The following is a 57,196-nucleotide window of genomic DNA, read 5'->3' as shown; positions in this document are numbered from 1 at the left end:
ACTTTCGGCATTTAACCCAGAACCCTATTCTTTCCCCATTAATTTTCCCCATAGGAATGGCTAAACCAAAGATTATGGATATACTGACAAGATACATGTTTCTCCGCCCTAACAATGTGAGTCGTTGTCCACAAAGCGGCACGGCGAGCTGTCTAGCTCCCGCCTATCCTTTCTTTTGATTGGTGGATACATCTCATTATTGTAATCCTTTTTTGAATATTTGATGAGGGTTGTTGACATCAACCGTCTGTATTAAATGGAGAGAGATGTACACAGTGGCAAAATACCTGACCACTGTGACTGACCCAAAATTAAGGAAAGCTTTGACTATGTACAGACTCAGTGAGCATTGCCTTGCTATTGAGAAAGGTCGCCGTAGGCAGACCTGGCTCTCAAGAGAAGACAGGCTATGTGCACACTGCCCATAAAATGATGTGGAAACTGAGCTGAAATGAATTGAAATTGAGATGCTATTCTACTAGCCTCAGACCATGAATATGCATAGCCATTTCGAGACAACTCCGATATGAGGTGTTTTTTCTCAAAGTTGCTGGGATGTCACGTACACTTGTAACAACTTCAGCATCACGAAACTCCTATTTGATCAAATAAACCTCACGTAGCAAATAAGCCATACATTTTTTTATTGACCAAATTCGACACTCCATACAATTGATATCCATACAAAAACTTGTTGCTTGGTGGGCGAAACAACAAAAAAACGTCACTTGCTGAAGGGAGATAGATTTTCCGCCAAGTTGGGTCTCTCTCTTCCTCTTCTGCTTCCTCTCTGGCTGGACGAACCAGAGGTAACTTATTTCCGGGTTTAAGGACTACAACAAATATATTTATAACTAACCCAAGACAGGTCTTCTGTGTCATTTACAGTGGGAGCAAATGAAGCATAGTGGGCAGAACAAGCAAGGAGGTGGGCAAAGTCAAGCATGAGCTAGCGAGATCCTATTGGTGCGTTGTAACAAGTATTTGCATATTTCCGTTAGGGAACGCCACCTTTGAAGTGCGCGTGTGTACAAACTCAACTCAACCTTGCACTCCTTCTAAACAACATTTTTTTTTTTTACTTTAGAAAATTTGCATAATGCAGGCCCAGTTTCACCAGAGATACTTTAGAGGAGATGGGAAACTCCATTAAATTCTTAATAACGCCAATTGTCTACGTTGCCCATGCATCGTCAAAGGGCCGCGCGGTGCATTCTGGGATATTTTGGGATAAGGACTTCCATCTTCTCCCACTACCCGCGAATGGACTTCCTCTCACTGACATATTTGGTGGTGAGAAAACGATCTAAAAGGATGCTTCAGCTTTATAGCCCCTGTGACCTGTCTCTTGGTTACCCTTTATGTCTGTAACAACAAGCTGGCGAGCTGTATTTTCCACTCTACCAATGAAAATAAATGTTTTCAAAAATGGAAAGTAATTGGGAAAGGACAAGATCAGCTGGGACGATTCTAGCCAATGAGAGGGCAGTGGCACAAATCAGATATAACGATTTTTTTTCTCTCAAAGTTGTTGGGATGTCACATGACCTACTTCAACTGTTTTTTTTTTTTTTTTATACATATAACGTGTTGGTCCCATGTTTTATGAGCTGAAATAAAATAGGCCAGAAATGTTGAATATGCACCGAAAGTTTACTTATCTAAAATGCTGTGCACAAATTTGTTTACATCCCTGTAAGTGAGCATTTCTCCTTTGCCAAGATAATCCATCCACCTGATAGGTGTGGCATATCAATAAACTGATTAAACAGCATGATCATTACACCTAAAAAGGCCACTCTAAACTGTGCAGTTTTGTCACACAACACAATGCCACAGATGTCTCAAGTTTTGAGGGAGCGTACAATTGGCATACTGAGTGCAGCAATGTCCACCAGAGCTGATGCCAGAGAATTTAATGTTCATTTCTCTACCATACAGTGCATTCAGAAAGTATTCAGACCCCTTGACTTTTTCCACATTTTGTTACGTTACAGCCTTCTTCTAAAATGGATTAAATAGTTTTTTCCCCCTCATCAATCTACACACAATACCCCATGATGACAAAGCAAAAACAGGTTTTTATGGTAGAGTGCCCAGACGAAAAAAAAGAAAGAAAAAAAAACGGAAATATCACATTTACATCAGTATTCAGACCCTTTACTCAGTACTTTGTTAAAGCACCTTGGGCAGGGATTACAGCCTTGAGTCTTCGTGGGTATGACGCTACAAGCTTGGTACACCTGTATTTGGGGAGTTTCTCCCATTCTTCTCTGCAGATCCTCTCAAGCTCTGTCAGGTTGGATGGGGAGCGTCGCTGCACAGCTATTTTCAGGTCTCCCCAGAGATGTTAGATCGGGTTCAAGTCCGGGCTCTGGCTGGACCACTCAAGGACATTCAGAGACGTGTCCCGAAGCCACTCCTGCATTTTCTTGGCTGTGTGCTTAGGGTCATTGTCCTGTTGGAAGGTGAACTTTTGCCCCAGTCTGAGCACTATGGAGCAGGTTTTCATCAAGGATCTCTCTGTACTTTGCTCCGTAAATCTTTCCCTTGATCCTGACTAGTCTCCCAGTCCCTGCCGCTGAAAAACATCCCCACAGCATGATGCTGGCACCACCATGATTCAATGTAGGGATGGTGCCAGGATTCTTAGTTACCTTCCTGACCAAGGCTCTTCTCCCCTTATTGCTCAGTTTGGCCGGGCGGCCAGCTCTAGGAAGAGTCTTGGTTGTTCCAAACTTCTTCCATTTAAGGCTGATGGAGGCCACCGTGTTGTTGGTGACCTTCAATGCTGCAGAAATGTTTAGGTACCCTTCCCCAGAGCTGTGCCTTGACACAATTCTGTCTCGGAGCTCTACGGACAATTCCTTCGACCTCATGGCTTGGTTTCTGCTCTGACATGCACTTTGAACTGTGGGACCATGTATAGACAGGTGTGTGCCTTTCCAAATCATGTACAATCAATTGAATTTACCAAAGGTGGACTCAAATCAAGTTGTAGAAACATCTCAAGGATGATCAATGGAAACAGGATGCACCTGAGCTCAATTTCGAGTCATATAGCAAAGGGTCTGAATACTTTTGTAAATAAGGTATTTCTGTTTTTAAATTTTATAAATTGGCAAAAATGTCTAAAAACCTGTTTTTTCTTTTTCATTATGGGGTATTGTGTTTAGATTGAAAATGATTTTTTTTTTTTTTTAATCCATTTTAGAATAAGACTGTAATGTAACGAAATGTGGAAAAAGTCTAGGGGTCTGAATACTTTCCGAATGCACTGTCAGCCACCTCCAACATCGTTTTAGAGAATTTGGCAGTACATCCAACCGGCCTCACAACTGCAGACCACATGTAACCATGCCAGCCCAGGACCTCCACATCCGGCTTCTTCCCCTGTGGAGTCTGACACCAGCCACCCAGACAGCTGATGAAGCTGTGGGTGTGCACAACCGAAGAACTGTCAGAAACTGTCTCAGGGAAGCTCATCTGCGTGCTCGTCTTCCTCACCAGGGTCTTGACCTGACAGCATTTCATTGTCGTAACCAACTTCAGTGGGCAAATGCTCACCTTCGATGGCCATTAGCACACTGGAGAAGGTTGCTCTTCACAGATGAATCCCGGTTTCAACTGTACCGGGCAGAAGGCAGACAGTGTGTATGGCATCGTGTTTGCTGATGTCAACGTTGTGAACAGACTGTCCCATGGTGGCGGTGGGGTTATGGTATGGGCAGGCATAACCTACGGACAACAAACACAATTGCATTTTATCGATGGCAATTTGAATGCACAGAGATACCGTGAAGAGATCCTGAGGCCCATTGTTGTGCCATTCGTCCGCCGCCATCACCTCATGTTTCAGCATGATAATACATGGCCCCATCTCGCAAGGATCTGTACACAATTCCTGGAAGCTGAAAATGTCCCAGTTCATCCATGGCCTGCATACTCACCAGACATGTCATCCATTGAGCATGTTCGGGATGCTCTGGATCGACGTGTTTGACAGTGTGTTCCAGTTCTCACCAATATCCAGCAACTATCCAGACAACATCTTGATCAACTCTATGTGAAGGAGATGTGTCGCACTGCATGAGGCAACTGGTGGTCACACCAGATACTGACTGCTTTCACATTTACATTTTAGTCATTTAGCAGACGCTCTTATCCAGAGCGACTTACCTTTAAAAGGTATGTGTGACCAACAAATGAAAATCTGTTTTCCCAGTCATGTAAAATGGATATATTCACTTTACCACTTACCACTTGGACAAATCTAGTATCTTGGACAATCTAGGAAAAATTATGATTGAGTAAAAACAAAATACTTTCGTATTAAAAAGTGTCTGGGCTCAATTTTAGCAACTGGGATAGTTGAGAGATGCTTGATCATCCATACTAACATTTGAAAGTAAATTCAAGGATAATGGTAAAGTATTCTAATTCCTATAAATATGTAGGCCTAACATGACAAACATCTGTCTGGAATCCATATTTTCATATTGTGTCCGTAAAGGCATACTGCGGACAATGTAGACAATTATTGCATTTTAAAGTAGAGAACCCCTTTATGAACCCCAGTATGAAAATGTATGCACTCACTAACTGTAAGTCGCTCTGGATAATATCGTCTGCTAAATGACTTAAATGTAAATGTAATTACCTCACAGACTGACTATCCAGAGCGATAGGATCTTGTGGTTTGTTTTTCTGCACAGTGGGCACAATGGATTCTGTTTCTGGAAAAATGTGTAAGTGAAAATAAAGGTATTCTGTTCTATAATGTTTACAGATCATTAATTAAAGTAATACAGTAACAGCAAACAATACCAAATAATTTTATAATGCACATCACTATCCCATTTAGGTAACTATAATTTCTTAAATGGAGTTGTGGATATCAGGTTGAAATTTTAAGGCTAAATACATTCACTCTTAGCTAAAGGGCTTTTATAGAGGGGAAGACATAGATAGAAATTGTATCATTGTATCTGTCTCATTATGACATCTGTGAGAGCATGGGAAGCGCTATTGAGGCCATCTCCATTTTGAAGTAGTCAATGTTCTTCTTCTACTTCTTCTAGGAGTTGGCAAACAGACTGAAAGGGTGCATACTGCCACCTAGAGTGGGTTGTTTGAAAAGGTATAAAGCCAAGGTTTGCGATTTACTGCCAGTATAATTTATTGGCTGATCCCTCCTGATGACCCGGATGGAATCATGTGATCCTTCCTTAATCCATAGGAAGTCCCACCCAGTTGACTACTTTCTTTTTTTAACCCATTTGACTACTGCAAGATGGTGAAAGACCTTAATGGAGCTGCCCATTCTAAAATATGATTTTGGACACAAGAGCCCTGTATCTATCTCAATGGGGGAAAACTAGTACCCATTGTGGGTGAAGCCAGTCAGGTAATGCGAAGGATTTGACGAGATGGCGGAAACTGAGGTTTTGTTTGAAACTGCTAGTGAGTCGGTTGAAGATAAAAGTGCAGAGAATGAGAATGAGTGGGTTACAATGGCGAAGAAGGGAAACAAGAGAAGTACAGTTGTGGTGGAAACTAGGAAACCCCTAGACTCGTTTTTAGTCGGAGTGTTAAAGGTGAAGAAGAGCATCTTGGGGAGCGGGTGGCAGCCCAACAGGTTAGGGTTCACCGCCACAAACAAGCCCAGAGTGCTCCGTGGTCAGGGCGAAGGTGGCTGTGTAGCGGTGGTGCACCTTATGGAAAGTCCGGTAGAGCCAGGGCACCTTTTGGTGCAACACGTGCCACACAAAGTACTGCAGGTCAAAGAGGAGGAGACAGGCTAGCACGTCCCAGGCCACACGAAGAGCCCCAGGGGCTTGGGCAGGGAGGACCACTGGTCTCTAGTACCAGTGCAGAACGCTGAGGGGGAAGATGAACACAGTGTGGGTGTGCAGGAAGGTAGCCAGGCAGCTCCATGCCATTGCCCAGGTCACACTGCTCTGTGGCTGGATCTTGTAGTGGTGCACCAGGGCTACTCTGGAGGACAGGGTGTCCAGGCACAGGTACGGCAGGCAGCAGCTCAGATAGAGTGTCAGGGAGAACAGGACGGGGAACAAAGGAGAGCGGAGAAAGTCTTCTTGTGCTCTTATCCTGTCCCATAAACTCTGTAGCAGGAGAGGAGGACTCCAGTGAGGGCTCCATCTTTACTGATCCAATGGTCTTCAGTCTGCAGGCAGTAGAGGATGCCTCTTAAAGAGGCTGTATTATTACTCTATGTGACGTACCGCATGTCCTTATTAGGCTTTTCCTGCTGGGGAACTCCGTAAGGAGGGAACGGCATGCTTCACTTTCCAAACGATTTAACCCCCTGCGTCTATGAACAACTGTCCTCAAATGAAAATGTAATCTGTCAAAGGGAAATGAAATAATATTTAGGGTGACAAAATGCTTCAGACAATGAAGTAAGTCATTATTCATTAGTTTAACATAGTTGAGAGTAACTGTTTTCAAATGGTCTACTATGACAACACGTTCCCACCCGCTTGAACCGTAGGCAGGCAGATAGATACTGTTTGATCATGTCATGATCATGGACTATAGTGTCCAGCTGTGTGTATGTATATTTTAGTTTTGTGTTGTTCTTTTTCAAAAACAGACACTGTAGAGACCCTAGTATTTAGTATTTGTTGCTGGGTAAACCAATATGAGTGTGCCTGAGTTTGATTCATGTAGGTACAAGGTCAGGTTCAGGGCACACGGTCAGAGACAGAGTTTTGGTAGAAAGCAATGGGGAATGAAGGGTGACTAGTGTCAGTAGACGTCACTTATTTTTCTTAAAACTGCATTGGTGGTTAAGGGCTTGTAAGTAAGCATTTCACTGTAAGTTCTACACCTGTTGTATTCGGCGCATGTGGAAAATAAGTTGCTCCAGAAATCACAGTATCAAGATTGGCCAACATATTGCCAGTAGGCCTAGTGTACAGTATTTCACAAATTCTTAAAGTTCTATTATACGTGACATTATTGGCATACCCACTACACTACACACCTATTGAGCTTCTTGATATTGTAGAGTACAGTAGTAGTGACGGTGGGTCATTCTCGAACAAACGGCTCTTTTTGAACAGATATTTTTGGTGAACGTCGAATCGCATCTGTGAAAGAGCCGTTTCTTTGTCTCCCTGATTTGTATAGCCTACTGTTACCACTGCTTTTTGAGCTGCCGACAACAATTATCTGTAGATAAGTTATAAAAACATTATCTGGAGATGGTAATTCCTCACTGCAGAAACTGAGGAGAGCGCATCATTCTGGTCCACACACTGTCCAAAGCGCAAATTATTTTCCTTCATATTTATCTATTAATTTGGTCAGATAAACATTTATTTTAACTTGCATGTCACAATGTGACATAACGGTAGGTAGCATGTTATTCTTTACATTAGAGATTAGCTATTTTTTCATGGATTTATGTAAATGTTTAAGCACTACTTAATGAAGAGCCATTTGAGAGCCAAATGAACAGCTCTTTTAGTTGAACAGAGCAAAATGATCCGGCTCACCGAAAAGACTCGGAATGCCCATCACTATACAGTAGGCTACCCCTTCTGTCTTAGTCAAATACAACACTCTTTTCCTTGCAATGGTTCGACAAAAAACAGGATTCGATTTTTGTGTAAGGTGCCACCTAGTGTATTAATAAAGACAATGCATCCCTCCACCTTCATCTAGTGCAGCCCTATTGCTAACACACCTGATCAAACTAATTGCATTCTAAACTGAAGAACATGATTAGTTGATTATTTGGTGTTAGGTATGGTAACAGGTGCTGGAGCAAAAGTGTGTCACCAATCAGGCCACGAGGACTGTAGTTGCTCATCCCTGCATCACCAGTTCAGCGTCCATAAATTCACCCATGTGTCTCTATTTGTAGTCATACAGAAGTCTGGAATACAGGCTCAGAGTTTGGCCTGGTCAGGTCAAGTGGTCAGGTAAAACTCCTGGCCTTAAACATAACATTCTTCTTCCATCTGTCTTCTCATTCTGTCTCCTGTGGTGTTATCTGTTCATAGTAATAAGAGGGGAATCCAGTGTGAGGAATATGTGAACCCTGGCCTTGTTTATTTACATTCTGTCCCATACTCTTATCCTGTTTCTCTATCTGGTTATCTCGACTGAGGTATATTGGCTTCTCTCTCCCGTGGCCTAGTCCAGGGTCTCCCTAACTCGGTCCTGGGGCCACCCCCCTGGGTGAACATTTTGGTTTTTGCCCTAGCACTACACAGCTGATTCAAATAACCAACTCATCATCAAGCTTTGATTATTTGAATCAGTTGTGAAGTGCTAGGGAAAAAAACAAAACAAATTTGGGAAACCCTGGCCCAGCCAATAACTCTTGTGTGCTCTTAAAGGGGCACACAGCGATTTAACATTAACGTCACATGTCTCACCATCTTTCACCAAAAATGAGATGATGAGACATTGGTTTTGATTTCTCTAGAAGAAGAACTCGTATCATAAAATGTTTCAAACATTATAATAAAATGTATCTAAAAAAGCTAAGTCTGGTGGTCCACTATAAGAACCTGGCCTGGGTGCACTATCACCAAGGAGAGCTAAACCACACGTGATGTCATAAAATAAGAAACACTCAATGCCATAAAAAATTACATCTTTACCTCTGATGTACAACACAGCTAGACCTTGGAGCTGAAAGAGCCTGCTCTCTGACCTTAATAAACTTTACCTGTAAGATGTTAAGATGTGATACACAAAACCTACTTTTGCTCAACGTGTTAACTCAACATTTCTGTGACTGTCAATTAAAATGGGTCAGTTAGCAATCCACTAAAGTGTTTCTTACTTTTGCATACAGTAAAAAGGCTGAAATATGTTTGCATTAATTTCTCAGAAATGTTATCTAAATATTTATTAAGTAATTTGGATGATGGATTGGTTGGTTGGTTGATTACAGTTGATTGATCTTTAAATGTAGATGTTATTGGAATGGTGTGTGCAATGACCATTCGCTTTAGTCTCTATTTGCTAGAAACAAAACTATGGCTAGAAACGAAACTTTGATACTTGGTTGTAAAGTGATGCAGTAAACAGCATGACCAGCTGATTCTAAGATAAGAATGTGGTCCATACAGTATAAAATCAGGATATAAGCCAGTGAGGTATCTAATCAGACATTCATTTGCTCTTGAAACTCAGAGACCACAAGATGGCTTTCTCTTGTCCAACTAAGACGTAAGCTCTCTCTCTCTCTCTCTCTCTCACACACACACACACACACACACACACACACACACACACACACACACACACACACACACACACACACACAGACACACACACAAACACACACACAATCCAGTTCTGAAATATCTCCCCTACGCATTGTTAGTTCTAAACTATTTTGATTGAACTGTTGTCTTTTTTTTAACCAGAATGGCTCAGACCTCCTTGAAAATTAGTCTGCAAGGTTTAGAATGCCACTTCACCTGGAAGTTGGACTACAGCAGATCTAAACTTCAAAGCCTCAGAGAAACCATGATAGATATCAGCAGCAGAGAGGGTGTTCAATGTTCCTGGGCAGGTCATCTGTACAACCTCCTGGCTTACCTACAACATGCTCTGGGCTCCACAAAGGACGCTCTTCAATGCCTGAAGAAGGCTGAAGAGGCCATTCGCCAATGCAGTCCAGACGACGTGGAGCTGAGTCTGGTGGTCCACTATGGGAACCTGGCCTGGGTGCACTATCACCAAGGGGAGCTGACAGAGAGCCAGACCTATGTGGAGAAGGTGGGCAGACTACTGCGGGACAACCCCTGCCCAGGTGTAGTGTGGGGTGAAAAGGCCTGGACTTTGAATAAGTTCGATGTAAGCAAGAGGAAGGAAGCGCTAGATTACTTCCAGATGGCCTTAAATGGGGACCCTGAGAACAAGGTGCTGCGCTGCGGTTACGCCATGGCATTTAATAAATCTGTTGATAGGACAAACATTACCGCGAAGCTGCGATCTGAGATGTTGGAGCAGCTACGGATTGCTAGAGAATTGGATCCAGAAGATTTGTACATCACAGTGATGTACCTGCAGAGGCTTGCAGAGAGTGGCCAGGTTGAGGAAGCACTTAAACTTGCAGAGGAAGTGACAGAGAAGCCTTTGGACAGCTTTGGTGGATTTGGACTCTTACTATCATTTTACAGAGATCACGTCTCTCATGATTCAAGCATTGACCTGGCAAGAAGGACCCTGGAGAGACACCCTGATTCACGCCAGCTGAAGAGGCATCTTGGGAAGTGTTACAAATGGAAGATTTTCTCTCCAGAAGAGAAAAGGAACCCAATGAGGCATATTCTGATTGAAAATGCAGTCAACCTTTATGAAGAGTTGGTTGCACTCTACCCAAAATCCCTTGCCGCTAAACTGGAACTGTCTGCCATGTCCAGAGAATCTGGCAGCGTTGATAGAGCAGATAAGATATTTGAGGACCTGCTTCTTGATAGAGAAGGAATGGAACCACAGGATTTACAAACATTCTACAACTGGTATGCCCAACATCTGTTTCATGCAAAAAAAAATGCTTCCAGGTCAATTGATTTCCACAAGAAGGCAGCAGAGATTATGCTACCCACTGACCAACGTGACAGCAGTATTCGTGTTTTGTTGTCCATTGTCCGTAATAGAGGACACAGAGCTGAGGAAATTGTGAACTTCCTGGATGGCCTTGATAGAGAAGGTGCTGTGGGCCAGTTCTAGACCTTTAAAGGCTTGAAATAGCCAGAACTACCTGCCAAATCGTTCAAATTTACATCGCCTGTTTATGATTGAATAATGTGGAAAATATATTCACTATACCACTAGTACAAATGTTGGTAAATCTAGGACAAATCTTGATTTATGAGAAAATTAATACCTTAGTATTCAAAATGTCTGCGCTCAATTTTGTTACTGGGATTGGTGAGAGACGCATGATCATCAATACTAACACTTGAAAGTAAATTCAAGGCTGATAGTAAAGTCTTATATATATATGCAGGCCTAACATGACAAACATCTGTCTGGAATCCAATTTTTCAATTGTGTCTGTAAAGGTTAACTGTGGACTAATGTACTGTAGACAAACTAATATGTTATTTTTCATTCTTGTATTATAGAGTAGAGAGGCCCTGTATAGCCTCACAGACTGACTATCCAGAGTGATAGGATCTTACTGATTTTATTTTCTTCACACTGGGCACAATAGATTCTGTTTCTGGAAAATGTATGTAATGTGTAATATTGTAATTTTCTTGTGAAAATAAAGGTTTTCTCTTCTATTCTGTTAAAATATCATTAATTAAAGAAATACAGTAACAGCAAACAATACCAAGTTATTTTATAGTACACACCACTATTCCAGTAGGTTACTAGAATTTCTTAATGCATAGCTGTGGATATCTAGTTCAAATTGTACGACCAAATACATTGACTATCATCAGCTATGGTCTGAGTTTGATTGATTATGGCTCTGAAAGTCATGCATACGGTACAAGGTCAGGGTACACCACAAATACAGCAAAGAATATGTCAGTGGAAAGCAATGGGGAATGAAGGGTGACTAGTGTCAGTTGACATCACAATACATCACCTTCTCAGAAGTTGCTCCAGAAATCACAGTATCATTGCTGCTGAGAAAGATTGGCCAACATATTACCACCACTGTGCAGTATTTCATAAATTCTTAAAGTTCTAAAGTACATTACATTATTTAAATACACTTTACACTACACACCTACTGAGCTCCTTGATTTTGTACAGTAGGCTCCCCCGTTCAGTTTTCGTCAGACAACACTACTTCCCTTGCAAGGGTTTGACGAAAAACAGGATTATATTTGTGTATAAGGCGCCACCTAGTGTTTAATGAAGCCAATCCATAACTCCCCACCGTCTCATGCATCACCACCAGTTCAGCATCCATAAATTCACTTGTGTCTCTATTTTAGTAATTGATTGACTGACATGCCGAAGGCTGGCACACAGCTTCAGAGTTTTTCCTGGTCAGGTCAAGTGGTCAGGTAAAACTCCTGGCCTTAAACATAACATTCTTATTCCATCGCTCTTCTCCTATCTCTGGTGGTGTAGCTATTCATAGGAGGTGAATCCAGTGTGAGGAATAATGTGAACCCTGGGCTCGTTTATTTACATTCTGTCCCGTACTCTTCGATTGTATATCCTGTTTCTCTATTTGGTTATCTCTCCCCTAACCTAATACAGCAGGCCTAACAGAAGCCTGAAACTAGATCCCCTACATCCTGGACTTGACATGACATGTTGGGCGAGGTTCTCTTCTGCACTGTTCAACCAATCCAGTAACTGTGGTGTAGTTAAGATGGAGTGTCACGTTGTTAACGTCCAAAAGCGGATTTGCGCCACAGGCTCTCTTTACATTTCTCCTGAAAACCGTAACATCTGGTTAGAGGTCTTGGCAGAGCCACAGATTATCCATTATATTGACCAGAAACTCCATAGAGAAATAGTAATGGCGTCTTTTTGTAGGCACACTAACTCCGCCATGGTTCGTTGGACAAAGCCATAAGTGGAAATGAATGGTGTTTTTGGATAAACGCCAAAAATAAGGTCAGTGGTAAACACAGGTTTAGGAGATTTTATATGTTTTGTTCTATGAGATAATCTTCATCAGCTAATGTCACTTTTTGTAAATTTTGAAGCATTTATGTAATTAAAAAAAGCACATAAAGGCTTCATCATTCATAAAGGTCATGTTAACTGACTTTTATTATCTCACAGAACAAAACATAGAAGATCTCCTAAACTTGTGTTAACCTCAAACTTTACTTTCGGCATTTAACCCAGAACCCTATTCTTTCCCAATTAATTTTCCCCATAGGAATGGCTAAACCAAAGATTATGGATATACTGACAAGATACATGTTTCTCCCCCCTAACAATGTGAGTCGTTGTCCACAAAGCGGCACGGCGAGCTGTCTAGCTCCCGCCTATCCTTTCTTTTGATTGGTGGATACATCTCATTATTGTAATCCTTTTTTGAATATTTGATGAGGGTTGTTGACGTCAACCGTCTGTATTAAATGGAGAGAGATGTACACAGTGGCAAAATACCTGACCACTGTGACTGACCCAAAATTAAGGAAAGCTTTGACTATGTACAGACTCAGTGAGCATTGCCTTGCTATTGAGAAAGGTCGCCGTAGGCAGACCTGGCTCTCAAGAGAAGACAGGCTATGTGCACACTGCCCACAAAATGATGTGGAAACTGAGCTGAAATGAATTGAAATTGAGATGCTATTCCACTAGCCTCAGACCATGAATATGCATAGCCATCTCGAGACAACTCCGATATGAGGTGTTTTTTCTCAAAGTTCCTGGGATGTCACGTACACTTGTAACAACTTCAGCATTACGAAACTCCTATTTGATCAAATAAACCTCACGTAGCAAATAAGCCATACATTTTTTTATTGACCAAATTCGACACTCCATACAATTGATATCCATTAAAAAACTCATTGCTTGGTGGGCGAAACAACAAAAAAACGTCACTTGCTGAAGGGAGATAGATTTTCCGCCAAGTTGGGTCTCTCTCTTCCTCTTCTGCTTCCTCTCTGGCTGAACGAACCAGAGGTAATTTATTTCCGGGTTTAAGGACTACAACAAATATATTTATAACTAACCCAAGACAGGTCTTCTGTGTCGTTTACAGTGGGAGCAAATGAAGCATAGTGGGCAGAACAAGCAAGGAGGTGGGCAAAGTCAAGCATGAGCTAGCGAGATCCTATTGGTGCGTTGTAGCAAGTATTTGCATATTTCCGTTAGGGAACGCCACCTTTGAAGTGCGCATGTGTACAAACTCAACTCAACCTTGCACTCCTTCTAAACAACATATTTTTTTTTTACTTTAGAAAATTTGCATAATGCAGGCCCAGTTTCACCAGAGATACTTTAGTGGAAATGGGAAACTCCATTAAACTCTTAATAACGGCAATTGTCTACGTTGCCCATGCATCGTCAAAGGGCCGCGCGGTGCATTCTGGGATATTTTGGGACAAGGACTTCCATCTTCTCCCACTACCCGCGAATGGACTTCCTCTCACTGACATATTTGGTGGTGAGAAAACGATCTAAAAGGATGCTTCAGCTTTATAGCCCCTGTGACCTGTCTCTTGGTTACCCTTTATGTCTGTAACAACAAGCTGGCGAGCTGTATTTTCCACTCTAACAATGAAAATAAATGTTTTCAAAAATGGAAAGTAATTGGGAAAGGACAAGATCAGCTGGGACGATTCTAGCCAATGAGAGGGCAGTGGCACAAATCAGATATAACGATTTTTTTTCTCTCAAAGTTGTTGGGATGTCACATGACCTACTTAAACTGTTTTTTGTTTTTTTTATACATATAACGTGTTGGTCCCATGTTTTATGAGCTGAAATAAAATAGCCCAGAAATTTTGAATATGCACCGAAAGTTTACTTATCTAAAATGCTGTGCACAAATTTGTTTACATCCCTGTAAGTGAGCATTTCTCATTTGCCAAGATAATCCATCCACCTGATAGGTGTGGCATATCAATAAACTGATTAAACAGCATGATCATTACACCTAAAAAGGCCACTCTAAACTGTGCAGTTTTGTCACACAACACAATGCCACAGATGTCTCAAGTTTTGAGGGAGCGTGCAATTGGCATACTGAGTGCAGCAATATCCACCAGAGCTGATGCCAGAGAATTTAATGTTCATTTCTCTACCATACAGTGCATTTGGAAAGTATTCAGACCCCTTGACTTTTTCCACATTTTGTTACGTTACAGCTTTCTTCTAAAATTGATTAAATAGTTTTTTCCCCCTCATCAATCTACACACAATACCCCATGATGACAAAGCAAAAACAGGTTTTTATCGTAGAGTGCCCAGACGAAAAAAAAGAAAGAAAAAAAAAACGGAAATATCACATTTACATCAGTATTCAGACCCTTTACTCAGTACTTTGTTAAAGCACCTTGGGCAGGGATTACAGCCTTGAGTCTTCGTGGGTATGATGCTACAAGCTTGGTACACCTGTATTTGGGGAGTTTCTCCCATTCTTCTCTGCAGATCCTCTCAAGCTCTGTCAGGTTGGATGGGGAGCGTCGCTGCACAGCTATTTTCAGGTCTCCCCAGAGATGTTAGATCGGGTTCAAGTCCGGGCTCTGGCTGGACCACTCAAGGACATTCAGAGACGTGTCCCGAAGCCACTCCTGCATTTTCTTGGCTGTGTGCTTAGGGTCATTGTCCTGTTGGAAGGTGAACTTTCGCCCCAGTCTGAGCACTCTGGAGCAGGTTTTCATCAAGGATCTCTCTGTCCTTTGCTCCGTTCATCTTTCCCTTGATCCTGACTAGTCTCCCAGTCCCTGCCGCTGAAAAACATCCCCACAGCATGATGCTGGCACCACCATGATTCAATGTAGGGATGGTGCCAGGTTTCCTCCAGACGTGACGGTTGGCATTCTGGCCAAAGAGTTCAATCTTGCTTTCATCAGACCAGAGAATCTTGTTTCTCATGGTCTGAGAGTCTTTAGGGGCCTTTTGGCAAACTCCAAGCGGGCCGTCATGTGGCTTTTACTGAGGAGTGGCTTCCGTCTGGGCACTCTACAATAGAGGCTTGATTGGTGGAGCGCTGCAGAGATGGTTGTCCTACTGGAAGGTTCTCCCATCTCCACAGAGGAACTCTGGAGCTCTGTCAGAGTGACCATTGGGTTCTTGGTTACCTTCCTGACCAAGGCCCTTCTCCCCTGATTGCTCAGTTTGGCCGGGCGGCCAGCTCTAGGAAGAGTCTTGGTTGTTCCAAACTTCTTCCATTTAAGGCTGATGGAGGCCACCGTGTTGTTGGTGACCTTCAATGCTGCAGAAATGTTTAGGTACCCTTCCCCAGAGCTTTGCCTTGACACAATTCTGTCTCGGAGCTCTACGGACAATTCCTTCGACCTCATGGCTTGGTTTCTGCTCTGACATGCACTTTCAACTGTGGGACCATGTATAGACAGGTGTGTGCCTTTCCAAATCATGTACAATCAATTGAATTTACCAAAGGTGGACTCAAATCAAGTTGTAGAAACATCTCAAGGATGATCAATGGAAACAGGATGCACCTGAGCTCAATTTCGAGTCATATAGCAAAGGGTCTGAATACTTTTGTAAATTAGGTATTTCTGTTTTTTATTTTTATAAATTGGCAAAAATGTCTAAAAACCTGTTTTTTCTTTTTCATTATGGGGTATTGTGTTTAGATTGAAAATGTTTTTTTTTTTAAATCCATTTTAGAATAAGACTGTAATGTAACGAAATGTGGAAAAAGTCTAGGGGTCTGAATACTTTCCGAATGCACTGTCAGCCACCTCCAACATCGTTTTAGAGAATTTGGCAGTACATCCAACCGGCCTCACAACTACAGACCACATGTAACCATGCCAGCCCAGGACCTCCACATCCGGCTTCTTCCCCTGTGGAGTCTGACACCAGCCACCCAGACAGCTGATGAAGCTGTGGGTGTGCACAACCAAAGAAATGTCAGAAACTGTCTCAGGGAAGCTCATCTGCGTAATCGTCTTCCTCACCAGGGTCTTGACCTGACAGCATTTCATTGTAGTAACCAACTTCAGTGGGCAAATGCTCACCTTCGATGGCCATTAGCACACTGGAGAAGGTTGCTCTTCACAGATGAATCCCGGTTTCAACTGTACCGGGCAGAAGGCAGACAGTGTGTATGGCATCGTGTTTGCTGATGTCAACGTTGTGAACAGACTGTCCCATGGTGGCGTTGGGGTTATGGTATGGGCAGGCATAAGCTACGGACAACAAACACAATTGCATTTTATCGATGGCAATTTGAATGCACAGAGATACCGTGAAGAGATCCTGAGGCCCATTGTTGTGCCATTCGTCCTCCGCCATCACCTCATGTTTCAGCATGATAATACAAGGCCCCCTCTCGCAAGGATCTGTACACAATTCCTGGATGCTGAAAATATCCCAGTTCATCCATGGCCTGCATACTCACCAGACATGTCATCCATTGAGCATGTTCGGGATGCTCTGGATCGACGTGTTTGACAGTGTGTTCCAGTTCTCACCAATATCCAGCAACTATCCAGACAACATCTTGATCAACTCTATGTGAAGGAGATGTGTCAACTGGTGGTCACACCAGATACTGACTAGTTTTACCTTTAAAAGTGAATATCTGTTTTCCCAGTCATGTAAAATGGATATATTCACTTTACCACTATACCACTTGGACAAATCTAGTATCTTGGACAATCTAGGAAAAATTATGATTGAGTAAAAACACTTTCGTATTAAAAAGTGTCTGGGCTCAATTTTAGCAACTGGGATAGTTGAGAGATGCTTGATCATCCATACTAACATTTGAAAGTAAATTCAAGGATAATGGTAAAGTATTCTAATTCCTATAAATATGTAGGCCTAACATGACAAACATCTGTCTGGAATCCATATTTTCATATTGTGTCTGTAAAGGCATACTGCTGACAATGTAGACAATTATTGCATTATAAAGTAGAGAACCCCTTTATGAACCCCAGTATAAAAATGTATGCACTCACTAACTGTAAGTTGCTCTGGATAAGAGTGTCTGCTAAATGACTTAAATGTCAATGTAATTTTTTTTTTATTTTTTTTTTTATTTTATTTAACCTTTATTTAACCAGGTAAGCCAGTTGAGAACAAGTTCTCATTTACAACTGCGACCTGGCCAAGATAAAGCAAAGCAGTGCGATAAAAACAACAACACAGAGTTACATATGGGGTAAAAAAAACATAAAGTCAAAAATACAACAGAAAATATATATACAGTGTGTGCAAATGTAGCAAGTTATGGAGGTAAGGCAATAAATAGGCTATAGTGCAAAATAATTACAATTAGTATTAACACTGGAATGCTAGATGTGCAAGAGATTATGTGCAAATAGAGATACTAGGGTGCAAAAGAGCAAAATAAATAACAATATAGGGATGAGGTAGTTGGGTGGGCTAATTTCAGATGGGCTGTGTACAGGTGCAGTGATCGGTAAGGTGCTCTGACAACTGATGCTTAAAGTTAGTGAGGGAGATAAGAGTCTCCAGCTTCAGAGATTTTTGCAATTCGTTCCAGTCATTGGCAGCAGAGAACTGGAAGGAATGGCGGCCAAAGGAGGTGTTGGCTTTGGGAATGACCAGTGAGATATACCTGCTGGAGCGCAGACTACGGGTGGGTGCTGCTATGGTGACCAATGAGCTAAGATAAGGCGGGGATTTGCCTAGCAGTGATTTATAGATGGCCTGGAGCCAGTGGGTTTGACGACGAACATGTAGTGAGGACCAGCCAACAAGAGCGTACAGGTCACATTGGTGGGTAGTGTATGGGGCTTTGGAGACAAAACGGATGGCACTGTGATAGACTACATCCAATTTGCTGAGTAGAGTGTTGGAGGCTATTTTGTAAATGACATCGCCGAAGTCAAGGATCGGTAGGATAGTCCATTTTACGAGGGCATGTTTGGCAGCATGAGTGAAGGAGGCTTTGTTGCGAAATAGGAAGCCGATTCTAGATTTAACTTTGGATTGGAGATTCTTTATGTGAGTCTGGAAGGAGAGTTTACAGTCTAACCAGACACCTAGGTATTTGTAGTTGTCCACATACTCTAGGTCAGACCCGTCGAGAGTGGTGATTCTAGTCGGGTGGGCGGGTGCCAGCAGCGTTCGATTGAAAAGCATGCATTTAGTTTTAACCTCAGTAATAACCTCACAGACTGACTATCCAGAGCGATAGGATCTTGTGTTTTGTTTTTCTGCACAGTGGGCACAATGGATTCTGTTTCTGGAAAAATGTGTAAGTGAAAATAAAGGTATTCTGTTCTATAATGTTTACAGATCATTAATTAAAGTAATACAGTAACAGCAAACAATACCAAGTCATTTTATAATGCACATCACTATCCCATTTAGGTAACTATAATTTCTTAAATGGAGTTGTGGATATCAGGTTGAAATTTTAAGGCTAAATACATTCACTCTTAGCTAAAGGGCTTTTATAGAGGGGAAGACATAGATAGAAATTGTATCATTGTATCTGTCTCATTATGACATCTGTGAGAGCATGGGAAGCGCTATTGAGGCCATCTCCATTTTGAAGTAGTCAATGTTCTTCTTCTACTTCTTCTAGGAGTTGGCAAACAGACTGAAAGGGTGCATACTGCCACCTAGAGTGGGTTGTTTGAAAAGGTATAAAGCCAAGGATTGCGATTTACTGCCAGTATAATTCATTGGCTGATCCCTCCTGATGACCCGGATGGAATCATGTGATCCTTCCTTAATCCATAGGAAGTCCCACCCAGTTGACTACTTTCTTTTTTTAACCCATTTGACTACTGCAAGATGGTGAAAGTCCTTAATGGAGTGACCCATTCTAAAATATGATTTTGGGCACAAGAGCCCTGTATCTATCTCAATGGGGGAAAACTAGTACCCATTGTGGGTGAAGCCAATCAGGTAAAACTGAGGTTTTGTTTGAAACTGCTAGTGAGTCGGGTGAAGATAAAAGTGCAGAGAGTGAGAATGAGTGGGTTACAGTGGCGAAGAAGGGAAACAAGAGATGTACAGTTGTGGTGGAAACTCGGAAACCCCTAGACTCGTTTTTAGTCGGAGTGTTCAAGGTGAAGAAGAGCATCTTGGGGAGCGGGTGGCAGCCCAACAGGTCAGGGTTCACCGCCGCAAACAAGCCCAGACTCAGGGTCTCCCAGACCCCAGAGTGCTCCGTGGTCAGGGCGAAGGTGGCTGTGTAGCGGTGGTGCACCTTATGGAAAGTCCGGTAGAGCCAGGGCACCTTTTGGTGCAACACGTGCCACACAAAGTACTGCAGGTCAAAGAGGAGGAGACAGGCTAGCACGTCCCAGGCAACACGAAGAGCCCCAGGGGCTTGGGCAGGGAGGACCACTGGTCTCCAGTACCAGTGCAGAACGCTGAGGGGGAAGATGAACACAGTGTGGGTGTGCAGGAAGGTAGCCAGGCAGCTCCATGCCGTTGCCCAGGTCACCCTGCTCTGTGGCTGGATCTTGTAGTGGTGCACCAGGGCTACTCTGGAGGACAGGGTGTCCAGGCACAGGTAAGGCAGGCAGCAGCTCAGATAGAGTGTCAGGGAGAACAGGACGGGGAACAAGGGAGAGCGGAGAAAGTCTTCTTGTGCTCTTATCCTGTCCCATAAACTCTGTAGCAGGAGAGTAGGACTCCAGTGAGGGCTCCATCTTTACTGATCCAATGGTCTTCAGTCTGCAGGCAGTAGAGGATGCCTCTTAAAGAGGCTGTATTATTACTCTATGTGACGTACCGCATGTCCTTATTAGGCTTTTCCTGCTGGGGAACTCCGTAAGGAGGGAACGGCATGCTTCACTTTCCAAACGATTTAACCCCCTGCGTCTATGAACAACTGTCCTCAAATGAAAATGTAATCTGTCAAAGGGAAATTAAATAATATTTAGGGTGACAAAATGCTTCAGACAATGAAGTAAGTCATTATTCATTAGATTAACATAGTTGAGAGTAACTGTTTTCAAATGGTCTACTATGACAACACATTCCCACCCGCTTGAACCGTAGGCAGGCAGATAGATACTGTTTGATCATGTCATGATCATGGACTATATTGTCCAGCTGTGTGTATGTTTATTTTAGTTTTGTGGGTTGTTCTCTTCAAAAACAGACACTGTAGAGACCCTAGTATTTAGTATTTGTTGCTGGGTAAACCAATATGAGTATGCCTGAGTTTGATTTATGTAGGTACAAGGTCAGGTTCAGGGCACACGGTCAGACACAGAGTTTTGGTAGAAAGCAATGGGGAATGAAGGATGACTAGTGTCAGTAGACGTCACTTATTTTTTTTTAAACTGCATTGTTGGTTAAGGGCTTGTAAGTAAGCATTTCACTGTTTGTTCTACACCTGTTGTATTCGTCGCATGTGGAAAATAAAATTAGATTTGATTTGATTTTGAATACATCACCTTCTCAGAAGTTGCTCCAGAAATCACAGTATCAAGATTGGCCAACATATTGCCAGTAGGCCTAGTGTACAGTATTTCACAAATTCTTAAAGTTCTATTATACGTGACATTATTGACATACCCACTACACTACACACCTATTGAGCTTCTTGATATTGTACAGTACAGTAGTAGTGACGGTGGGTCATTCTCGAACAAACGGCTCTTTTTGAACAGATATTTTTGGTGAACGTCGAATCGCATTTGTGAAAGAGACGTTTCTTTGTCTCCCTGATTTGTATAGCCTACTGTTACCACTGCTTTTTGAGCTGCCGACAACAATTATCTGTAGATAAGTTATAAAAACATTATCTGGAGATGGTAATTCCTCACTGCAGAAACTGAGGAGAGCGCATCATTCTGGTCCACACACTGTCCAAAGCGCGAATTATTTTCCTTCATATTTTTTGCAGGCCATCTATTAATTTGGTCAGATAAACATTTATTTTAACTTGCATGTCACAATGTGACATAACGGTAGGTAGCATGTTATTCTTTACATTAGAGATTAGCTATTTTTTCATGGATTTATGTAAATGTTTAAGCACTACTTAATGAAGAGCCATTTGAGAGTCAAATGAACAGCTCTTTTAGTTGAACAGAGCAAAATGATCCGGCTCACCGAAAAGACTTGGAATGCCCATCACTGTACAGTAGGCTACCCCTTCTGTCTTTGTCAAATACAACACTCTTTTCCTTGCAATGGTTCGACAAAAAACAGGATTCGATTTTTGTGTAAGGTGCCACCTAGAGTTCTAATAAAGACAATGCATCCCTCCACCTTCATCTAGTGCAGCCCTATTGCTAACACACCTGATTAAACTAATTGCATTCTAAACTGAAGAACATGATTAGTTGATTATTGGAGTTAGGTATGGTAACAGGGGCTGGAGCAAAAGTGTGTCACCAATCAGGCCACGAGGACTGTAGTTGCTCATCCCTGCATCACCAGTTCAGCGTCCATAAATTCACCCATGTGTCTCTATTTGTAGTCATTGACTGACTGACATGCAGAAGGCTGGAATACAGGCTCAGAGTTTGGCCTGGTCAGGTCAAGTGGTCAGGTAAAACTCCTGGCCTTAAACATAACATTCTCCTTCCATCTGTCTTCTCATTCTGTCTCCTGTGGTGTTATCTGTTCAAAGTAATAAGAGGGGAATCCAGTGTGAGGAATATGTGAACCCTGGCCTTGTTTATTTACATTCTGTCCCGTACTCTTATCCTGTTTCTCTATCCGGTTATCTCAACTGAGGTATAATGGCTTTTCTCTCCCCTGGCCTAGCCCAGGGTTTCCCTAACTCGGTCCTGGGGCCACCCCCCTGGGTGCACATTTTGGTTTTTGCCCTAGCACTACACAGCTGATTCAAATAACCAACTCATCATCAAGCTTTGATTATTTGAATCAGTTGTGAAGTGCTAGGGCAGAAACCAAAACGAATTTGGGAAACCCTGGCCCAGCCAATAACTATTGTGCGCTCTTAAAGGGGCACACAGCGATTTAACATTAACGTCACATCTCTCACCATCTTTTTCTCTCTGAAAAGTGAGATGATGAGACATTGGTTTTGATTTCTCAAGAAGAAGAACTCGTATCATAAAACGGTTCAAACATTATAATGAAATGTATCTAAAAAAGCTAAGTCTGGTGGTCCACTATAGGAACCTGGCCTGGGTGCACTATCACCAAGGGGAGCTAAACCACAAGTGATGTCATAAAATAAGAAACACTCAATGCCATAAAATATTAAACCTTTACCTCTGATGTACAACACATCTAGACCTTGGACCTGAAAGAGCCTGCTCTCTGACCTTAATAAACTTTACCTGTAAGATGTTAAGATGTGATACACAAAACCTACTTTTATTCAACATGTTAACTCAACATTTCTGTGACTGTCAATTAAAATGTGTCAGTTAGCAATCCACTAAAGTGTTTCTTACTTTTGCATAGAGTAAAAAGGCTGAATTATGTTTGCATTAATTTCTCAGAAATGTTATCTAAATATTTACTAAGTAATTTGGATGATGGATTGGTTGGTTGGTTGATTACAGTTGATTGATCTTTAAATGTAGATGCTATAGGAATGGTGTCTGCAATGACCATTCGCTTTAGTCTCTATTTGCTAGAAACAAAACTATGGCTATAAATGAAACTTTGATACTTGGTTGTAAAGTGAGGCAGTAAACAGCATGACCAGCTGATTGTAAGATAAGGATGTGGTCCATCCAGTATAAAATCAGGATAAAAGCCAGTGAGGTATCTAATCAGACATTCATTTGCTCTTGAAACTCAGAGACCACAAGATGGCTTTCACTTGTCCAACTAAGACGTAAGCTCTCTCTCTCTCTCTCTCTCTCTCTCTCTCTCTCTCTCTCTCTCTCTCTCTCTCTCTCTCTCTCTCTCTCTCTCTCTCTCTCTCTCTCTCTCTCTCTCTCTAACACACACACAGACACACTGTCAGGGTTGAGTGTAGAGGTAACGTGGAATCACACGCAGGACACACAGAGATTCGAAACAGATGTCTTTAGTGAAGTCCGAAAATACAAGCCAAACACGGCAACAGGCCACAGGCGAAACATACGCACACTGGTAAGAACCAAAGTTAATGCGCACAACGTGCAGGACTCTCTCAAAACAAAACGAAATACAGAGAGCACAGAACAGCGAACCAACTACTACACGTGACATCGAACAATTACACACAACACCTGACCAAACACAAGATAACTAAATAGGACGCATAATGAACACTTAACAATGAACAGGTGTAACAATCAGACAAAACTAATCAAACATAGAAACATAGAACGGTGGCAGCTAGTACTCCGGAGACGACGACCGCCGAAGCCTGCCCGAACAAGGAGAAGGAGCAGCCTCGGCCGAAACCGTGACAGTACCACCCCCTTGACGCGCGGCTCCAGCCGTGCGCCGACCCTGGCCTCGGGGACGACCAGGAGGACGCGGAGCAGGGCGCGTAGGATGACCATGATGGAACTCGGTCAGAAGAGACGGGTCTAGGATGTCCCTCCTCGGCACCCAGCACCGCTCCTCCGGGCCGTACCCCTCCCACTCCACGAGATATTGGAGACCCCCCATCCGGCGTCTCGAATCTAGGATGGACCGAACAGTGTACGCCGGAGCCCCCTCGATGTCCAACAGGGGCGGAGGAGTCTCTTCTATCTCATAGTCCTGGAGTGGACCAGCTACCACCGGCCTGAGGAGAGACACATGGAACGAGGGGTTAATATTCTTGTAATCAATGGGCAGTTGTAACCTGTAACACACCTCGTTCAATCTCCTCAGGACTTTAAAAGGCCCCACAAACCGCCGACCCAGCTTCCGGCAGGGCAGGCGGAGGGGCAGGTTTCTGGTTGAGAGCCAGACTCGATCTCCAGGTGCGTACACTGGCCCCTCACTGCGGTGGAGATCGGCGCTCGTCTTCTGTCGACGGATGGCTCGCTGCAGATGGATGTGTGCAGCGTTCCACGTCTCCTCCGAGCGCCGCACCCACTCATCCACCGCAGGGGCCTCGATCTGGCTCTCATGCCAAGGTGCCAGAACCGGCTGGTACCCTAACACACACTGGAAAGGGGTTAGTTTAGTGGAGGAGTTGCGGAGAGAGTTCTGTGCCATCTCGGCCCAGGGAACATATCTCGCCCACTCCTCCGGCCGGCCCTGGCAATATGACCTCAGAAACCTACCCACATCCTGGTTGACACGTTCGACCTGCCCATTATTTTCCGGGTGGTAACCCGAGGTAAGGCTCACCGAAACCCCCAACCGTTCCATAAACGCTCTCCAGACTCTGGAGGTAAACTGGGGGCCTCGATCAGACACTATATCCTCGGGTACCCCGTAATGCCGGAAGACGTGGGTAAATAGAGCCTCAGCGGTCTGTAGGGCAGTAGGAAGACCCGGCATGGGAAGGAGACGACAGGCCTTCGAGAACCGATCCACAACGACCAGGATGGTGGTATTCCCCTGTGAGGAGGGAAGGTCTGTAACAAAATCCACAGAGAGGTGAGACCAGGGTCGTCGTGGAACGGGCAGGGGTTGTAACTTACCCCTGGGCAAGTGTCTGGGCGCCTTACACTGGGCACACACCGAGCAGGAGGAGACATACATCCTCACATCCCTGGCTAACGTTGGCCACCAGTACTTTGTGCTAAGGCAGTGCACTGTCCGGCCAATACCTGGATGCCCAGAGGAGGGTGACGTGTGAGCCCAATAAATGAGCCGATCCCGGACCTCGAGCGGGACGTACGTCCGACCCACCGGACACTGTGGAGGGCTAGGGTCGGTGCGTAATGCCCGCTCGATCTCCGTATCGACCTCCCATACCACCGGTGCAACCAGACAAGACTTAGGTAGTATGGGAGTGGGCTCAACGGACCTCTCCTCCGTGTCATACCGCCGAGACAGGGCATCTGCCTTCCCGTTCTGGGACCCAGGGATGTAAGTGATCTTAAACACGAACTGGGCTAGAAACATAGTCCACCGAGCATGGCGAGGATTCAGTCTCCTAGCTGCCCGAATGTATTCCAGGTTACGGTGGTCAGTCAGAATGAGAAAAGGGTGTTGAGCCCCCTCAAGCCAATGCCTCCACACCTTTAGGGCTTGTACCACGGCTAACAGCTCCCTGTCCCCTACGTCATAATTACGCTCCGCCGGACTGAGCTTTTTCGAATAAAAAGCACAGGGGCGGAGTTTAGGTGGTGTGCCGGACCGTTGTGAGAGAACAGCCCCGATACCGGCTTCAGACGCGTCCACTTCCACTTGGAATGGTAAAGCGGGATCCGGGTGCGCCAGCACTGGAGCCGAGGTAAACAGGTCCTTCAGTCTCCCAAAAGCCCTGTCCGCCTCAGCTGACCACCGCAAGCGCACCGGACCCCCCTTCAGAAGGGACGTTATGGGAGCTGCCACCTGTCCAAAACCCAGGATAAACCTCCGGTAGTAATTCGCAAAACCCAAGAACTGCTGCACCTCTTTAACCGTGGTTGGGGTTTGCCAATTACGCACGGCTGACACACGGTCAACCTCCCTCCTCACCCCTGACGCAGACAACTGATAACCCAAAAAGGAGACCGACTCCTGGAAGAACAGACATTTCTCGGCTTTGACATACAGGTCATGCTCCAACAGCCTCCTCAATACTCGGCGCACCAGGGCTACATGTTCGGCCCGGGTAGAACTGTACACCAGAATATCGTCTATGTACACGACTACTCCCTGCCCCTGCATGTCCCGGAAAATCTCATCTACAAAGGATTGGAAGACTGATGGAGCATTCATTAACCCGTATGGCATGACGAGATACTAGTAATGACCGGAGGTAGTACTAAATGCTGTCTTCCATTCATCGCCCTCTCTAATGCGCACCAAGTTATATGCGCTCCTGAGGTCCAATTTTGTGAAGAACCGTGCCCCGTGTAATGACTCCGTCATAGTCGCAATCAGCGGGAGTGGATAACTATATTTCACCGTAATCTGATTGAGACTGCGGTAATCAATACACGGGCGCAAACCTCCATCCTTTTTCTTCACAAAAAAGAAGCTCGAGGACGCGGGTGAAGTGGAGGGCCGTATGTAACCCTGTCTCAGAGACTCGGCAATGTATGTCTCCATTGCCCTCTTCTCCTCCTGTGACAAAGGATACACATGGTCTATCGCACAATCCCCCTGTCTATGAGGTGGCAACCGCGCCGCTCTCGTCTTGCTAAACACGAGTGCCAAATCCTCATACTCGGGGGGAATGTGCAATGCGGGCATTTGGTTCGGACTCTCCACCGAGGTCGCCCCTACGGAAACACCCAGACATAGCCCCTCACACTGAGCAGACCACCCCTTAAGAGCCCTCTCTCGCCACGAAATAGTAGGATCATGGGTAATCAACCAGGGAAGCCCCAACACCACCGGATACGCAGGAGAGTCGATCAGATAGAGCTGAATCGTTTCCTCATGACCCCCCTGTGTCTCCATCCTAAGTGGCACTGTGACCTCCCTAATCAACCCGGATCCTAACGGACGACTATCTAGGGCATGTACAGGGAAAGGATTATTTACCGGAAGGAGGGGAATCCCTAACTCTACACAGAATTTGCAATCTACAAAATTCCCAGCTGCGCCTGAATCTACTAGCGCCTTATGCTGGGAACGAGGTGCAACCTGTGGAAAACAAACAGGTATGGTTATGTGTACGACAGAAAGCTCTGGGTAAGTGGGGCGCCTACTCACCTGGGAGGACTCCCCAATGTGTGGCCTGCCTTCTCCTCCACCAGGAGACCCTCCCCAGCACCTAGCCGCGGTGTGCCCTCCACGGCCACAGTTGGTGCAGGGGACGGCCCCCCTCGGGCTCCTTCTTCTCCTTCCTCTAGCGCCAGCACCTCCGAGCTCCATAGGGCTCGGCTCGGAGGTGCTGGAGGGTGGAATGGGCGACCCCCACCTGGGACGCCCGCGGGTAGCGAGCAGGGTGTCCAGCCGAATGGCCATGTCAACCAATTGGTCAAATGAAAGCGTGGTATCCCTGCACGCCAACTCTCTGCGGACGTCCTCCCGGAGGCTGTAGCGGAAGTGATCTATGAGTGCCCGCTCATTCCACCCCGCATCTGCCGCTAGAGTCCGGAACTCCAGTGCAAACTCCTGAGCGCTCCTCATCCCCTGCCGGAGGTAGAATAGACGCTCCCCCGCCGCCTTCCCCTCCGGTGGATGGTCAAACACAGCACGGAAGCGGCGGGAGAACTCCGCATAGGTGATAGTAGCGGCGTCTATTCTCCTCCATTCGGCGTTGGCCCACTCCAACGCCTTGCCGGTGAGACAGGAGATGAGGGCGGAAACGCTCTCGTGTCCCGAGGGCGCCGGGTGTACGGTGGCGAGGTAGAGTTCAACTTGCAACAGGAACCCCTGACACCCGGCAGCGGTGCCGTCGTACGCCCTCGGGAGCGAGAGCCGAATCCCACTGGGTTCCGGAAGTTGGACAGGCGGGCTGACCGATGGTGATGGTGCGGTAGGTGGGGGTGTGGGTACCCCGCTGGTCTCCCATCGATGGAGGGTGTTCATCACTCGGTCCAGGGCGTGCCCGATTTGGTTGATCCTGTCCTCCTGTCCACGAAGGCGCTCCTCGATGATCTCTGTGGGTGCGGGTGCTCCTGCTGATTCCATAGAGATGGTGTGTAATTCTGTCAGGGTTGAGTGTAGAGGTAACGTGGAATCACACGCAGGACACACAGAGATTCGAAACAGATGTCTTTAGTGAAGTCCGAAAATACAAGCCAAACACGGCAACAGGCCACAAGCGAAACATACGCACACTGGTAAGAACCAAAGTTAATGCGCACAACGTGCAGGACTCTCTCAAAACAAAACGAAATACAGAGAGCACAGAACAGCGAACCAACTACTACACGTGACATCGAACAATTACACACAACACCTGACCAAACACAAGAGAACTAAATAGGACGCATAATGAACACTTAACAATGAACAGGTGTAACAATCAGACAAAACTAATCAAACATAGAAACATAGAACGGTGGCAGCTAGTACTCCGGAGACGACGACCGCCGAAGCCTGCCCGAACAAGGAGAAGGAGCAGCCTCGGCCGAAACCGTGACACACACACACACACACACAATCCAGGTCTGAAATATCTCCCCTAGGCATTGATAGTTCTAAACTATTTTCGTTGAACTGTTGTCTTTTTTTAACCAGAATGGCTCAGACCTCCTTGAAAATTAGTCTGCAGGGTTTGGAATGCCACTTCACCTGGAAGCTGGACTACAGCAGATCTAAACTTCAAAGCATCAGAGAAACCATGATAGATATCAGCAACAGCGAGGGGGTTCAATGTTCCTTTGCAGGTCATCTGTACAACCTCCTGGCTTACCTACACCATGCTCTGGGCTCCACAGAGGACGCTCTTCAATGCCTGAGGAAGGCTGAAGAGGCCATTCGCCAAAGCAGTCCAGATGACGTGGAGCTAAGTCTGGTGGTCCACTATGGGAACCTGGCCTGGGTGCACTATCACCAAGGGGAGCTGACAGAGAGCCAGACCTATGTGGAGAAGGTGGGGGAACTACTGCGGGACAACCCCTGCCCAGGTGTAGTGCGGGGTGAAAGGGCCTGGACTTTGAATAAGTTTGATGTAAGCAAGAGGAAGGAAGCGCTAGATTACTTCCAGATGGCCTTAAAAGGGGACCCTGAGAACAAGGTGCTGCGCTGCAGTTACGCCATGGCATTTAATAAATCTGTTGATAGGAAAAACATTACCCCGAAGCTGCGATCTGAGATGTTGGAGCAGCTATGGATTGCTAGAGAATTGGATCCAGAACAGTTGACCATCACAGTGATGTAGCTGCAGAGGCTTGCAGAGAGTGGCCAGGTTGAGGATGCACTTAAACTTGCAGAGGAAGTGACAGAGAAGCCTTTGGATAGTTTTGGTGGATTTGGACTGTTACTATCATTTTTCAGAGATCACGTCTCTCATGATTCAAGCATTGACCTGGCAAGAAGGACCATGGAGAGACACCCTGATTCACGCCAACTGAAGAGGCATCTTGGGAAGTGTTACAAATAGAATATATTATCTCCGGAAGAGAAAAGGAACCCAATGAAGCATAGTCTGATTGAAAATGCAGTCAACCTTCATGAAGAGGTGGTTGCACTCTACCCAAAATCCCTTGCAGCAAAACTGGAACTGTCTGCCATGTACAAATACTCTAGCAGAGATGATAGAGCAGATAAGATATTTGAGGACCTGCTTCTTGATAGAGAAGGAATGGAACCACAGGATTTACAAAAATTCTACAACTGGTATGTCCAACATCTGTTTTATGCCAAACAAGATGCTTCCAGGTCAATTGATTTCCACAAGAAGGCAGCAGAAATTATGCTACCCACTGACCAGCATGACAGCAGTATTCGTGTTTTGTTGTCCACTGTCCATAACAGAGGAAACAGAGCTGAGGAAATTGTGGACTTTCTGGATGGCCTTGATGGAGAGGATGCTGTCGGCCAGTTCCAGACCTTTTTTTAAATAAAGGCTTGAATTAACCAGAATTTGCATCACCTGTTTATGACTGATTCATGTGGAAAATAGATTCACTATACCACTAGGACAAATCTAGAGCAATTTAGGACACATTTAGATTGAGTAGAAACTACATACCTTAGTATTCAAAATGTCTGGCTCAATTTTGTTACTGGGATTGCTGAGAGATGCATGATCATCAATACTAACACTTGAAAGTAAATTCAAGGCTGATAGTAAAGTCTTATATATATGCAGGCCTAACATGACAAACTTCTATCTGTAAAAGTGTACTGTGGACTAATGTACTGTAGACAAACTAATATGTTTTTTTTCATTCTTGTATTATAGAGTAGAGAGGCCCTGTATAGCCTCACAGACTGACTATCCAGAGTGATAGGATCTTACTGATTTTATTTTCTTCACACTGGGCACAATATATTCTGTTTCTGGAAAATGTATGTAATGTTTAATATTGTACTGTCAAATATCTTGTAAGTTCTTGTGAAAATAAAGGTTTTCTCTTTTATACTATTCAGTTAAAAGATCATTAATTAAAGAAATACAGTAACAGCAAACAATACCAAGTTATTTTATAGTACACACCACTATCCCAGTAGGTTACTAGATTTTCGTAATGCATAGCTGTGGATATCTAGTTCAAATTGTACGACCAAATACATTGACTATCATCAGCTATGGTCTGAGTTTGATTGATTAAGGCTCTGAAGGTCATGCATACGGTACAAGGTCAGGGTACACAGCCAGAGACAGAGAACACCACAATACAGCAAAGAATATGTCAGTGGAAAGCAATGGGGAATGAAGGGTGACTAGTGTCAGTTGACATCACAATACATCACCTACTCAGAAGTTGCTCCATAAATCACAGTATCATTGCTGCTGAGAAAGATTGGCCAACATATTGCCAGTACTGTGTAGTATTTCACAAATTCTTAAAGTACATGACATTATTGAAATACACATTACACTACACACCTACTGAGCTCCTTGATTTTGTACAGTAGGCTCCCCCGTTCAGTTTTCGTCAGACAACACTACTTCCCTTGCAAGGGTTTGATGAAAAACAGGATTTTATTTGTGTATAAGGCGCCACCTAGTGTTTAATGAAGCCAATCCATAACTCCCCACCGTCTCATGCATCACCACCAGTTCAGCATCCATAAATTCACTTGTGTCTCTATTTTAGTAATTGATTGACTGACATGCCGAAGGCTGGCATACAGCTTCAGAGTTTTTCCTGGTCAGGTCAAGTGGTCAGGTAAAACTCCTGGCCTTTAACATAACATTCTCATTCCATCGCTCTTCTTCTATCTCTGGTGGTGTAGCTATTCATAGGAGGTGAATCCAGTGTGAGGAATAATGTGAACCCTGGGCTCGTTTATTTACATTCTGTCCCGTACTCTTCGATTGTATATCCTGTTTCTCTATTTGGTTATCTCTCCCCTAACCTAATACAGCAGGCCTAACAGAAGTCTGAAACTAGATCCCCTACATCCTGGACTTGACATGTTGGGCGAGGTTCTCTTCTGCACTGTTGAACCAATCCAGTAACTGTGGTGTAGTTAAGATGGAGTGTCACGTTGTTAACGTCCAAAAGCGGATTTGCGCCACAGGCTCTCTTTACATTTCTCCTGAAAACCGTAACATCTGGTTAGAGGTCTTGGCAGAGCCACAGATTATCCATTATATTGACCAGAAACTCCATAGAGAAATAGTAATGGCGTCTTTTCGTAGGCACACTAACTCTGCCATGGTTCGTTGGACAAAGCCATAAGTGGAAATGAATGGTGTTTTTGGATAAACGCCAAAAATAAGGTCAGAGGTAAACACAGGTTTAGGAGATTTTATATGTTTTGTTCTATGAGATAATCTTCATCAGCTAATGTCACTTTTTGTGAATTTTGAAGCATTTATGTAATTTAAAAAAGCACATAAAGGCTTCATCATTCATAAAGGTCATGTTAACTGACTTATATTATCTCACAGAACAAAACATAGAAGATCTCGTAAACTTGTGTTAACCTCAGACTTTATTTTCGGCATTTAACCCAGAACCCTATTCTTTCCCCATTAATTTTCCCCATAGGAATGGCTAAACCAAAGATTGTGCATATACTGACAAGATACATGTTTCTCCGCCCTAACAATGGGAGTCGTTGTCCACAAAGCGGCACGGCGAGCTGTCTAGCACCTGCCTATCCTTTCTTTGGATTGGTGGATACATCTCATTATTGTAATACTTTTTTGAATATTTGATGAGGGTTGTTGACGTCAACCGTCTGTATTCAATGGAGAGAGATGTACACAGTGGCAGAATACCTGACCACTGTGACTGACCCACAATTAAGGAAAGCTTTGACTATGTACAGACTCAGTGAGCATTGCCTTGCTATTGAGAATGGTCGCCGTAGGCAGACCTGGCTCTCAAAAGAAGACAGGCTATGTGCACACTGCCCACAAAATGATGTGTAAACACTTCCTAACCTCCTGCCAAATGTATGACCATATTAGAAACACACATTTCCCTCAGATTACATAGACCCACAAAGAATTTGAAAACAAATAAAATGTTGATAAACTCCCATATCAATTCTGTGAAATACCACAGTGTGCAATCACAGCAGCAAGATTTGTGACCTGTTGCCACAAGAAAAGGGCAACCAGTGAAGAACAAACACCATTGTAAATACAACCCATATTTACTTATTTTCCCTTTTGTACTGTAACTATTTGCACATCACTACAACACTGTATAGATACATAATGACATTTGAAATGTCTTTTCTTTTGGAACTTGTGTGAGTGTAATATGTTTTATTTCACTTTTGTTTATCCATTTCACTTGCTTTGGCAATGTAAACATATGTTTCCCATGCCAATAAAGCCCCTTGAATTGAATTGAAATTGAGATGCTATTCTACTAGTCTCAGACCATGAATATGCATAGCCATCTTGAGACAACTCCGATATGAGGTGTTTTTTCTCAAAGTTGCTGGGATGTCACGTACACTTGTAACAACTTAAAAATTACGAAACTCCTATTTGATCAAATAAACCTCACGTAGCAAATAAGCCATAAAAAAATTTATTGACCAAATTCGACACTCCATACAATTGATATCCATACAAAAACTCATTGCTTGGTGGGCGAAAAAAATTAAAAAAACGTCACCTGCTGGAGGGAGATAGATTTTCCGCCAAGTTGGGTCTCTCTCTTCCTCTTCTGCTTCCTCTCTGGCTGAACGAACCAGAGGTAACTTATTTTTGGGTTTAAGGACTACAACAAAGATATTTATAACTAGACAGGTCTTCTGTGTCGTTTACAGTGGGAGCAAATTAAGCATAGTGGGCAGAACAAGGAAGGAGGTGGGTAAAGTCAAGCACGAGCTAGTGTCGTATCGAGTAAATGCTGGCAATTATTGCTGATAAACAAAGGAGTCCGCTCATACTGAACCTTTGATCATAAGTTTTATTCATATCACAAGCTTTCAGCATGAGTTACAGGTGTCATGCCCACCCGGAGAGCGACGCCCCAGATTGCAATGGTCGCTCTAACCTCTTCTTCGTTTTCCCCCCAGTATATATAATCTCCCCGAGATGTGGGTGGCTCCCTCTACTGTCCAATCCCCTGTCTACAACACACTTCCTGTCTGTTGTATGTGGCGTTACACTAAAACATTCCCTCTTGATACTAAAATAAACGTCCTCCATTTGCAGATTGCACTTTCTCTCTGAACTTTGTCACAACGCCTGCTTTTTTCCCGATCATTGAGGGCGCACCATCTGTAGCCAGGCTGACAGCGCGGGACCAGTCCACTCCGACCCTGTCCAGCGCGCCGACGAGTGCGGTAAAAATATCAGCACTGTCGTTGTATCTGTCATCGGCACCAACTCCACGAACTCCTCGGTGACGGTCAATGTGTCATCAACTCCGCGGATGAAAAAATGGCCAGTTGTGCAACATCTGTAATGTCCGTGCTTTCATCAATTACAACCGAAAACGCAATAAATGACTTTACTTTTTGCTTCAACTGGCTGTCCAAATCCACTGAAAGATCGGAAATCCTGTCTGCAACTGTGTTTCTTGTCAGGCTGATATTTGCAAAAGCCTGCCGCTTTTCAGGGCACACAATCTCCGCTGCCTTCATCATGCATGTTTTTACAAATTCACCCTCACTAAATGGTTTTGAAGCCACTGCGATTTCATTAGCAACGAGGTAGCTAGCTTTCACTGCAGCGTCACTGATGTCTCGGCTGTGAGTAAACACAGACTGCTGTTTCTTCAGACCCGCCAACAGTTCATTCACCTTCTCTCATCTCCGCTGTCCTTGAAAGTTGTCATATTTGTCGGCATGAAGACTCACATAGTGGCGACGAAGGTTATATTCTTACAGCACTGCAACATGCTCTGAACACACCAAACATACAGCTTTCCCATTCAATTCCGTGATTAAATAGGATGACCATTTTTCTTGGAACACTCTGCACTCTGCGTCCACTTTTCTCTTTTTTGACAGAGACATATTGGGGCAATGAGGGTGCCAAAGCACATAATGTTAAAAGTAGAAGCCGTAATAAATATCGCGGGCAAAACAAAGTAGCTCATTGGCTGCACGTGCTTGACCAACTTGCTCTGCCCCAGTATAAACAGTTTGCTTGCTTAACACAATTGCTATTGCGCCATCCAGTGGACGCAGTTGGAACAGCAGTTTATTTTATTGAAAAATTGCAGCGCATTTTTATACTTAAAAAAACAAAACAAAAAAAAACAGTTTTTTATTTTTGAATTTTTTTTTTAATCATCTCGCGGGCCGGATTAAACCCGTTTGCGGGCCTGATCCGGCCCGCGGGCCGTACGTTTGACACCCCTGTTCTAAGCCTTCTCGTCCTCTTCCTCTCCAATTCTGTGTCTGTCCAGAAACTGGCTGTGGATATGGATAACTGGTACCCCCCTTGGTGGCTGGTACAATTGCATTTGACCTTGTTCAGTTGAAGCTGTAACAGTGATTGTTGATTTGGTTCACTCTGATTCTTCATAACCAAAGCTTCTCTTCTCCACCAGTTGTAAGTTGTATTTGATTGAGTTTTCTGAGAGTTTCTTGATCCTGTTCTTTCTTGTTGTTGACATATCAGGATTCTTCAACAGCTTATATTCTAAGTTCTGTCCCCGAAATATCCTCTTCCATCATCTTCTTACTAGTGGCATTTTCCCTTGGCCTCACTGTATTCTTCTCTTAGTTTCCAGACATCTCGGTTTTTCTTACTTCTGGAGTTTTGGATTAATCTTTCTGGTCGTTTCTGCTTGTCCTCTATCTATTATTCATTCATCTTCATATCTGATGCAATAATCACCCTCCTGGATGATCACTGGAAGCTGAGGATAAACATCCCAAAGCTCTACTTCCTTCTCATAAGGTGGGGGTGTTTTTGCTGAATCCGTATGTGAGAAAGGTATACTGACTTCTGCCATTAGTTTTTCTGTCGCCTTCTCTTCCTTTAGCCTTTTCTCTATACCTTTGTTTATCTTATCGCTGGAATCTTTTATCAGTTTTTGTTTGAGAATGAAGGGCAACTTTTGTTTCATTTGCCGGATAACCTAGCAATACTTTAGTTAAAGGATTACTATTTTGTACTATATCAACAGGTGTAATCACCCTCATAGCCTTGCTGTCCTTTCTCCCCATTGTAACAACCCTTTTATATTCCTTTATTGTGAATTATTTTATTTTAGACTATATAGCCTATGGCTTCCCCCCTTTAATTATTAATATAAACCAAACAACCCAAATCTCTTTTTTTTTTCTTTTTTTTTATCAATCAACAAAAATATGAATATAAAAAAAAAATCAATTAAAAATTTTATTCAAAAACTATTTTTAATTAAAATAAAAAATCAATAAAAAAATCAATTAAAAATTATGAATAATTAAAACCAATTTTTTATTTCTATATCCTATCTTACCAATTAGTGGCTATCTTACCACAACCCATCAGGAAAGTAAATGCAAGTAGTCCACTTCAGGGCAATCCAAAAACCAAAGACTTCTAATCCTAAACACTACAATACCCATAAACCCCCTAACCTTTATAAGCACCTAATTATCTTAATTTTTCAAATCTTTTCTCTTTGTTCCCTCTCTGTGTTTCTGTCTCCCCCTGCAGTGTAACAGAAGTATGACCCATTTACCCAAAATCACCCTTGTTGTAGTTTTAGTAAACAACGTGTTGTAGTCTAGTGCCGGAAACCAAACGTGTCATAATCTCGTGCCATAAACTCCCCCGTTTTGTAGTGTAGTTTCGTAAAATTAAACGTGTTGTAGTTTAGTAAAATCACACGCATGCGCATTACATTCAACCATACGCTTTCACCGTGGAAGGGGGATTCTTAGCTCTCTCCCCAACCCAAATAGACAGTTAACAGTCCTGCTGTACCTCCGTTTTCCCCTCATAGTCAAACAACATTTAACAGCGCTCACACAACATAGAACTTGAATTCCACACACACACAAACATAATTTAAGAGGCTTTATTCCATCGCAGTGGACCTCTAAGGTCACATGTTAGCATGCAGCATATTAGCATTTAGCATTAGCCTGTATGCACCATGTAGCATGAAAACAATGTACCCGACATTGCGCCTTAAATTACTTTTCTTTGTTCCTACTAACTTTAGGCTGCCGTGAGTTATGGATATTATATGAGAGGTTACATCAGACAAATGCTTCGTCAACCACCAGCTGAGAGGTAACATCAATAGAATGTATATTCCAAAACCCGTGTCCCCAGAACACACCTAATCACACCGAATGCGTTATTAGGATTTATGGCCCACCCTATGGTCGCCTCGTTTGTTCCGAGGGCTTATCAAATCCTGCAATGTCCTAACTTGTATACATATCTTGGCCCCGATTGTTCTTGACTTCCTATTCAAGCAACACATCTCTATAGCCAATCTATAGGCTCTCTCCCCTTTTGCGCTGTTTTAAATTTTTTTATAATGATTAGCCAGACCCCCAGTTCTCAGCAATAACGCCACACGAGGCACATTTCGGTCCTAATGGTACATCTCTACAGTGTACACAAATAGCATCCAAACTAACAAACTCCCAAAGCTGTGAGAAACAAACTCACCCTTTTCTGGCCATGACTTCAGAAGGAGTTAGCTTGGCGGCTGAATGAATGGAACAAAGAAGAGATGCAGACCAGCCCCACGTTGGGCGCCATTTGTCGTATCGAGTAAATGCTGGCAATTATTGCTGATAAACAAAGGAGTCCGCTCATACTGAACCTTTGATCATAAGTTTTATTCATATCACAAGCTTTCAGCATGAGTTACAGGTGTCATGCCCACCCGGAGAGCGACGCCCCAGATTGCAAAGGTCGCTCTAACCTCTTCTTCGTTTTCCCCCCAGTATATATAATCTCCCCGAGATGTGGGTGGCTCCCTCTACTGTCCAATCCCCTGTCTACAACACACTTCCTGTCTGTTGTATGTGGCGTTACACTAAAACATTCCCTCTTGATACTAAAATAAACGTCCTCTCCGGTTCCACTTAAAAACATTAACAAAGACATAATCCTAATACACTACACTAGCAAGAACCTATTGAGACGTTGAAGCAAGTATTTGCATATTCCGTTAGGGAACGCCTCCTTTGATGTGCGCGTGTGCACAAACTCAATTCAACCTTGCACTCCTTCTAAACAACACATTTTTTTTACTTTAGCAAAGTGTGAACTCTATAAAAGTTAGTGCACTGTGTTCGTAAAATATTTTAGTTTTGGGAACTTAAAATTGTATTGAGATCAAACGTTTCATCGATGAGAACATTAGCATAATGCAGGCCCAGTTTCACCAGAGATACTTTAGAGGGACAAGGACTTCCATCTTCTCCCACTACCCGCAACTGGACTTCCTCTCACTGACATATTTGGTGGTGAGAAAACATTCTAAATGGATGCTTCAGCTTCATAGCCCCTGTTACCTGTGTCTGGGTTACCCTTTATGTCTGTAACTACAAAATGGCGAGCTGTATTGTCCACTCTAACAATGAAAATAAATGTATTAAAAAATGGAAAATAATCTGGAAATGACAAGATCAGCTGGGACCATTCTAGCCAATGAGAGGGCAGTGGCACAACTCAGATATAACTTCTTTTTTTTTCTCTCAAAGTTGTCGGGATGTCACATGACCTACTTAAACTTTTTTTTTACAACAGATAAGGTGTTGGTCCCATGTTTTATGAGCTGAAATAAAATAGCCCAGAAATTTCGAATATGCACCGAAAGTGTATTTATCTAAAATGTTGTGCACAAAGTTGTTTACATCCCTGTTAGTGAGCATTTCTCCTTTGCCAAGATAATCCATCCACCTGATAGGTGTGGTATATCAAGAAATTGATTAAACAGCAGGATCATTACACCTTGTGCTGGGGACAAAAAAGAAAGGCCACTCTAAAACGTGCAGTTTTGTCACACAACACAATGCCACAGATGTCTCAAGTTTTGAGGGAATTTAATGTTAATTTCTCTACCATACAGTGCATTCGGAAAGTATTCAGACCCCTTGACTTTTTCCACATTTTGTTACGTTACAGCCTACTTCTAAAATGGATTAAAGAGTTTTCCCCCCTCATCAATCTACACACAATACCCCATGATGACAAAGCAAAAACAGGTTTTTAGATTTGTTTGCTAATTTATAAAAAATTATAAACTGAAATATCACATTTACATCAGTATTCAGACCCTTTACTCAGTACTTTGTTGAAGCACCTTTGGCAGCGATTACAGCTTTGAGTCTTCGTGGGTATGATGCTACAAGCTTGGTACACCTGTATTTGGGGAGTTTCTCCCATTCTTCTCCCATTCTTCTCTGCAGATCCTCTCAAGCTCTGTCAGGTTGGATGGGGAGCGTCGCTGCACAGCTGTTTTCAGGTCTCTCCAGAGATGTTAGATTGGGTTCAAGTCCGGGCTCTGGCTGGACCACTCAAGGACATTCAGAGACGTGTCCCAATGCCACTCCTGCATTGCCTTGACTGTGTGATAAGGGTCATTGTCCTGTTGGAAGGTGAACTTTCTCCCAAGTCTGAGCACTCTGGAGTAGGTTTTCATCAAGGATCTCTCTGTACTTTGCTCTGTTCATCTTTCCCTTGAGCCTGACTAGTCTCCCAGTCCCTGCCGCTGAAAAACATCCCCACAGTATAATGCTGGCACCACCTTGACTAATTGTAGGGATGGTGCCAGGTTTCCTCCAGACGTGACGGTTGGCATTCAGGCTAAAGAGTTCAATCTTGCTTTCATCAGACCAGAGAATCTTGTTTCTCATGGTCTGAGAGTCTTTAGGGGCCTTTTGGCAAACTCCAAGCGGGCTGTCATGTGGCTTTTACTGAGGAGTGGCTTCCATCGGGGCACTCTACCATAGAGGCCTGATTGGTGGAGCGCTGCAGAGATGGTTGTCCTTCTGGAAGGTTCTCCCATCTCCACAGAGGAACTCTGGAGCTCTGTCAGAGTGACCATTGGTTTCTTGGTTACCTCCCTGACCAAGGCCCTTCTCCCCTGATTGCTCAGTTTGGCCGGGCGGCCAGCTCTAGGAAGAGTATTGGTTGTTCCAAACTTCTTCCATTTAAGGCTGATGGAGGCCACCGTGTTGTTGGTGACCTTCAATGCTGCAGAAATGTTTTTATACCCTTCCCCAGATCTGTGCCTCGACACAATCCTGTCTCGGAGCTCTACGGACAATTCCTACGACCTCATGGCTTGGTTTTTGCTCTGACATGCACTTTCAATTGTGGGACCATATATAGACAGGTGTGTGCCTTTCCAAATCATGTCCAATCAAATGAATTTACCACAGGTGGACTCAAATCAAGTTGTAGAAACATCTCAAGGATGATCAATGGAAACAAGATGCACCTGAGCTCAATTTCGAGTCATATAGCAAAGGGTCTGAATACTTATGTAAATAAGGTATTTCTGTTTTTATGTCTAAAAACCTGTTTTTGCTTTGTCATTATGGGGTATTGTGTGTAGATTGAAGAGGATTTTTATTTATTTAATCATTTAGAATAAGACTGTAATGTAACGAACTGTGGAAAAAGTCTAGGGGTCTGAATACTTTCCGAATACTTTCCGAAGATGGCACTGTAGGCCACCTCCAACATCGTTTTAGAGATTTTGGCAGTACATCCAACCGGCCTCACAACTGCAGACCACATGTAACCATGCCAGCCCAGGACCTCCACATCCGTCTTCTTCCTCTGCGGAATCGTCTGACACCAGCCACCCAGACAGCTGATGAAGCTGTGGGTGTGCACAACCGAAGAACTGTCAGAAACTGTCTGAGGGAAGCTCATCTGCATGCTCGTCTTCCTCACCAGGGTCTTAACCTGACTGCATTTCGTTGTCGTAACCAACTTCAGTGGGCAAATGCTCACCTTCGATGGCTATTGGAACACTGGAGAAGGTTGCTCTTCACAGATGAATCCCGGTTTCAACTGTACCGGGCAGAAGGTAGACAGCGTGTATGGCATCGTGTTTGCTGATGTCAACGTTGTGAACAGACTGTCCCATGGTGGCGGTGGGGTTATGGTATGGGCAGGCATAAGCTACGGACAACAAACACAATTGCATTTTATCGATGGCAATTTGAATGCACAGAGATACCGTGAAGAGATCCTGAGGCCCATTGTTGTGCCATTCGTCCGCCGCCATCACCTCATGTGTCAGCATGATAATACACGGCCCCATCTTGCAAGGATCTGTATACAATTCCTAGAAGCTGAAAATGTCCCAGTTCATCCATGGCCTGCATAGTCACCAGACATGTCAACCATTGAGCATGTTCGGGATGCTCTGGATTGATGTGTTTGACAGTGTGTTCCAGTTCTCACCAATATCCAGCAACTATCCAGACAATATCTTGATCAACTCTATGTGAAGGAGATTTGTCGCGCTGCATGAGGCAACTGGTGGTCACACCATATACTGATTGGTTTTCTGATCCAAGCCCCCTACATTTAAAATGTATCTGTGACCAACAGATGAATATCTGTTTTCCAAGTCATGTAAAATAGATATATTCACTTTACCACTATACCACTTGGACAAATCTAGTATCTTGGACAATCTAGGAAAAATTATGATTGAGTAAAAAAAATACTTTCTTATTAAAAAGTGTCTGGGCTCAATTTTAGCTACTGGAATAGTTGAGAGATGCTTGATCATCCATACTAACATTTGAAAGTAAATTCAAGGAAATTGGTAAAGTATTCTAATTCCTATAAACATGTAGGCCTAACGTGACAAACATCTGTCTGGAATCCATATTTTCATATTGTGTCTGTAAAGGCATACTGCGGACAATGTAGACAATTATTGCATTATAAAGTAGAGAACCCCTTTATGAATCCCAGTATGAAAATGTATGCACTCACTAACTGTAAGTCGCTCTGGATAAGAGCGTCTGCTAAATGACTTAAATGTAAATGTAATAACCTCACAGACTGACTATCCAGAGCGATAGGATCTTATGTTTTGTTTTTCTGCACAGTGGGCACAATGGATTCCGTTTCTGGAAAAATGTGTAAGTGAAAATAAAGGTATTCTGTTCTATAATGTTTACAGATCATTAATTAAAGTAATACAGTAACAGCAAACAATACCAAGTATTTTTATAATGCACATCACTATCCCATTTAGGTAACTAGAATTTCTTAAATGGAGTTGTGGATATCAGGTTGAAAGCCAAGGTATAAAGCCAAGGTTTGCGATTTACTGCCAGTATAATTTATTGGCTGATCCCTCCTGATGACCCAGATGGAATCATGTGATCCTTCCTTAATCCATAGGAAGTCCCACCCAGTTGACTACTTTATTTTTTTAACCCATTTGACTACTGCAAAATGGTGAAAGTCCTTAAGGGCGCTGCCGATTCTAAAATATGATTTTGGGCACAAGAGCCCTGTATCTATCTCAATGGGGGAAAACTAGTACCCATTGTGGGTGAAGCCAATCAGGTAAAACTGAGGTTTTGTTTGAAACTGCTAGTGAGTCGGGTGATGATAAAAGCGCAGAGAGTGAGAATGAGTGGGTTACAGTGGCGAAGAAGGGAAACAAGAGAAGTACAGTTGTGGTGGAAACTCGGAAACCCCTAGACTCGTTTTTAGTCGGAGTGTTCAAGGTGAAGAAGAGCATCTTGGTGAGTGGGTGGCAGCCCAACAGGTCAGGGTTCACCGCCTTAAACAAGCCCAGACTCAGGGTCTCCCAGACCCCAGAGTGCTCCGTGGTCAGGGCTAAGGTGGCTGTGTAGCGGTGGTGCACCTTATGGAAAGTCCGGTAGAGCCAGGGCACCTTGTGGTGAAACACATGCCACACAAAGTACTGCAGGTCAAAGAGGAGGAGACAGACTAGCACGTACCAGGCCACATGAAGAGCCCCAGGGGCTTGGGCAGGGAGGACCACTGGTCCCCAGTACCAGTGCAGAATGCTGAGGGGGAAGATGAACACAGTTTGGGTGTGCATGGAGGTAGCCAGGCAGCTCCATGCCATTACCCAGGTCACCCTGCTCTGTGGCTGGATCTTGTAGTGGTGCACCAGGTCTAATCTGGAGGACAGGGTGTCCAGGCACAGGTAAGGCAGGCAGCAGCTCAGATAGAGTGTCAGGGAGAACAGGACGGGGAACAAAGGAGAGCGGAGAAAGTCTTCTTGTGCTCTTATCCTGTTCCATAAACTCTGTAGCAGGAGAGGAGGACTCCAGTGAGGGCTCCATCTTTACTGATCCAATGGTCTTCAGTCTGCAGGCAGTAGAGGATGCCTCTTAAAGAGGCTGTATTATTACTCTATGTGACATACCGCATGTCCTTATTAGGCTTTTCCTGCTGGGGAACTCCGTAAGGAGGGAACGGCATGCTTCACTTTCCAAACTATTTAACCCCCTGCGTCTATGAACAACTGTCCTCAAATAAAAATGTAATCTGTCAAAGGGAAATGAAATAATATTTAGGGTGACAAATTGCTTCAGACAATGAAGTAAGTCATTATTCATTAGTTTAACATAGTTGAGAGTAACTGTTTTCAAATGGTCTACTATGACAACACGTTCCCACCCGCTTGAACCGTAGGCAGGCAGATAGATACTGTTTGATCATGTCATGATCATGGACTATAGTGTCCAGCTGTGTGTATGTTTATTTTAGTTTTGTGGGGTTTTTTCTTCAAAAACAGACACTGTAGAGACCCTAGTATTTAGTATTTGTTGCTGGGTAAACCAATATGAGTATGCCTGAGTTTGATTTATGTAGGTACAAGGTCAGGTTCAGGGCACACGGTCAGAGACAGATTTTGGTAGAAAGCAATGGGGAATGAAGGGTGACTAGTGTCACTTATTTTTCTTAAAACTGCATTGTTGGTTAAGGGCTTGTAAGTAAGCATTTCACTGTAAGTTCTACACCTGTTGTATTCGTCGCATGTGGAAAATAAAATTAGATTTGATTTGATTTTGAATACATCACCTTCTCAGAAGTTGCTCCAGAAATCACAGTATCAAGATTGGCCAACATATTGCCAGTAGGCCTAGTGTACAGTATTTCACAAATTCTTAAAGTTCTATTATACGTGACATTATTGGCATACCCACTACACTACACACCTATTGAGCTTCTTGATATTGTACAGTACAGTAGTAGTGACGGTGGGTCATTCTCGAACAAACGGCTCTTTTTGAACAGATATTTTTGGTGAACGTCGAATCGCATCTGTGAAAGAGCCGTTTCTTTGTCTCCCTGATTTGTATAGCCTACTGTTACCACTGCTTTTTGAGCTGCCGACAACAATTATCTGTAGATAAGTTATAAAAACATTATCTGGAGATGGTAATTCCTCACTGCAGAAACTGAGGAGAGCGCATCATTCTGGTCCACACACTGTCCAAAGCGCGAATTATTTTCCTTCATATTTTTTGCAGGCCATCTATTAATTTGGTCAGATAAACATTTATTTTAACTTGCATGTCACAATGTGACATAACGGTAGGTAGCATGTTATGCTTTAATTAGAGATGAGCTATTTTTTCATGGATTTATGTAAATGTTTAAGCACTACTTAATGAAGAGCCATTTGAGAGCCAAATGAACAGCTCTTTTAGTTGAACAGAGCAAAATGATCCGGCTCACCGAAAAGACTCGGAATGCCCATCACTATACAGTAGGCTACCCCTTCTGTCTTAGTCAAATACAACACTCTTTTCCTTGCAATGGTTCGACAAAAAACAGGATTAGATTTTTGTGTAAGGTGCCACCTAGTGTATTAATAAAGACAATGCATCCCTCCACCTTCATCTCGTGCAGCCCTATTGCTAACACAACTGATTAAACTAATTGCATTCTAAACTGAAGAACATGATTAGTTGATTATTGGAGTTAGGTATGGTAACAGGTGCTGGAGCAAAAGTGTGTCACAAATCAGGCCACGAGGACTGTAGTTGCCCATCCCTGCATCACCAGTTCAGCGTCCATAAATTCACCCATGTGTCTCTATTTGTAATCATTGACTGACTGACATGCAGAAGGCTGGAATACAGGCTCAGAGTTTGGCCTGGTCAGGTCAAGTGGTCAGGTAAAACTCCTGGCCTTAAACATAACATTCTCCTTCCATCTGTCTTCTCATTCTGTCTCCTGTGGTGTTATCTGTTCATAGTAATAAGAGGGGAATCCAGTGTGAGGAATATGTGAACCCTGGCCTTGTTTATTTACATTCTGTCCCGTGCTCTTATCCTGTTTCTCTATCCGGTTATCTTGATTGAGGTATATTGGCTTCTCTCTCACAGCGATTTAACATTAATGTCACATCTCTCACCATCTTTCACCAAAAATGAGATGATGAGACATTGGTTTTGATTTCTCTAGAAGAAGAACTCGTATCATAAAATGTTTCAAACATTATAATAAAATGTATCTAAAAAAAATAAGTCTGGTGGTCCACTATAGGAACCTGGCCTGGGTGCACTATCACCAAGGGGAGCTAAATCACACGTGATGTCATAAAATAAGAAACACTCAATGGCATAAAATATTAAACCTTTACCTCTGATGTACAACACATATAGACCTTGGACCTGAAAGAGCCTGCTCTCTGACCTTAATAAACTTTACCTGTAAGATGTTAAGATGTGATACACAAAACCTACTTTTGCTCAACGTGTTAACTCAACATTTCTGTGACTGTCAATTAAAGTGGGTCAGTTAGCAATCCACTAAAGTGTTTCTTACTTTTGCATACAGTAAAAAGGCTGAATTATGTTTGCATTAATTTCTCAGAAATGTTATCTAAATATTTATTAAGTAATTTGGATGATGGATTGGTTGGTTGGTTGGTTGATTACAGTTGATTGATCTTTAAATGTAGATGTTATTAGAATGGTGTCTGCAATGACCATTCACTTTAGTCTCTATTTGCTAGAAACAAAACTATGGCTAGAAACGAAACTTTGATACTTGGTTGTAAAGTGATGCAGTAAACAGCATGACCAGCTGATTGTAAGATAAGAATGTGGTCCATACAGTATAAAATCAGGATATAAGCCAGTGAGGTATCTAATCAGACATTAATTTGCTCTTGAAACTCAGAGACCACAAGATGGCTTTCTCTTGTCCAACTAAGACGTAAGCTCTCTCTGTCTCTCTCTCTCTCTCTCTCTCTCTCTCTCTCTCTCTCTCTCACACACACACACACACACACACAAACACACACACGACACACACACAAACACACACACAATCCAGGTCTGAAATATCTCCCCTAGGCATTGTTAGTTCTAAATTATTTTGATTGAACTCTTGTGCACTACTTAATGAAGAGCCATTTGAAAGCCAAATGAACAGCTCTTTTAGTTGAACAGAGCAAAATGATCCGGCTCACCGAAAAGACTCGGAATGCCCATCACTATACAGTAGGCTACCCCTTCTGTCTTAGTCAAATACAACACTCTTTTCCTTGCAATGGTTCGACAAAAAACAGGATTAGATTTTTGTGTAAGGTGCCACCTAGTGTATTAATAAAGACAATGCATCCCTCCACCTTCATCTCGTGCAGCCCTATTGCTAACACAACTGATTAAACGAATTGCATTCTAAACTGAAGAACATGATTAGTTGATTATTGGAGTTAGGTATGGTAACAGGTGCTGGAGCAAAAGTGTGTCACCAATCAGGCCACGAGGACTGTAGTTGCCCATCCCTGCATCACCAGTTCAGCGTCCATAAATTCACCCATGTGTCTCTATTTGTAGTCATTGACTGACTGACATGCAGAAGGCTAGAATACAGGCTCAGAGTTTGGCCTGGTCAGGTCAAGTGGTCAGGTAAAACTCCTGGCCTTAAACATAACATTCTCCTTCCATCTGTCTTCTCATTCTGTCTCCTGTGGTGTTATCTGTTCATAGTAATAAGAGGGGAATCCAGTGTGAGAAATATGTGAACCCTGGCCTTTTTTATTTACATTCTGTCCCGTGCTCTTATCCTGTTTCTCTATCCGGTTATCTCGATTGAGGTATATTGGCTTCTCTCTCACAGCGATTTAACATTAATGTCACATCTCTCACCATCTTTCACCAAAAATGAGATGATGAGACATTGGTTTTGATTTCTCTAGAAGAAGAACTCGTATCATAAAATGTTTCAAACATTATAATAAAATGTATCTAAAAAAGCTAAGTCTGGTGGTCCACTATAGGAACCTGGCCTGGGTGCACTATCACCAAGGGGAGCTAAATCACATGTGATGTCATAAAATAAGAAACACTCAATGCCATAAAATATTAAACCTTTACCTCTGATGTACAACACATCTAGACCTTGGACCTGAAAGAGCCTGCTCTCTGACCTTAATAAACTTTACCTGTAAGATGTTAAGATGTGATACACAAAACCTACTTTTGCTCAACGTGTTAACTCAACATTTCTGTGACTGTCAATTAAAATGGGTCAGTTAGCAATCCACTAAAGTGTTTCTTACTTTTGCATACAGTAAAAAGGCTGAATTATGTTTGCATTAATTTCTCAGAAATGTTATCTAAATATTTATTAAGTAATTTGGATGATGGATTGGTTGGTTGGTTGGTTGATTACAGTTGATTGATCTTTAAATGTAGATGTTATTAGAATGGTGTCTGCAATGACCATTCACTTTAGTCTCTATTTGCTAGAAACAAAACTATGGCTAGAAACGAAACTTTGATACTTGGTTGTAAAGTGATGCAGTAAACAGCATGACCAGCTGATTGTAAGATAAGAATGTGGTCCATACAGTATAAAATCAGGATATAAGACAGTGAGGTATCTAATCAGACATTCATTTGCTCTTGAAACTCAGAGACCACAAGATGGCTTTCTCTTGTCCAACTAAGACGTAAACTCTCTCTCTCTCTCTCTCTCTCTCTCTCTCTCTCTCTCTCTCTCTCTCTCTCTCTCTCTCTCTATCTCTCTCTATCTCCCTCTCTCTCTCTCTCTCTCTCTCTCTCTCTCTCTCTCTCTCTCTCTCTCTCTCACACACACACACACACACACACACACACACACACACACACACACAAACACACACACGACACACACACAAACACACACACAATCCAGGTCTGAAATATCTCCCCTAGGCATTGTTAGTTCTAAACTATTTTGATTGAACTGTTGTCTTTTTTTAACCAGAATGGCTCAGACCTCCTTGAAAATTAGTCTGCAATGTTTGGAATGCCACTTCACCTGGAAGTTGGACTACAGCAGATCTAAACTTCAAAGCCTCAGAGAAACCATGATAGATATCAGCAGCAGAGAGGGGGTTCAATGTTCCTGGGCAGGTCATCTGTACAACCTCCTGGCTTACCTACACCATGCTCTGGGCTCCACAGAGGACGCTCTTCAATGCCTGAAGAAGGCTGAAGAGGCCATTCGCCAAAGCAGTCCAGACGACGTGGAGCTAAGTCTGGTGGTCCACTATGGGAACCTGGCCTGGGTGCACTATCACCAAGGGGAGCTGACAGAGAGCCAGACCTATGTGGAGAAGGTGGGCAGACTACTGCGGGACAACCCCTGCTCAGGTGTAGTGTGGGGTGAAAGGGCCTGGACTTTGAATAAGTTCGATGTAAGCAAGAGGAAGGAAGCGCTACATTACTTCCAGATGGCCTTAAATGGGGACCCTGAGAACAAGGTGCTGCGCTGCGGTTACACCATGGCATTTAATAAATCTGTTGATAGGAAAAACATTACCCCGAAGCTGCGATCTGAGATGTTGGAGCAGCTATGGATTGCTAGAGAATTGGATCCAGAAGATTTGTACATCACAGTAATGTACCTGCAGAGGCTTGCAGAGAGTGGCCAGGTTGAGGAAGCACTTAAACTTGCAGAGGAAGTGACAGAGAAGCCTTTGGAGAGCTTTGGTGGATTTGGACTCTTACTATCATTTTACAGAGATCACGTCTCTCATGATTCAAGCATTGACCTGGCAAGAAGGACCCTGGAGAGACACCCTGATTCACGCCAGCTGAAGAGGCATCTTGGGAAGTGTTACAAATGGAAGATTTTCTCTCGGGAAGAGAAAATCAACCCAATGAGGCATATTCTGATTGAAAATGCAGTTAACCTGTATGAAGAGGTGGTCACACTCTACCCAAAATCCCTTGCAGCAAAACTGGAACTGACTGCCATGTACAAAGAATCTGGCAGAGTTGATAGAGCAGATAAGATATTCGAGGACCTGCTTCTTGAAATAGAAGGAATGGAACCACAGGATTTACAAAAATTGTACAACTGGTATGCCAAACATCTGTTTTATGCCAAAAAAGATGCTTCCAGGTCAATTGATTTCCACAAGAAGGCAGCAGAGATTATGCTACCCACTGACCAACGTGACAGCAGTATTCGTGTTTTGTCGTCCATTGTCCATAATAGAGGACACAGAGCTGAGGAAATTGTGAACTTCCTGGATGGCCTTGATAGAGAAGGTGCTGTCGGCCAGTTCTAGACCTTTTTTCCAATTAAGGCTTGAAATATCCAGAACTACCTGCCGAATCGTTCAAATTTACATCGCCTGTTTATGATTGATTAATGTGGAAAATATATTCACTATACCACTAGTACACATTTTGGTCAATCTAGGACAAATCTTGATTCATGAGAAATGTCTGCGCTCAATTTTGCTACTGGGATTGCTGAGAGACGCATGATAATCAATACTAACACTTGAAAGTAAATTCAAGGCTGATAGTAAAGTCTTATATATATGCAGGCCTAACATGACAAACTTCTGTCTGTAAAAGTTTACTGTGGACTAATGTACTGTAGACAAACAAATATGTTATTTTTCATTAATGCATTATAGAGTAGAGAGGCCCTGTATGGCCTCACACACTGACTATCCAGAGTGATAGGATCTTACTGATTTTATTTTCTTCACACTGGGCACAATATATTCTGTTTCTGGAAAATGTATTTAATGTGTAATATTATACTGTCAAATATCTTGTAAGTTCTTGTGAAAATAAAGGTTCTCTTCTATTCTATTCTGTTAAAATATCATTAATTAAAGAAATACAGTAACAGCAAACAATACCAAGTTATTTTATAGTACACACCACTATCCCAGTAGGTTACTAGAATTTCTTAATGCATAGCTGTGGATATCTAGTTCTAATTGTACGACCAAATACATTGACTATCATCAGCTATGGTCTGAGTTTGATTGATTAAGGCTCTGAAGGTCAAGCATACGGTACAAGGTCAGGGTACACAGCCAGAGACAGAGAACACCACAAATACAGCAAAGAATATGTCAGTGGCGCTGCCACAGAGAAGCAGCGCCGGAAGAAGATGGCTGCCGTTTTACAGCCCTCTAACCAATTGTACTATTATGTGTGTTTTTCCGCGTTATTTGTAATTTATTTTGTACATAATGTTTTTGCCATCGTCTCTTATAACCAAAGAGAGCTTCTGGATATCAGGACAGCGATTACTCACCTCGCGTTGGACGAAGACTTTTTCTTCAACGAGGCGTTCGCGAAGGATATTCTACAGACACCCAACAAGGCCCAGATCCCCGTCATTCGCGTGAGGAAGAGACGGAGATATCGTGGACGCAGATCCGGGTGCCTTGTAAGGATCCGACGGCGAACGAGTAAACTGCCTCTCCCATCAATCCTATTAGCCAACGTTCAATCTTTTGAGAATAAAATTGACGATTTAAGATTACGGTTATCCTACCAACGGGACATTAAAAACTGTAATATCTTATGTTTCACGGAGTCGTGGCTGAACGACAACAATGACAACATTCAGCTAGCAGGCTATACGCTACATCGGCAGGACAGAACGTCTGACTCTGGTAAGACAAGGGGCGGCGGTCTGTGTATATTTGTAAACAACAGCTGGTGCACAAAATCAAATACTAAGGAAGTCTCGAGGTTTTGCTCGCCTGAGGTAGAGTATCTTATGATAAGCTGTAGACCACACTATTTACCAAGAGAGTTTTCATCTATATTTTTCATAGCTGTCTATTTACCACCACAAACCAATGCTGGCATTAAGATTGCACTGAATGAGTTGTACAAGGCCATTAATCAACAGGAAAACGCTCATCCAGATGCAGCGCTCCTAGTAGCCGGGGACTTTAATGCAGGGAAACTTACATCCGTTCTACCTCATTTCTACCAGCATGTTAAATGTGCAACCAGAGGGGAAAAAACTCTAGACCACCTTTACTCCACTCACAGAGACGCATACAAAGCTCTCCCTCGCCCTCCATTTGGCAAATCTGACCATAACTCTATCCTCCTGATTCCTGCTTATAAGCAAAAACTGAAGCAGGAAGCACCAGTGATTCGGCTAATAAAAAAGTGGTCAGATGACGCAGATGCTAAGCTACAGGACTGTTTTGCTAGCACAGACTGGAACATGTTCCGGGATTCTTCAGACAGCATTGAGGAGTACACCACATCAGTCACTGGCTTCATCAATAAGTGCATCGATGATGTCGTCCCCACAGTGACCGTACGTACATACCCCAACCAGAAGCCATGGATTACAGGAAACATCCGCACTGAGCTAAAGGGTAGAGCTGCCGCTTTCAAGGAACGGGACTCTAACCCGGACGCTTATAAGAAATCCCGCTATGACCTCCGACGAACCATCAAACAGGCAAAGAGTCAATACAGGTCTAAGATTGAATCATACTACACTGGCTCTGACGCTCGTCGGATGTGGCAGGGCTTGAAAACTATTACAGACTACAAAGGGAAGCACAGCCGCGAGCTGCCCAGTGACACAAGCCTACCAGACGAGCTAAACCACTTCTATGCTCGCTTCGAGGCAAGCAACACTGAAGCATGCATGAGAGCACCAGCTGTTCCGGACGACTATGTGATCACGCTCTCCGTAGCCGATGTGAGTAAGACTTTTAAGCAGGTCAACATTCACAAGGCCGCAGGGCCAGACGGATTACCAGGACGTGTACTCCGAGCATGTGCTGACCAACTGGCAAGTGTCTTCACTGACATTTTCAACATGTCCCTGACTGAGTCTGTAATACCAACATGTTTCAAGCAGACCACCATAGTCCCCGTGCCCAAGGACACTAAGATAACCTGCCTAAATGACTACCGACCCGTAGCACTGACGTCTGTAGCCATGAAGTGCTTTGAAAGACTGGTCATGGCTCACATCAACAGCATAATCCCAGAAACCCTAGACCCACTCCAATTTGCATACCGCCCCAACAGATCCACAGATGATGCAATCTCTATCGCACTCCACACTGCCCTTTCCCACCTGGACAAGAGGAACACCTACGTGAGAATGCTATTCATTGACTACAGCTCAGCATTCAACACCATAGTGCCCTCTAAGCTCATCACTAAGCTAAGGATCCTGGGACTAAACACCTCCCTCTGCAACTGGATCCTGGACTTCCTGACGGGCCGCCCCCAGGTGGTAAGGGTAGGTAACAACACATCTGCCACACTGATCCTCAACACGGGGGCCCCTCAGGGGTGCGTGCTCAGTCCCCTCCTGTACTCTCTGTTCACCCATGACTGCATGGCCAGGCACGACTCCAACACCATCATTAAGTTTGCCGACGACACAACAGTGGTAGGCCTGATCACCGACAACAATGAGACAGCCTATAGGGAGGAGGTCAGAGATCTGGCTGTGTGGTGCCAGGACAACAACCTCTCCCTCAACGTGACCAAGACAAAGGAGATGATTGTGGACTACAGGAAAAAAAAGAGGACTGAGCACGCCCCCATTCTCATCGACGGGGCTGTAGTGGAACAGGTTGAGAGCTTCAAGTTCCTTGGTGTCCACATCACCAACGAACTATCATGGTCCAAACACACCAAGACAGTCGTGAAGAGGGCACGACAAAGCCTATTCCCCCTCAGGAGACTAAAAAGATTTGGCATGGGTCCTCAGATCCTCAAAAAATTATACAGCTGCACCATCGAGAGCATCCTGACTGGTTGCATCACCGCCTGGTATGGCAACTGCTTGGCCTCTGACCGCAAGGCACTACAGAGGGTAGTGCGTACGGCCCAGTACATCACTGGGGCAAAGCTCCCTGCCATCCAGGACCTCTATACCAGGCGGTGTCAGAGGAAGGCCCTCAAAATTGTCAAAGACTCCAGCCACCCTAGTCATAGACTGTTCTCTCTGCTACCGCACGGCAAGCGGTACCGGAGTGCCAAGTCTAGGTCCAAAAGACTTCTCAACAGCTTCTACCCCCAAGCCATAAGACTCCTGAACAGCTAATCATGGCTACCCGGACTATTTGCACTGCCCCCCCACCCCATCCTTTTTACGCTGCTGCTACTCTGTTAAGTATTTATGCATAGTCACTTTAACTCTACCCACATGTACATATTACCTCAACTACCTCAACTAGCCGGTGCCCCCGCACATTGACTATGCAACGGTACCCCCCTGTATATATAGCCTCCCTACTGTCACTTTATTTTACTGTATATATAGCCTCCCTACTGTCACTTTATTTTACTTCTGCTCTTTTTTTCTCAACACTTTTTTGTTGTTGTTTTATTCTTACTTTTTTGTTTAAAATAAATGCACTGTTGGTTAAGGGCTGTAAGTAAGCATTTCACTGTAATGTCTGCACCTGTTGTATTCGGCGCATGTGACCAATAAAATTTGATTTGATTTGATTTGGAAAGCAATGGGGAATTTTACATTTATTTTTACATTTAAGTCATTTAGCAGACGCTCTTATCCAGAGCGACTTACAGTTAGTGAGTGTATACATTATTTTTATTTATTTTTATTTTTCATACTGGCCCACCCGTTGGAATCGAACCCACTGAGCTACATCCCTGCCGGCCATTCCCTCCCCTACCCTGGACGATGCTGGGCCAATTGTGCGCCGCCCCATGGGAATGAAGGGTGACTAGTGTCAGTTGACATCACAATACATCACCTTCTCAGAAGTTGCTCCAGAAATCATAGTATCATTGCTGCTGAGAAAGATTGGCCAACATATTGCCATTACTGTGCAGTATTTCACAAATACTTAAAGTTCTAAAGTACATGACATTATTGAAATACACATTACACTACACACCTACTGAGCTCCTTGATTTTGTACAGTAGGCTCCCCCGTTCAGTTTTCGTCAGACAACACTTCTTCCCTTGCAAGGGTTTGATGAAAAACAGGATTTTATTTGTGTATAAGGTGCCACCTAGTGTTTAATGAAGCCAATCCATAACTCCCCACCGTCTTATGCATCACCACCAGTTCAGCATCCATAAATTCACTTGTGTCTCTATTTTAGTAATTGATTGACTGACATGCCGAAGGCTGGCATACAGCTTCAGAGTTTTTCCTGGTCAGGTCAAGTGGTCAGGTAACACTCCTGGCCTTAAACATAACATTCTCATTCCATCGCTCTTCTCCTATCTCTGGTGGTGTAGCTATTCATAGGAGGTGAATCCAGTGTGAGGAATAATATGAACCCTGGGCTCGTTTATTTACATTCTGTCCTGTACTCTTCGATTGTACATCCTGTTTCTCTACTTGGTTATCTCTCCCCTAACCTAATACAGCAGGCCTAACAGAAGCCTGAAACTAGATCCCCTACATCCTGGACTTGACATTACATGTTGGGCGAGGTTCTCTTCTGCACTGTTCAAACAATCCAGTATCTGTGGTGTAGTTAAGATGGAGTGTCACGTTGTTAACGTCCAATAGCCGATTTGCGCCACAGGCTCTCTTTACATTTCTCCTGAAAAACTGAACATCTGGTTAGAGGACTCGGCAGAGCCACAGATTATCCATTATATTGACCAGAAACTCCATAGAGAAATAGTAATGGCGTCTTTTTGTAGGCACACAAACTCCGCCATGGTTCGTTGGACATAGCCATAAGTGGAAATGAATGGTGTTTTTGGATAAACGCCAACAATAAAGTCAGTGGTAAACACAGGTTTAGGAGATTTTATATGTTTTGTTCTATGAGATAATCTTCATCAGCTAATGTCACTTTTTGTGAATTTTGAAGCATTTATGTAATTTTAAAAAAGCACATAAAGGCTTCATCATTCATAAAGGTCATGTTAACTGACTTATATTATCTCACAGAACAAAACATAGAAAATCTCCTAAACTTGTGTTAACCTCAGACTTTACTTTCGGCATTTAACCCAGAACCCTATTCTTTCCCCATTAATTTTCCCCATAGGAATGGCTAAACCAAAGATTATGGATATACTGACAAGATACATGTTTCTCCCCCCTAACAATGTGAGTCGTTGTCCACAAAGCGGCACGGCGAGCTGTCTAGCTCCCGCCTATCCTTTCTTTGGATTGGTGGATACATCTCATTATTGTAATCCTTTTTTAAATATTTGATGAGGGTTGTTGACGTCAACTGTCTGTATTCAATGGAGAGAGATGTATACAGTGGCAGAATACCTGACCACTGTGACTGACCCAAAATTAAGGAAAGCTTTGACTATGTACAGACTCAGTGAGCATTGCCTTGTTGTTGAGAAAGGTCGCCGTAGGCAGACCTGGCTCTCAAGAGAAGACAGGCTATGTGCACACTGCCCACAAAATGATGTGGAAACTGAGCTGAAATGAATTGAAATTGAGATGCTATTCTACTAGCCTCAGACCATGAATATGCATAGCCATCTCGAGACAACTCCGATATGAGGTGTTTTTTCTCAAAGTTGCTGGGATGTCACGTACACTTGTAACAACTTCAGCATTATGAAACTCCTATTTGATCAAATAAACCTCACGTAGCAAATAAGCCATAACATTTTTTATTGACCAAATTCGACACTCCATACAATTGATATCCATACAAAAACTCATTGCTTGGTGGGCGAAACAACAAAAAAACGTCACCTGCTGGAGGGAGATAGATTTTCCGCCGAGTTGGGTCTCTCTCTTCCTCTTCTGCTTCCTCTCTGGCTGAACGAACCAGAGGTAACTTATTTCCGGGTTTAAGGACTACAACAAAGATATTTATAACTAACCCAAGACAGGTCTTCTGTGTTGTTTACAGTGGGAGCAAATGAAACATAGTGGGCAGAACAAGGAAAGAGATGGGCAAAGTCAAGCATGAGCTAGCGAGATCCTATTGGCACGTTGTAGCAAGTATTTGCATATTTCTGTTAGGGAATGCCACCTTTGAAGTGCGCGTGTGCACAAACTCAACTCAACCTTGCACTCCTTTTTTTACTTTAGAAAATTAGCATAATGCAGGCCCAGGTTCACCAGAGATACTTTAGAGGAGATGGGAAACTCCAATTAAACTCTTAATAACGGCAATTGTGTACGTTGCCCACGCATCGTCAAAGGGCCGCACGGTGCATTCTGGGATATTTTGGGACAAGGACTTCCATCTTCTCCCACTACACGCAAATGGAGTTCCTCTCACTGACATATTTGGTGGTGAGAAAATGTTCTAAATGGATGCTTCAGCTTTATAGCCCCTGTGACCTGTGTATGGGTTACCCTATATGTATGTAACTACAAGCTGGCAAGCTCTATTGTCCACTCTAACAATTAAAATAAATGTATTCAAAAATGGAAAGTAAATCGGGAAATGACAAGATCAGCTGGGACCATTCTAGCCAATGAGAGGGTAGTGGCACAACTCAGATATAACTTTTTTTTTTCCTTCTCATGACCTACTTAATTTTTTTTTTTTTTTACAACATATAAAAGGTGTTGGTCTCATGTTATACGAGCTGAAATAAAATAGCCCAGAAATTTTGAATATGCACTGAAAGTGTATTTATCAAAAACTTTGTGCACAAAGTTGTTTACATCCCTGTAAGTGAGCATTTCTCCTTTGCCAAGATAATCCATCCACCTGATAGGTGTGGCATATCAAGAAGCTGATTAAACAGCATGATCATTACACCTAAAAAGGCCATGCTAAAATGTGCAGTTTTGTCACACAACACAATGCCACAGATGTCTCAAGTTTTGAGGGAGCGTGCAATTGGCATGCTGACTGCAGCAATGTCCACCAGAGCTGATGCCAGAGAATTGAATGTTAATTTCTCTACCATACAGTGCATTTGAAAGCCAAATGAACAGCTCTTTTAGTTGAACAGAGCAAAATGATCCGGCTCACCGAAAAGACTCGGAATGCCCATCACTATACAGTAGGCTACCCCTTCTGTCTTAGTCAAATACAACACTCTTTTCCTTGCAATGGTTCGACAAAAAACAGGATTAGATTTTTGTGTAAGGTGCCACCTAGTGTATTAATAAAGACAATGCATCCCTCCACCTTCATCTCGTGCAGCCCTATTGCTAACACAACTGATTAAACTAATTGCATTCTAAACTGAAGAACATGATTAGTTGATTATTGGAGTTAGGTATGGTAACAGGTGCTGGAGCAAAAGTGTGTCACCAATCAGGCCACGAGGACTGTAGTTGCCCATCCCTGCATCACCAGTTCAGCGTCCATAAATTCACCCATGTGTCTCTATTTGTAGTCATTGACTGACTGACATGCAGAAGGCTAGAATACAGGCTCAGAGTTTGGCCTGGTCAGGTCAAGTGGTCAGGTA

The 57,196-nt window shown here is 43.3% G+C and overlaps 2 protein-coding genes and 4 pseudogenes across 6 annotated transcripts; 3 read left to right on the top strand and 3 right to left on the bottom strand.

The window, feature by feature from the left end:
* Nucleotides 1–5,077: 5,077 nt before the first annotated feature.
* On the bottom strand, nucleotides 5,078–6,162 carry LOC311110524 (cholesterol 25-hydroxylase-like protein; annotated as a pseudogene). The gene is made up of 2 exons: nucleotides 5,566–6,162; nucleotides 5,078–5,118 (listed from the first exon to the last, which is right to left on the bottom strand). The product of its transcript is annotated as a cholesterol 25-hydroxylase-like protein (transcript).
* Nucleotides 6,163–9,187: 3,025 nt separating this feature from the next.
* Nucleotides 9,188–10,725, top strand: LOC311110666 (interferon-induced protein with tetratricopeptide repeats 1-like; the record flags this gene model as incomplete). The annotated part of the gene is made up of 2 exons (XM_084153204.1): nucleotides 9,188–9,213; nucleotides 9,414–10,725. The coding sequence occupies 2 exons, from the start codon at nucleotides 9,188–9,190 to the stop codon at nucleotides 10,723–10,725; spliced, it is 1,338 nt and encodes a 445-aa protein (XP_084009330.1).
* An 8,448-nt stretch (nucleotides 10,726–19,173) lies between these two features.
* Nucleotides 19,174–20,264, bottom strand: LOC311110523 (cholesterol 25-hydroxylase-like protein; annotated as a pseudogene). Its single transcript has 2 exons — nucleotides 19,622–20,264; nucleotides 19,174–19,182 (listed from the first exon to the last, which is right to left on the bottom strand). The product of its transcript is annotated as a cholesterol 25-hydroxylase-like protein (transcript).
* A 3,096-nt stretch (nucleotides 20,265–23,360) lies between these two features.
* On the top strand, nucleotides 23,361–30,091 carry LOC311110522 (interferon-induced protein with tetratricopeptide repeats 1-like; annotated as a pseudogene). Its single transcript has 2 exons — nucleotides 23,361–23,386; nucleotides 28,768–30,091. The product of its transcript is annotated as an interferon-induced protein with tetratricopeptide repeats 1-like (transcript).
* A 1,506-nt stretch (nucleotides 30,092–31,597) lies between these two features.
* LOC311110521 (cholesterol 25-hydroxylase-like protein) lies at nucleotides 31,598–42,879 on the bottom strand (annotated as a pseudogene). The gene is made up of 2 exons: nucleotides 42,237–42,879; nucleotides 31,598–31,660 (listed from the first exon to the last, which is right to left on the bottom strand). The product of its transcript is annotated as a cholesterol 25-hydroxylase-like protein (transcript).
* A 4,608-nt stretch (nucleotides 42,880–47,487) lies between these two features.
* On the top strand, nucleotides 47,488–49,121 carry LOC311111032 (interferon-induced protein with tetratricopeptide repeats 1-like; the record flags this gene model as incomplete). Its single annotated transcript, XM_084153727.1, has 2 exons — nucleotides 47,488–47,513; nucleotides 47,810–49,121. The coding sequence occupies 2 exons, from the start codon at nucleotides 47,488–47,490 to the stop codon at nucleotides 49,119–49,121; spliced, it is 1,338 nt and encodes a 445-aa protein (XP_084009853.1).
* Nucleotides 49,122–57,196: the final 8,075 nt, after the last annotated feature.

Source organism: Coregonus lavaretus, assembly GCF_964263955.1.
Source record: "Coregonus lavaretus genome assembly, chromosome: 36".
Classification (NCBI taxonomy): domain Eukaryota; kingdom Metazoa; phylum Chordata; class Actinopteri; order Salmoniformes; family Salmonidae; genus Coregonus; species Coregonus lavaretus.
This window is presented reverse-complemented; position numbering and strand designations above follow the sequence as displayed.